At 34.2% G+C, this 72,089-nt stretch overlaps 1 pseudogene; it reads left to right on the top strand.

The window, feature by feature from the left end:
* The first annotated feature begins 18,603 nt into the window (after positions 1–18,603).
* LOC112652706 (GTP-binding protein SAR1a-like) lies at positions 18,604–61,601 on the top strand (annotated as a pseudogene).
* Positions 61,602–72,089: the final 10,488 nt, after the last annotated feature.

Genomic DNA, 72,089 nt, shown 5'->3' with positions numbered 1-72,089 from the left:
GTTATTGCATGAAAATTGTATCTGTAAATATCTAACTTACACATGAATTGCTAAGAGAGAGAAACACTTTCTATTTTTACATTTCATGTTTGAGATGGTGATGCACAATTATAATATTCAGAGCACTGTGTTTATTGAAATTCTTATTCTAAAATGCAAATAAGGAAAGTTTTAGAGATTTTAAGGAAGTTAATCAGAGCTGATAGAGTGCAGAGATCATTGTAGGAATTCATTAAATGTTAGTTATTTTTATATGTTTAAGTGAGGCTTTATTTTTTTAATTTACCATAGTCAAATTTATATTTTTTCAATATTTGAGATGATAGACTTTTAAGAATAAGTTTTGAAAAGGAATTTCTAACAAATTTTAAAGGATTTTTGAGAAATTTATAGACACAGATTGTCTTTAAGACCAAAATAATATCGTATTTTATTTGAGATTGTTACTCAGCTCTTTTGCCATTAACTGTTCAGGTATCATATCTTGTTTCTGAAGCATGGAACCGGAATATAAATGAGTGCTGGTATTATTTTGGACATAGCTTCTTAAACATACCCTCTGAATTCCATTTAAAAGAAAAAAGAAGCAGCACCAACCTCTATATTTTTAGCACATTAGAATTCTAATATCAAAAATATTAAAATGTAATATTGTCTGATGGCATTTTACTTTATATCTTCATTTTTAGACAGATGTTTAAAAAATAGTTGATATGATCTGGCATTTGGACATAAGCTTTTTCTCCCCATTTATAAATTCGACTTAGTCATGTGAGTTAAGATTACTCTATATATTTGATCATTGAAAAACCATCCTTAAAAGTAAAAATCAGGGATCCGTGGGTGGCGCAGCGGTTTGGCGCCTGCCTTTGGCCCAGGGCGCGATCCTGGAGACCCGGGATCGAATCCCACATCGGGCTCCCGGTGCATGGAGCCTGCTTCTCCCTCTGCCTGTGTCTCTGCCTCTCTCTCTCTCTCTCTGTGACTATCATAAATTAAAAAAAAATAAAAAAAAATTAAAAAAAAAAGGAGAGCAGGAAGAAGAAACTGCCTGAGGAAACACGAGCTCGGCCCCCGTGTCCGCCTCAGGCCTCCCCGGCTCTGGGGAGAAGGCAGGCGCCCAGCGTGCTCCACCGTCAGGGATCTGGAATGCCTCCAATCTAAGATATTTTGGCCTGTTTTTCGGTTGAAGAGCAGTTTCCAGCGCGGGAGGCCAGGAGTTGCAGCCCAGTCGGTCGGCGCCCCACGTGAGCCCCCGGCCTGTCCATGTGGCGGGCCCCGAGGCCCTTTTCTCACAGCTGGACAGGCCGGCGAAGGCTCGTCCCCGGAGCAGCCCCGACCAATAGCTGAAGAGAGTCTGGGCGAAAACAGGCCGGAGCCGTGGCCCCGAGCTCGGGTGGGCCGACTGCGCTCCCCTCCTCCCGACCCCGGCTGCCCCGCGCCTCACATTCCACGCCAGTTGCCACAGCAGAGTCCGCGGCCGCCTTCCGCTTCCGCTTCCGCTTCCGCACTCGGACGCCGTCGGTCCGGGGGAAACGCCGCCGCACAGGATCCTCCTCTCAGGGCCCGCCTCGGAGCGAAGCCCAGCCAAGGGACGTATTCCCAAGGGGCCCCCGAGGTGCTTCCAAGATCCTTCGCGCGCTCTGCCCCCCCCCCCCCCGCCCCCAAGCCCTGCAGCGAACCACCAAGTCCTGGGAAGGTGTCCTGCACGGTCCCGCTCTCGCCGGCCCCTGGGCCGCCTCCCATAACCCGGTTAGGGCGCTGGGGCCGCTCCAGGTTGTCGCCGTCGAGGAGGGAGCCCTCCCTTCAACAGCCGGCGAGGATCCCGCGAGACCCCCACGGACTCGCCCTGCGTGGACACCGACACCAGCAAAAACTCGACGGATGATTTTGAAAGTGTCAGGAAGCATTACCTTAACACACGTGTGTGTTGTTGTTGTTTGTAGATTTTACTTATTTATTCGAAAGAGAGGCAGAGACACAGGCCGAGGGAGAAGCAGGCGCCCTGCAGGGAGCCGGACGCGGGACTCGATCCCAGGACCAGGGGTCACGCCCTGAGCCCAAGGCAGAGACGCTCAAGCGCTGAGCCACCCAGGCGCCCCTCATGGCTGTTTATTAGGCTCCTTTCCCCTTAGGCCAGAATGATGTTCCCGAATTATAAGTTAGACCCTCGGTCCCTACCAGCTGGCGGAGAGACAGGGACACAAATACCACAGTGTGAGAAGCGCCCCAGCAGCCGTCCAAGGGGCGCACCTCGGCGCCAGCGCCTCAGCCGCTCAGCCTCCGCCTCCAGAGCTCCGGCTTCCCTCCCGACGTCACCCCTCCGCGTCCCAGCACCGCTCGCGCCGGAGTCGACCACGTGACGCAGGCGGGGCCAATCAGAGCTGCTGATTCCCGTGGCCATAGTGATTGGCTCAAGAATTGGCAGGTGACCAAGCCGGACCAATGAGACTCGATTCTGGGGCTTTTGTGGGGCTGCTGAGAGCGTGAAGTCGTGCGTTGAGCCTGAAGTAAGGAGGGTCAGGTGAGGGGCTCCGAGGGGCTCCTGAAACTGCTGAGAGACAGGCTGCCCGCGGGAAGGCAGAGCCTATGCAGAGCCGGAAGCAGGACCCCAGAGGCACGGTTTAATCCTTTGTCCCAACTATGTCTGAAGCCGGCTCTACCCCCCAGACTTTCCCACCCCAAAAAAAACCATTAAGTCCTGCCCTCCGTTTTTTACTAAGCCACCTGCTACCGAGTCATGCCCTGTTAATCCCTGAAAATTTCAGTTGGTTAAGCTATGCCTTTTGAGAGAAATCAGAATGAGTGTGAGTTTGTAGGATATTTCTGTTATTTTTTTCTATTTTTTTAATTATTCATTTTTCAAGAGAGACAAAGAGAGAGACAGAGACACAGGCAGAGGGAGAAGGAGGCTCCCTGCGAGGACCCTGATTCGGGACTCGATTCCAGAACCCCAAGATCATGACCTGAGCCTAAGGCAGATGCTCAAACCACTGAGCCATTCAGGAGCCCCTCAGATTTTCCAAGTCAAAGATCAAGTAATGAATATTTGGCATGGAAAAAAATAAATTTATTAAAGAATCTATAAGGAAATGACCAAAATTTGGAGCTAATCTTAGACGTTGGAAAATTTGTTCATCAATTTAAGAGTTTGCATCAGAAAATTAGTAGGAACATTTTTTTTAGGAGAGATGATATGTAAAGTTTATATGTCAACCAAGAAAAAGGTATATATATATATATGCACATGTATATATTATATAAAAATAATTTATATATAAAAATTGTCTTTCAAAATGCTAATTTAATATAGGGATTTTAGTTACATAGATGTTAGAGGATTATCTATCAGAATATTATCACTGGGGTAACCTATGTTGAAGAACTCCACAAAGCAGTTGCCATTTTTCTTGTGAGACCAAAAAAAGGGGAGAAAATGAGGTCAGGCAATGGAGGAGTTCAGAAAAGGGAAACTGATGTGGAGAAGGGTGTGGAGGGGTCAGAATGGACGCTGTGGATAGTGTTTTTGCGACTGTAGCTAATGGACTACAATTGAATGTGAAGCTTCTCTGAGAGTGCTTAGGAGAAGTTGGAAGCTGGAATCAACTGCCAATTCCAGAGTCAAGTGCTTTTGGCTGAGGCTGGGTGTCAAGATATGGCAGGCTGCCGCTGAGCAAGTGAAATTATCCTATAGAAAATATGATAAAGATAGCACCTGAAATGATTTTCAGTGACACTCTGTTAGTTTGTCAATAATTCATTTTCTCTCTGAGCTACTCTCTGTCTACTTTAGTGGAGATACATGGTTCCCGCCATAAAAAACACTGTGAGCCAAACTATCACTTAAGATTGAATTCAGTAACTATTTCACCCTCTTTGTTTTTTACCTCTTTTGTGGAAACAAGTCTGTGATCTGATTCCCTAAATCTATGTATTTCTACCCAGTTAGCTTTCTGTAGATATAATATAAGGCATATGGATAGGTATTTATCTACTATAAAATGACTTTCTCTTTCTTTCTTTCTTTCTTTCTTTCTTTCTTTCTTTCTTTCTTTCTTTCTTTCTTTCTTTCTCTTTCTTTTCCTTCCTTCCTTCCTTCCTTCCTTCCTTCCTTCCTTCCTTCCTTCCTTCCTTCCTTCCTTCCTTCCTTCTTTAGATTTATTTATTTATTTGAGAGAGAGAGCATGTAGAAGCAGAAGGAGAGGCAGAGGGAGAGTAGAGAGAGAATCCCAAAGGACTCCATGCTGAGTGTGGAGCCTGTATCCCTATGCAGGGCTCTATCCAGGACCCGGGGATCATGACCTAAGCTGAAACCAGGAGTTGGTTGCTTAACAGACTGAATCACTCGGGCACCCTGATGTCTTTATTTATTTTAAGGACATAATATTTGTTATAGTATACTAAGTTATGGATCTGCCTTACACCAGTAATGATCGGATTCCAGAGAATGTCACCATTATGACATTGCATGTAGATGTCTGAGTTAACGAAATATGTACAAAATACAAGTAAAGAAGGAGCTTTGTTTTTATACTTTGATCAAGAGGCTTCTGTGTGTTGTTTATTCCAGAAATGACATAAAATACTGCATATTCATGAAATGTTTTATGACAATACTCAGTTTTATTCCATAATAATTTATGTAACATATTGAAATTTTGTCTTTTGTATGTTTTTTTTTATAATAAATTTATTTTTTATTGGTGTTCAATTTGCCAACACACAGAACAACACCCAGTGCTCATCCCATCAAGTGCCCCCCTCAGTGCCCGTCACCCATTCACCCCCACCCCCCGCCCTCCTCCCCTTCCACCACCCCTAGTTCGTTTCCCAGAGTTAGGAGTCTTTATGTTCTGTCTCCCTTTCTGATATTTCCCACACACTTCTTCTCCCTTCCCTTCTATTCCCTTTCACTATTATTTATATTCACCAAATGAATGAGAACATATAATGTTTGTCCTTCTCCGATTGACTTACTTCACTCAGCATAATACCCTCTAGGTCCATCCACGTTGAAGCAAATGGTGGGTATTTGTCATTTCTAATGGCTGAGTAATATTCCATTATATACATAAACCACATCTTCTTTTGTATGTTTTTAAAGAGTTTGTGGCAGTTTGAACCTAAGAATATTCATATTTTTCCTAAGTTCTTTAGATGCTACTTGATCTCATGTTATTTTATAGATTACCTTATTAGTCACTATATATTCATTACTTTTTGTTGTGCTTAATTATTTTACTATGGATTTTACTCTTTTGATTTGTAGCAATGTTATGTATGTATAAAGTTGGAAAGCTTTTCTTCAAGCAAAATGTGAGTAGCTCTTTAGGTGTTGAGTTTGATTAGTTATTTATAGATTTTGCCGACTAGCCCTTTGCAGATATCTTCTCCCGTTACATAGGCTGCCTTTTACCTTTGTTGACTGTTTCCTCTGCTGTTCAATAGCTTTTTATCCTGATGAAGTCCCAATAGCTCCTTTTTGCCCTTGTTTTCCTTGCTTTTGGAGATGTATCTAGCAAGGAGTTGATGCTGCCTAGGTCAAAGAGGTTGCTGCCTGTGTTCTCTAAGATTCTGATGGATTCCTGTCTCACATTAAGTCTTTCATCTATTTTTGTGTATAGTGTGAGGAAATGGTCCAGTTTTATTCTTCTGCATGTGGCTGTCCAATTTTCCCCACACCCTTTGCTGAAGAGACTTTTTTCCCTTGGATATTCTTTCCTGCTTTGTTGAAGATTAGTTGACCTTAGAATTGAAGGCCCGTTTCTGGATTCTCTATTCTGTTTTATTGATCTATGTGTCTGTTTATATATGTTTACATTATATATAAATAATACATTACATATTATATATTAATTATATATTAATATATTAATAAATATATTGATTATATGTTAATATTATATATTACATATATATATATCATGTATGTTTTTGCACTCAGACATCTATCAACATCTACTTATATAAAGAAGTTAGAATAGTTTCTAATAGAAGACAAATGTTACTAGCTTAGAATCTATGTTAAAGACATATGAGGGCTGGGATTGTCATTGACTATAATTCCCACCCTCCAAATTAGTTCAGCTATTTCCTTTTAGTGTCCAAAAGATCTAGTGTGTGAAAAATTTCTGTTTCTGATATTTCCTTTTTTAAAAAGAGTTATTTATTTATTCAAGAGAGACACATTTATTTATTCAAGAGAAAGCCTAAGCAGAGGGAGAGGCAGGCTCCCCATGGGAAGGCCAATGTGGAACTTGACCCCAGGATCCCGGGATCACAACCTGAGCCAAAGGCAGATGCTCAACCACTGAGCCACCCAGGCGTCCCGATTTCTGATATTTCTTATTCATTGTAGATTATTTTCTTTTTCTCTCTCAGTGAACTTTTAAGATTATATGTCCTTGAGGTTTAAAGTAATGAAATTTCACCAGAATATGACTATTGTCTAATGACCCTTCAGTTCAAAAATTTTTCAAACTATAAATACAACTTCTTTTTCAAAATACTTTTTTCTTTGAAAACTAATTGCTCTGCATATTATTTATAATTATCATGCCAATATTCACTATTTTACCTTATATCTTTTTTTTTTTTTTTTTTTTTTTTTTTACCTTATATCTAATTACCAATAGGTAGATAAATAGGGTTTTGGATTCATAGACTTGATAAATTACTGGAATTCTCCACATAACTCTTAAGTTAACTTTTATAAACTTGAACACATCACACACACACACACACACACACAAAGTAAACAAACATAAAACGCTAGTATTTCAAAGACACAAAGGATAGAAATTGGGATGTTATTCTCTTTTCTCTACTCTACTGAAAGATGGTTATTTTCATTCTACCTTCCAAATACATTTCATAGCAAAACACCTATAATGATCCTGAAGGACATATAGTATTTTGTTGGTAATAGGTAAATAAGATTCTTTTGGAAATAAGGCAAAATGCTGAGAGAAAAAAAGCTCTGAGTAAACTTAAATAAGTAAATATTTCAAAGTATTCTCTAGCGGCAGAATTTTAGCCATCCATTTATTTAGGAAAGTTGCAACAGAATGTAATTGACCACTAATCAGATTCCCAGATCTGTAATAAACATTAGAAAGGACAACCTTAGATTATATCCAAGCAAAAGTGTGATTTAACCTTACTTTTAAATCATTTTGTGATGATGATGCAAGCTGCCCTCAGAACTAAGTAATGGTTAAGAACTATCAATTATATATTTGAAAGCATTACATATTGATCTATAGCACATACTAATCATTTATATTCAGAAGGGATTATATAAGCATAATACAAACATAGAAAAGAATAATCCATGTATGTTTGATGATTACTACTTGCCAAAGTGACCTAGTTAGTATTTCATGTCTGTTCCATTAGGAAAATCTGACTAAGAACATAATCTTCAAGAATTTGACATTTTACTGTAACTCTCTTAGAGCAGGAGACAATTTCTAATGGCTCATAGTGCCTATTTTTAGCATCTCTTCTTCATTTTCATTTAGTGACGACATATAGACAGGTTGAAGTAAGCTATAGATTGTTTTCATCATAAAAATTGACAAATCCTAAAATCATAGCTTCTTTCCACCTCTACAGAGAGAGCTTGTTTTGAACTTTTGCCAGAACACCACTATTTAAAGTCCAAATAGAATATTCAGAATTCATAATGTAAAATATTTTCTTATTCAGGAGAATAGATTATTTTGACTTTCTCATCACATGAGCAGACAAAAATTATTCAAATCTTTTATGTTTAGTCCAAAAATGACTTTTTTTAAACTCTGCTGACATTAAATGTATCCCATCATTTTTTTAATTTTTTTTCTTCTTTGAGAACAAGTGCAAAGTCAAAGAGTTCAATTTTGTTATGAATTTCCAACCAAATATTTCTTTGTTCACTTTTATATATAGTTGCCTGCTTTTACTTTTCAAAAGGAATGATAAATTGTATTTCCCAGTGAACCAAGTCACTATTCAGCTAATATAATCTTTGGTTAAGATCAAATAGGCACTGATCGTTTTACAGATTTTATTTTATTACTGTCAGTTGGGTCATACATTTTTCTGAAGTGAAAGTGAAAAAACAACCAGTTGAAATATTTTGAAAGATAATGTTCTGGAAGGTAACAATTCATTGTTGAAAACCACAGTGAGATTGCTGACAAAAGATCAAGTTTGGGTCAATGAAAAACAATTTGCTTCCCTCCTCCCTGCAACTATTCTTTTGTATGTGTGTAGATGTAAAAGATCTATTTAAAAAAAGGAAAAGAAAGTTTATTTTTTCTTTCTATTAAGGAAATAGATCTCGCCAGCATCTTCTGTATATTTCATACTTATTTCACAGAAGTAAATTTAAAGGTAAATTGCAGAGGTGCCTAGGTGGCTCAGTCGGCTAAGTGTCTGCCTTCACCTCAGGTCATGATCCTGGGAGTCTTGGGATTGAGTCCTTCATTGGTATCCCTGCTTTGTGGGGAGCCAGCTTCTCCCTCTCCCTCTGCCTTCCATTTCCCCTGCTTTTGCTCTCATTCTCTGTCAAATAAATAAGTAAAATGTTTCAAAAGACAAAATAAAAGTAAATTGCAGAGATGACTTATTTTAGGTAGAGAGATACATTTTGAAATACAAATGTCTCAAAAAAAAAAAAAAGAAAGAAATACAAATGTCTCACCTAGTAGTCTCTGAGTAGCACTGAGTAAAATATTACAATTGTTCCTTATTTATTTTTTTAAGTAGGCTCCATGCCCAGCATGAACTACAACCCTGAGCTCAGGACCTGAGCTAAGTTCAAGAGTCAGATGCTTAATCCACTGAGCTACCCAGATGCCCGACAGAGAATTTTAATATGAAGCACAATAAATAAAATCTTTTAAATCTTTTTACTTTTTTAAACTTATATTATATTACATGAAGCTGGTTCCAATTCTTCAGTCTGCTTTAAAATTTCTTCAATTGGCGTGCCTGGGTGGATCAGTTGTTTAAGTGTCTAACTCTTGATTTAGGCTCATGTTATGATCTTAAGGTCATGAAATTGAGCCCTGCATCAGGCTCTTTACTCAGCAGGGAGACTATTTGAGATTTTTTTCTCAGTCCCCCACCCCAAAGTGCTCTCTCACTCTCTCTGTCTAAAATAAACACATCTTTAAAATTTCTTCTATAATTTTGGTTCTGCTAATTCCCTTGAAGACTGTTCTATGGCAACTTGTAATAGTTGGTATCATTACAGATATTTTTATTTCAAAATATGAACATTTTTCTGTGGCCATTTGAAACTATGTCTTTATTTAAATAATGATCTTTTTTTGTTTGTCTTCCACTTAATTAATAATTTAAAACTCAAAGAAATCTGTCTCATGTATGTGTGTATGTTGGTATCCTTATATTTTATATTTTGGCCATTTGAAACTATGTCTTTATTTAAATAATGATCTTTTTTTGTTTGTCTTCCACTTAATTAATAATTTAAAACTCAAAGAAATCTGTCTCATGTATGTGTGTATGTTGGTATCCTTATATTTTATATTTTGAGAAAAATGTATTTAAAAAGAAAGATATTACAAACATTATATCTAAAAAGACATTTATTACAGAAGCCATTAATATTTAAAAACCTGTTTTCTTTTAAGAAAGTGGATAATTATTGAATTTGATATATGGATAAATGTTAACACATAGAATTCTTTCTAGAAATAAATGTTGGTTTAGAATAAAAAACTAAGCATGTTGGAGGGCTGAACTTAATATTGCAAACTTAATATTACAAACATAGAAAACGATACATCATGGTTGAACTGAAAAATCATCTAATTATGACATTTTGATGTGAGTTAGATGTTGACTAGAGTAATATAGTTTTAATGTATTCTTATTTAACATTGACTATTCTTCTAATCTTAAAAATTTTGCACTGAGTTTTCCAAATCTATTCTCCATGATAGTTTTCTTCATTCTGTCTTCCCGATATGTTTTAAGTTTGAACTAATTTACTAAGATTCTGTCCTGCCAGTGATTGCTACATAAAATCAACAGTACTGGTCTACAATACTCTGAGGCTGAACAAGTTGCACCTATAAAATATTATCCCCATTACTCCCATTGTGAGCTCATCAATCACTTCCTCTCCAGATACAATCACTAGAACACTTCCAAAAATGAAGGAATTAGACAATCAAGCTAGAAAGTTGGTGACAAACCAAATGTTTTGATTCAACAAATACTTAAATAAAATTAACATGGGAGAAATTGATTGGTTGGAGGCATTATTAGGGTTTGGGTAATATACATAATGATTTTTTAATTCTTCTTATTTTGAAAATAATTATGTGCATTCACAGAAATAATACTATGTTTCTCAGTCAATGATAATCACAATATATCTGAATCTGACTAAAGTTCTGCATAGATTTTACTTAGTTATCAAAATCAAAGAATGCAAAATAGGAGTGAATAAATATCCTATTATGAAGGACTCTATCACACTTTACCTCTGTTGTTTCCTTTTCCCAAACCCATAACCCCAAGGAACACATCAGAAAAGAGAGAGCTGAAGGATATTCTAAAATATGTCTGACCAGTACTCCTCAACACTGGCAAAGTTATTAACAACAAGGAAAGATTGAGAAAATGCCATTGGCAAGAAGAGTCTAAGGAGACATGACTACTAAATGTAATGCTATTCTTGATGTGATCGTGAAAAACAAAGGGTGGGGGAGTATTTGGTAAAGCTGAGGAAATCTGAATAAAGTATGAAATAGTTAATAATTTTGTAACACTAGCTTTCCATTAAGTGGCAAATGTACCACACCAAACTGAGATATTAACAGTAGGTGACACTGAATATGGAGGATACAGGAACTCTCTGAACTATCTTTGTCATCCTCTGTTTATCTAAAACTAACATAAATTTTGAAGCTTATTCAAATATTTTGTAAATGTAATTAAACTAAAAAATGCACTGAAAAAGGTAAAACAAGAAAAACCATTTAAGTAGGGATAATAGAAAAATCTTCTACTAAAAGCCTTTAAAAACCGAATGACTCCTTTGCAGGACAAATGAGATTTCAAGGCATGCCTATTGTCCTCTCTGGTCATCCATGAATTCTTGTAAAATAAATACTGTATGGCCACAGTAAGAACAAAAGGTTTGGGCATAAGGTAATATAATAAAGTAATTGTGATTCATATTTTAACTCTGCCATGGTCTAGAGTGTCAAATTTTGGCAAATCACCTAACTGTTCCATGTGTTACTTTTCTCATAAATAAAATGAGAGTAACAGTAACAGCTACCATTTAATTAATGATGCTGATTAAAAGAGAACTTGATGCAAAACACTAAGATAGTGATTAGTATATTGTAAGTGTTTCTATTGATGAAAAGTATAGAGTAATGATTCTGGTGAAATTATCTACTCAGTAGATTAAAATGAATATAACCTTCTAGGTATAGACTATTCTGTGCCTCAAGAATAATATATCTAATACAATACTATAAGTATTTCCTGATGTTCTACAGAGAACTAGCCTCTTCAACAGAAGAGATGAAATATAAGGGGGAAAAGCTGTGTAATCAAATATACAAAATTAAATTGGTTACTATAGATCTTCTTTTTATTATTTTTTAATAATAAATTTATTTTTTATTGGTGTTCAATTTGCCAACATACAGAATAACACCCAGTGCTCATCCCCTCAGTGCCCATCACCCATTCACCCCCACCCCCCGCCCTCCTCCCCTTCCACCACCCCATAGATCTTAAAACCACCAATAAGCTACAGGGAAATATACGTAGCATTTAACCAGGTTCACCATACTTTGCAACCTCAGCAATTGCAATTTATATAAAAATAAATTTGTGACCACAAAAGACCTTGAATAGTCAAAACAATCTTCAGAAAGAAGAACAAGGCTGGAGGTTTGGAAGTTTGGTAGAGATTTTGGTATAGATTTCCAACTATTGTATACATACACATACACACACAACACACACATATGGTTGTGGCAATCTAAACAGCACATTTGCTGGCATAAAAATAGACAGATAGGTCAATAGCACAAAATAGAGAGCACAAAATAAATCAACACTTATATGATCAATTAATCTACAACAGCAGCAAAAATACACAATAGTGAAAAGACAGTCTCTTCAATAAATAGTGCTGGGAAAACTAGATAGTTTTATGCAAAAGAATGAAACTGGACCACTTTCTTACACCATACACAAAAATAAATTCAAAATGAATTAGAGACCTAAAGTGAGACCTGAAACCATAAAATTCCTAGAAGTAAACATAGGCCATAATTTCTTTGACTTGGACTTTAGCAACATTTTTCCAGATGTGCCCTCAAGCAAGAGAAACAGAAGCAAAAATAAACAATCGGACTACACCAAACTAAAAAGCTTTTGCACATCAAAGGAAAACATCAACAAAACAAAAAGTAAACCTTTTGTTTGAAGAAGATATGTGCAAATGATATATCCAATAAGAAGTTAATATCCAAAATGCATAAAGAACTTTTACAGGTTAGCACCAAAAAATCCAATTTAAAAAAAGTGCAGAGGACCTGAATAGTCAGATTACCTAGAGTCAAAAAGATAAATTGTAACAAGTGTTGATGAGAACGTGAAGAAAAAGAAACCCTCATACACTATTGGTGGGAATATAAATTGTTGATGCCACTGTGAAAAACAGTGTGGAGAATCCCTAAAAATTAAAAAAATGAAAATACCATATGATCCAATAATTCCACTACTGGATATTTACCCAAAGAAAATGAAAACACTAATTCAAAAAGATATATCCATCTTATGTTTATTGGAGCATAAATACAATAGTCAAGATTTGGAAGCAACCCCAATGTTCATTAATACATAAATGGATAAAGAAGATATACACACAAAAGAAGATATACACACACACACACACACACACACACACATATATATACACACACAAATATATATACACAAGGGAATATCATTTAATTTTAAGAAGTGATCTTACTATCAGCAACATGGGTGGATTTAGAGGGTATTATCCTAAGTATAGTAAGCCAGGCAGAGAAAGACAAATACCATATATTTTACTTGCATGTAAGTAAGTAAGACTCTAAAAATGAACAATAACAATAGCAACAAAACAGAAATAGATTCAAGTACATAGAAAAAGTTGGTGGTTGCCAGAGGATAGGAAAGTGAGGACATGAGTGTAATAGGTAAAGGAGATTAAGAGATGCAAAACAAAACAAAAAGTCACAGGGATGAAAACTGTCACAGAGAGAATATAGTCAGTAATATTCTAATAACTTTGTATTAAAAAGAAAACCTACAAATGTGAGTACATAGAATGAATGTCTACACATAGCAGCTATATGTTTTCCAAATGTATTTGACTCTTTTTCTATAAGGGAACACAAAATAATGATACTCAAGATAGTCTTTCAGAAATTTTTAATTAAGGTCAAATACTGGTATCAGTATTTATGAATGCACATATACATAAAGTCTTAAACCCTCCAAAATAAGGAGACAGCCCTTTCCATTTGGTCATGCTTAGCATAACTCAAGTTTTCAACATAATTCCTTTTAAAACATAGCTTTTTCATAGATGCTGTTGACTTTAGGATAAACAATATAACATAGACTTAAAAATCTGTCACTTATAAAAGTGAGTTTTTCAGTTAGCAAATGTAACCAAATATTGCTATATATCTATATTTGCCATGGGCAGAAGGTAAGGGAAATTAGTAAGAAACTTGAAACACAAATTTGCCCATGTACAAAAACAACAATACAAAACAAGAGCAGTGATGACTAGATTAAGTTAAAGGGCACTGCGGCATTTATGTCATGGTCCAGAAGCGAGATGTTCCTCATCTCAGAAAAGATACATGCTTGCCATCACCCTTCACTTTGATCTCATGGTTCTATTACAAAAGATGCCAAGAATCCCTTGAAGTAGCATTTTTTTTTCTTTTTTTTTTGTGTGTGTGTTTTTGTTTTTTTGCTTCTCTCTATGGTTCATTAGTTCTTAATTTTGTGAGTTTCTGGAACTCTTTGATAATTTGATAGCAGCTATTGCCAGTATAAATATGGGTATATAGGGACATACTCAAGAATGTGGCTGCAATTTCAAATAACTCCTAGGCTCTCTGAAACCTACTTAATGGTTTCTTGTCCTCAGGCTTCAGTCCAGAGATTTAGCATTAAGGTCATTTTTCTACCCTGCTTACTTAAAAAAGAGAATCCTAAGAAATAAGTAAACAAATAAATAGGGTTATATGCCCACTAACTAATTTGAAAAGAGTATTATTGCAGTGAATGGATGTGATAGCCATTCTTTACTGCATGCGTAGGTGTATTTAAAAACACATGCGGAAAAAAAATAAATTAAAAAAATAAAAACATATGCAGGCGCGCCTGTGAGGCTCAGTCAGTCAAGAGTCTGCCTTTGGCTCAGGTCATGAGCTCTGGGTCCTGGGATAGACCTCCACATTGGGCTCCCTGCTCAGTGAGGAGTCAGCTTCTCCCTCTCCCTCTACTCCTCCTCCTGCTCCTGTCTAAGAGTGCTACTACCCACCCCCAAATCTTGATGCTGAAAATAATAAAGTTATTAAAGAAAAAATATTAAAAAGAGATGCTAATTTTAAATAAGAATCCAGATTTTAAGAATACAGCTTTCATTGAGGAATTCAAAATACTATGACAGAAAAATAAATTGTTCCATATAGAAGAGCAAAACCAAGATGTAGGGTTATTTGGTATAGTTACATTCTAAATAAATATAATCTATTAATTATATTTTATGATTTAGTAAAAGTGAACTGAGGCAGAACAAATAACCATTTTATTTTTTAATAAAATTGTTGATACAGACTGAATTTTGTTCCAATAATCAATAACTCAGTTATCTTCCATAGAATGATAGACTCTAAGATGTGTGAATTTTGAGCAGCATTTTATGTTATTGCCTTATCTTTTAAGAAGGGCACCCCACCAAGAGAGTGGAAGCCATACATTGGATGTTAAGTAGATGAGAAATTAGATTGTAAGCAATATTTACTGACAAAAAACTATTTTCTAACTGTTATTTACATTTAATGGCTGTGTCTATTATGGTTTACCATATTTAAACTTTCCTCTTTATTACCATATTTAACACTCTTTTTCTTCAGTTTGTGCTTGCAAGCTCTAAGACCCTGTACAAAAACAGCGCAGGGAATTCTAATATCATGGTCTTTGTGACTCAAATAAGGAATACATAATCACATCATGAGCTTTCTAGACTGCTGAAAGGGTTTACCTCAAATTTTTCATAAGACATAACATGATTTTACTTTGTCTATTTAAGTTCTAGATAAAGATAAAATTTAATGAAGTAGGCAGTGGATTTTCCTAATAGGAGGACACTGATCTAATTCTTAGGAGTGGCTGATATTCAGATTGAAGAAAAGTGACTTTAAAGAATATTGTCAGTTATTATATTAAAGAATTTTAAATTGAGATAATACATACTTAACATTATATATTTATTGCAAGACCCAGTGTTTTCATTCCCTGTAAAGTTTTCAATGAGTCCACAAATAGGAATGGATTTTCATCTCGTATGAGAATATAACTAGAAAGTAGATTAAGCTTGAGAGATACTCCATGTTTTATTATGAAATAGATATTCCATAGAAATTTTAGAAACAATCTACTTTGACTGTAAGTATCTGTTGAGCACATATAACATAGATGGCATTTGTTGTTACAAAGGGAATATAAATTCCATCCATAAAAAACTTATTGTCTTAGAAAAGATAATATGGAGTCAAAAAATAAAAGTTGTCAATACTGAGATTTTTTAAACGATTTTATAATTTTCCTTCAGATATGTATGCATTTATATATTTAGATATATGTATGCATTTTTAAAGTGTACATATACTACTATATACCATATAAAGTGTATATATGAATATATATGTGTGCATAGACATGTATAGTTTTATATAGTACCTACAAGTAGTTTTCTTTCAGATACTAATAACTAACTTATAGGTTATTTGTAATTTGATAATTTTTTAATGCTGCAAGGAATTAAAATTTATATAAATAAAAACTAGCTGGAATTAAAATTTGTATTTATATAAATAAAACCTGATTTCATCAGCAATATTATTAACTGAAGAATCAACAAAGACTATAAAAATGCTTTTTCTGCTCTCCGATTTTTGAGGCACATTTAAATCAAACGTATCAGATATATGTATATCTATATATGGAATGACAAAATTTAAAACAGGAATTGTTGTATGTAAATGAAGCTCTATGCAATTAGCAGAAAGGGAATTCATCTTAAAAAACAAGTTTATGGGCAGCCCGCGTGGCTCAGCGGTTTAGCGCTGCTTTCAGCCCAAGGCCTGGTCCTGGAGACATGGGATCGAGTCCCACGTTGGGCTCCCTGCATGGAGCCTGCTTCTCCCTCTGCCTGTGTCCCTGCCTCTCTCTCTCTCTCTGTCTCTCTCTCTCTGTGTCTCTCATGAATAAATAAATAAAATCTTTTAAAAAACAAACAAGCAAGTTTAAGTAGTAATAGTAAAGACAATTCTAGTTTTCACACAGTGTGTCTTGTTTTTAATTAATATATGCCTACAAATCCATAGAATATGCATATAGTTAACATAACTCTTAGTCTATGAATACATATTAATATGCTTTGCTCTTTTAATAACTTACCTTGTTTTTCAAATGATGGTAAACCTTCGAGTGAATTTCTTTTCTGTACATTTTCTGTACATCTACCCATCATATGGTCTTGTGCCTGAAACAAGTGTATTACTAATGTAAGTGCCTAAAAGTGGAAATGCTAGGAAAAACGGAAAGTGTATTTTTCATGGAAATATATTGTCAAATGTCCTGCAAGTATCTTTTACCAAGGTTTTCCTATAATTCAGTAATATATCAGAGAACAGTTTTCTTAAACCCTTGTCAGCGCTGTGAATATTAAAAATATTTTCTACTTCACAAAACTGATTTCCAAAATCTGCCATCTCACTGACGTTTAATAAGTATTTCTCTTATGAATGTGTTTGGCCAGATTTCAATAATGTGTAGACTTTTCTCTATCTTTTTTGCAAGCCATTTAACTTCCTTTGGTGCCTTTTTTTTCTTTTACTGAACCATTGATATTTTTTGAATTTTAAGAATATTGTATAACAAGTGTTTTGGTTTATTACCATTTATTATTATTTCTCATTTACTAATCTGTATCTTGTATTATGTTCTTTCTTAATTCACTTGCTAAGCAGACAAGTCTTTAAAAAATAGGCAGTCGTGACAACTGGGTAGCTCAGTGGTTAGCTTCTGTCTTTGGCTCAGGGCTTGATCCCGCATCAGGCTTCCTGCATGGAGCCTGCTTCTCCCTCTGACTGTGTTTCTGCCTCTCTCTATGTCTCCCTCATGAATAAATAAATAAACTCTTTTTAAAATATAATTTAAATTAAAAATAAATACATAAAAATAAATAAAATATAATTAAATTGTCCAAGATAGCAGTGATAATGCTGGATACTTGATCTCCAATTTGCAGCTGACATAACAGTGTAATAGATATGGAGATAGGCTTCCTATGTACCCTTTAACGAAGTCTTGGATGCCCAGATAAATGTGGGTCTTATAATCAGTAGACATCCTCCAGCTGTCACTTCCTCACGTCATGACTCAAAGAGTCAACGTGTCTGAAGTTATTCTCTTCCCAGAGCTGCTGAATGAAGCAGAGATATAAACATCTGTCCACTTCTTTGGTACAACATAACTCAGTCTTCAGAGCTACCTGTTGGGTACACTGAGGACTTGTCAGGCTCACCCTCAGTTTGACTTCTTCCTCTGATCAACTCCACACCCTATTCCTAGAATAGGTGTAATAAGTATCTTGTACCAACTTTGTTCAAACATCTGCTTCCCAAGAATTCAAATTAGCAGAAAGGGAACTCATCTTAAAAATAAGTTTAAGTAGAAAGGTAAAGACCATTCTAGTTTTCACACAGTGTGTCTTATAATAAGTGGCCAATTCTTAACCACAGCATCCAAAAGTGTAACCACCCCCCCCACACACACACAGCAAATTAATAAACATCCTACTTTTTCCTGTTGTTTACGCTACCCAGTTTGTGATACTTTAGTAAGGCGGACCTAGCAAACTAATACAACCACTTACAATCTTGATGCAGATTTCTTTTCCTCTCTCTCTTTGTTCCTTCTTTTCTTCTCTCTGTCCTTCCTTTCCCTCTCTGCCGTGAATATGCTTGAAGACCTACATACAAGTTGTGCCTTTCCACAATGTTGTCTTTAGTCAATCATAAAGCAAGATTAACATAATTATAAAGCAAGTTCAGGATTCCAAACTCAATGACATTTCCCTATATGTTTAACTTGGCTTCTTACATGTCACACACAGCAACGAACAAAACAAGTCACACAACTAATAAGATAAAACAAGGGGGAGGCAGTTAACAGACCAAATGCAAAGTCAGTCTGTGAATGGGCAAAGATTAAGCCTTTATCCAGTTCAGTCCAGTTTTTGCTGCTTATTATGTTCAGGCAATGGAGGATCTCTACTATATTCAAAGATCACATACCTTCAGCGGCAGTTGCTGTTTAGATGTGGTAAGATGTGAAAGGCTCAATGTCTAGAAAGTCTGACAGTTTTCTGGAAAAATCTTCCCCTTTTTAAAGATACTTAAAGATGGTAAAGATACCCATCTTGGACCTTAGCAGACCTCTTCTGGTTGTGCTAGTTATAGTTCTGGGTGTGTCATCAGCTTGTGCTGGTCTTAGCTAGCTGCATTGCCCTTGGCTGCTTGCATCACTGCTTGACATGAGTCACAGCTTGGCATGAGTGACTCCATCTTGCTCTCTACTCTCTCTTTCCCTCACTCCATCCATCCCTCCCTCATCTCTCCCAGCCTCACTCACTTCCTTCTGATAATGTAGGCAGGTAGTTAGACAAGAGCTGGAGGCAAAGGCAGTGACAAGTAGATGACACGTTAGAAACCTAAGGACGCAACATCCTGACTTTGCGGCCTTTAACATGCTGACCTTATGGCTTTCATCACTCCAGGGCTGAGAGACCAAGAGCCACAGGTGTGGAACATGCACTCTCTTCTTCGATCTCTGCCCCACAGTAACTTATAGCTTTATTATAACATAATTACATTATGATTTTGATCCGCTTTCCCCACAGTGGGGGCTGAAGGCCATGACAGTTCCTGCAAGAACCTTGTAGGACCAAAACTCCCTCTCCCAACTGGTAGGAGGTTTCTCTTAGATGATTGGAAACAACCTCAGTCAGATGGAGGCCACCCTAGCTATGATCCATAAACTATGCAAATATAAAAGGAAAAGACCACTAACCTTGATGAGTGACCATTCTTCCATTTTGAGAGTGTCCTGTCCTTAATAAACTGTTTTTGTACTTGCTATTTTCTTTCTGGTTGTCTCTTCAAGCATGGATCACCCATGTAAATCTTTCATGGGGAATCAGGACCTAAGACCTCCATTCACACAATACAGGCTTTCCCACGGATAACAACTTCCTTCCTACCTATTTATCATATAGCTATCATTTTTTCAGATGTAGCATATTTACTTTGTTCAAAAATGCATTGCATTGGTTAATTCTGGACAACATTCAATAATTGTCTTATTAAGCATTTATCATTATTTTCCCTGTCATTTCATTGTTGATCTCCAGTTAGAAGTATGGGTTCTATTTCTTCTTCTAGCAATTCTTTTTTTTTTTTTCATATTCTCTAGTTTTTAATCCTCTGTTGCATTCTATAAAATGGCTTTATATCTGCTTTCCAAATATTTAATTTGCTTCTCCTTGCCTAATTTAATTTTTAAATTTAGAGTAAATGCGTTTCATTTTAGAATATCAAGTTTACCTTTTTGTATCTAATTATTTTAATTCCTTTAGTTTTTCTTGCATATTGAATTCTTTTGCTTATAGTTTTATACATCATTAAGGAGGACATACTCATTTAGTATTTAACTGATATGTCCTATGCACTTTTGGAAGGACAACAAATCTGGAATTGTTTGATCTCCTTTTTCTCCTTAATCTATATTTTTATCTGTAAGCATGTAACACTACTTTTTTTCCCCTTGCTTTGTGAAAAGCAAGGTAAAAAGAAAAAATCAGAATGAAGATGGGGAAGTTATGTAAAGAAGGCACATTTTGGGAAGGGAAAAGACAATGATAAAATAAAGGAAACAAAGTTTTACAGCTGGGATGCTAGAAGAGCTATATTGGCCTTATTAAATTTTAAGAAATTTAATTTCAAGTAGTAAATGAGAGAAAAAGAAATTGAAGTTGATTTACACTTAAAGAAGATATGGAACACAGTGTCTTTATGAACAATAAAAGTTCTCAATATATACATTGCCAGAAAACAAATGAAAACTAAAACCTATTAAAATGAGCTAAACACCAAAAATCTTGATATTGCATATGATGATGGATACATACAGTATTTTCTTGTCCCCCCTCCCTCTGAGCAGGGAGAGGATAGGGAGGAGGGGCGGGGACAGAGGGAGACAGAGAAGCTGAGCAGGGAGCCAGATGGGCTGGATCCCAGGCCCCCAAGATTGTGATCTGAGCCAAAGGCAGATGCTTAACCTACTGAGCCCTCTATGCACCCCTTGATATAACTTTTAATTTACAATTACAACTATATCACAAAGATTCACCAGGCAAAATCAAATCTCTAGAAATATTCAGGGTTTTTTTTGCAAATAAATACAAGGAGGTTAAAAAGAGAGAGAGAGAGAGAGAGAGAAACAAAGAGGATAAAGGAACATGTTGACTAAAAGAAATTTCAGGCAACCATCAACCAATGAAAATTAAGGGATTGTATTTGAATGTTGATTCAATACCTTGTATTCATGTTTATGTGATACAAATTAGAAATTAGCAAGCAAGAAGTTTATTTATGATTTATCAAATAGAACTGATCGGGATTCTAAATAGATAGATGATGATAGATAGATAGATAGATAGATAGATAGATAGATAGATGTTAGATAAGAACTGATACCAGCTCACCTAAAATTCACTATAGGACCAAATGTAAATGATAAATAAAAATAAATGATATTAGAATATGTGATGTTATAATTAAATTTAAATAGTATTAGTTGATTTTACCTAATATTAATTTAATTATATTAATGCAGTATTTTGAGTAAAAATTATTTTTTAACTCTTATTCAAACTAGTAAATATAGTAATTCTGAACAGAGTTTTCTTTTTTTAATTTATTACAAAAATACATCTCATAGTGTTTGCCACAATAATCAACTTCATTTTGGTTAGTACAATGCAAGTCCATTGTTTTACCCAGAATGCAGCATATGTAGCTAAATCATTAACAAACAAGTTACTCAGTAAAACAAACATAATATGCAAAATAATCTCTTCAGAATTTTGAGTGGCATGATTTTCCACTGTTCTTTAGATTAGCCTACATGTATTTGATGCCAAGTTTTAATATTTGGAATACAACATGGCCAATCAATTAACAATATCTAAACTTAGATATTTTAAGCAATCATTCAGACTTTTAAAATTTATGTTATCATTGTAATATTTATCTGAAATAATCAGGTTTTCTGAATGTACAACAGTTTCACAAAGGAGACTTTTAAAAATAAAGAATACATAAGAGTTAGCTTAGAAGCTATAGAATTGTCACAATTTTCAGCCCTAATTATGAAGATGCTATTGTTTTTTATTCTCATAAATATCAGTTCAGTAGAACTTCCAATTCGCATATAAATAATTCAAATATTTTGTAACTCAGATAAGTGTATGTAAAATTCCAAATTATTAAATATTTATCAAAGATTCCTCAACTAAATTATGCGATATTTTTCTCATTCATGCACTCATAGAATTCAGCAGTCTCCACCTACATTATAATTCTTCAGTGTAGGGATTTCATACTATTTCTTTCTACAGTTAATTCAGTGGAACAATATTTCTTTTCCACAGTTAATTCAGTGGAGTAATATCTCTTATTTGAGAAGTTGCCAATATTTTCAAGAGTCTAGATTTTGACTTTTTTTCTTACCAATTAAATAAAAGCTTAAAAAGGCAGATTACGAATATGTATGGTTCTGTGTCATTTGTTTAGCAGAAATTCTTGTTTGTCATTTAAAAAGAGAGGAGAGGTTTATTTAATTGTGGGACAGATAATGTGATCTTCATGGATTTTCACCACTAGAAGGTGCAAGCAACAAGGAAAGAGATGTTCTTAGAGAACACCTAAGAAAGAAAGCAATTTTGCTAGAAAGCAAATTTGGAAGCTAGAAAGCAATTTTGTCTAAATCAAACATCAGTGAGCATCTTGACTTGTCCATGTTCAAGAAGATCTTCTTTACTTTGATCTGGTTTCCAGATCCCACAATTCTACTAGCAGAATAATTCCCATTCTCTAGTTCCTATGACAGATACTAGCTTTGTTATGCACATTTGTCCTAGTGTTCTGCAGCCTGCAATTAAGAAATGGAATACAAGAATATGTCAGAGGAAAAAAAAAATCACAAGTGAAACTCTTCTTCTAACAGATAATTAGGGGCAAACATGACTAGATCCGAGGCTTCCAGACATCCTGTACCGAATTAGAATGTTTTTAAATGTCAAAGGTTCACTCAAATGTTTTCCCAATTACACTGTTTTTCGATACACCTTCACTAATACTCCTTAATGAGATATGACAATTTCTTTGAGGATTAGCATTAAAGCACTAAAATTAAAGGAGGAAAAAAAAAACATTGAAGCTTTGCATATACCTTTCATCTTTTCTCCTATCTCTCATTGCTTTTTTGAGGTATAACCTTATCATTATTAGGCCTAAGCTTCTGAATACAGGAAAATATTTCTGTTCATTACTAGGAAGTTATCCTTCAAGAAGTACTAAATATTCTGCTTTGGAACAAATAGAAAATCCTGAAGATATTAGCTTATTGCCACTTGGAGTCAACAATACCAATAGCAGGGTATTAATATTATTTAATGCATTAGTTGAACCAAAAAAAATGTAAACAAATTTGTGTGCCAGTTGTTTGTTCATCAAAATAATTTTAATTTAAAGCAAGAAGGCAGATTTCAGTTCATGTGTATTAAATAACTTCAAGCTATGTAACTTTTAGATACAACCTTTGCTTGCGATGATTTGCATATGCTTACCCTTTAGATCAAGGATAATTAAATGAATAAATTTATAAGTCATAACTTTATGTGAGAACTTGTGTTTAAAAATATTTTGTGGGTTTTGTTTTTCTATGGGTATTGTGGATAACTGAGAATAATTCGATTTTTAAAGAAATCATTTAGAGAACAAACATTCACCCAAATTATATATAGCAGACTGAGCTTGCAGGATCGTTTTGTTGGCAATACTATTGTATAGGTTTTTAATTTTTTATGCTATTTTGAAATAACTTTATTCTTTCCAAATCATCAAAATATTTGGAAAAAGCTTATGTATATTTTAAAGTTGTTTATATATTTAAGTAAAATAAGTATTGAAAGGGGAAATACAAATTCTCAAGTTTGCACCAAGATTATATTAAAATAATGCACACATTTGAAGTAAAATGAGTAAAATGAGTTGTTTTTATATTTAAGTAAAATAAGTGTTAAAAGGGGAAATACAAATTCTCAAGTTTGCACCAAGATTATATTAAAATAATGCACACATTTGAAGTAAAATGAATAAAATACTATTAATCATAAATGTTAAATAAAAGACAGGATGATGCAATTAAAAGAAAACATTTTGAAAGCAAAAGGGCTTAGAGAAGTCAATAATAAAAATGTGGATTATAAATTCTCCCAGAAACATGTTACAGAATAAAATACATTTTTGATTAAATTTTTTATTCCACTCAGATGAAAAAAAGGACTATTCAGAAATTCAGTAATTGCAGAGAAATGAAATACAAAATGAATAATATATGAAAATATAATTCCACCTGAAACATATTAAATGATAAATATTTAATACATATATTCCAAATAGACACGGAGTTCTAGCCTGCTTACTTTCTTCAAGAGGAAACCAATAGTGTGATGAGGACAAATGATGGAATTTCTATACATAATTGCATTTTAGTCATTGTTACACCTTAAAAATAGGCTGTTAGTTATAATTTTGCATAAAAGCAAATATATACCATTTCAATGTTTCATAAAGTTTGTCCAACTACACAACACCCAAACATGTATGTGTCAAAAAGTATTGATAAAAAAGTATTGATAACAATTTTAAAAATCTGTCAATTAGTGTGTGATAAAAAGCAAACATACAACTCTTCAAATCTGAAAAGGATTAATAGTTATTAAAAGGAGAAAATACCAGTACACATACTATATAGAGGCAAATGTATGATAGGCAAATGTATAACTATGTAGTGTATGTGTGTAGATGGATAATTGTATTTTTTTTGTAAATGCCACACTTATTTGTATCCTTGTAATATTATTCATTACTTAACTTTTGGAAGACAGTCTATGAAGCATTTATGTACAAAATCTGGTTGAATTTCATACTATAGACCTATTTCATACACAAAAATAAAGTAAGTCAGTTTCTTTTTTAAAAAAATTTATTTATTTATTCATGAGAGACACAGAAAGATAGAGGCAAAGACATAGGCCAGAGAGAGAAGCAGACTCCATTCAGGGAACCCACCCCGGAACCCCAGGACCATTCCCTGGGTTGAAGGCAGGCGCTTAACCACTGAGCCACCCAGGCATCCCAGTAAGTCAGTTTCTTAAGGTCATATTATTAAGAACCATCAGTGACAGAATTTTATTCAGGCCTTCCCTTTAATAGTATGTATAGAGAGATATGTACTATGTATACTGTGTCTCTGATTCTACATATCTGCTATATCCTAACGGCCTTTGCTTCATGCATCGTAAATATTAATTCTATTTGCTAATTCTTATTAATAACAAGGTGATGTTTTTAAAAATGTGAAATGGTATCTAAGAAATATAGTTCCAGTTGTGACTTTCTATTTATTCTTCAGCTGTTAGTTTCATTCAATTTTTCACAAAATTTACGCTTGCACACAGACACAGCAACCTATGAGTTCACAAAACTGTAATTTTTCTGTATTGTTTAATCAAGCCAACAAAACACATAAGAAAGACTAAATAATGACAATTCATGATGATTAAGTAAGCAATTCATGAGCATAAAATATATTTAATAATTGAGAAGCACATAAAAATACAATGGTTTGTTTAAAGGGTATTTCATTTGTTGTAACCCATTTTGCCTTCAAGGATAATTATTGGACTGCATTAGGTATTGCTAATAATAATTTTCTTTACTTACTGATTAATAAATTTTAATGAAATTCTGCTTTAGTGCTAGGTATTGCAACAAACAGTAAATAAAAATACCAAATTTTAATAAATTAAATAATAATGTATATGTCCTGAGAATAGAATACTCCATAAGGAAAAAAAATAATGCCTGGCAAAGTATTTAAAGTTAAAATTTTAAACAGATAATAAAGAGATAGGTAGGTATATTTATAATAGATGATAGATATGTAGATAGACGATAGAAAGATAGACATACATAAATATAAATAAGTAGATGGTTGTAAGACAGATACAGAGAGACACAAATGTGCACATTCTTACATCCTATAAATTTCCCATTTTTTCCCATTTTTAAAAACAACTTTATCAAGACAGAAGTCACCGTACAGTTCACACATAGGCAGAGGAACTAGTTAGACACTTACCAAAAAAGACATACAGATAACCACAGGTACATGAAAAGATTCTCAACATCACCAATATATATAAGTATTATTTAGTCATGAGAAAGAAGAAAACCCTGCCAATTGCAGAACAATATGGGTAGACTTTGAGAGCATTATGCTAAGTTAGATAAATCAGACAGAGAAATACAAATACCATATGATTTCATTTCATGTGGAATCTAAAAAAGTCCAATTCATAGAAACAAAGAATAGAATAGTGGTTGCCAGGGGCTGAGACGTGGGGAACTTGGGGAAATAGTGATCAAAGAGTACAAACTTGCACTTTGAAGATTAATAAGTTCTGAAGATCAAATGCACAGCATTGTGATTATAATCAAAAATATGTATTTTATACTTAAAAACTGTTAAGAGACTTGATTTTCAATGTTATCACCACCACAATGAAATGATAATTATGTAAGGTAATGGAGGTGTTAATTAACACTGGTGGTAATCATTTTGCAATATATAAGTGTATCAAATCAACATGTTTCACACCTTAAATTCACACAATGTTACGTGTCAATTTATATCCCAATAAAAGAGTATGATTAATGGCTTTCAGAATAGTCACAGATGCGTGCGGTTACCACCACTGTCAATTTTAGAATACTTTTATTACTTAAAAAAGAAAATCTTTATCACCTTCAACCATCATCTTTCAACCCCTTTCCTGTAATCTTAAGCAACCACCAATCTACTATCTCTACACAGAAATCTCCCAATTCTATATTTCATGTAAATGCAATCCTATAATATGTGGAATTTTGGGACTAGTATCTTTTTTTTTTACTTAGAATGTTTTCAAAGTTCATCCATATTCTATAATATCTCAAAACCTATTTTTTTCTTTTTTTGAAATTATTTTTCTAAAACAGTTTTGGGTTCATGGCACAATTGAGAAGAAGGTATGGAGATTTCCTATGTATTCACTTCTCCAATACATGCAAAGATCCCTCCCTTGCCTACATCCCCCAAGAGAGTGGTACATTGGTTACAATTCTTAAATCTACATTGATATATCATAATCAACCAAAATTCATAATTTACATTATGGTTACTCTTAGTGTTATACATCCTATGAGCTGGAAAATACCTATAATGACACATATCCTTCATTATAGTATCATGTAGTATGTTTACATTGCCCTAAAACTTGTCCGTGCTCTGCCTGTCATCTCTAACCCCAGCCCCCAAACTTTTGGTAGCCACTGAACTTTTTAGTATCTATAGAGTTTTGCCTTTTCTAGAAAGTATACATAATTTCCAGAGAACATATAATTATAATAATGTAATATATAGACTTTTCAGATTGTTTTCTTGTACTTAGTAATATGCATTTAAGGAGTCTGCATGTCTTTTTGTGACTTAAGAGCTTATTTCTTTTTAGTGCTGCATAATATTCCACTGTCCTGCTGTGTCATCATTTATATATCCATTCACATACTGAAAGGCATCTTGGTTACTTCCAAGTTTTAGCAGTTATGAATAACGTTGCTGTAAGGATTCATGTGCAGGTTTCTGCATGGACAGAAGTTTTCAGTTCCTTTGGGTAAACACAAAGGAGCACAGTTGCTGTATCATATGGTAAGGGTATGTTTAGTTTTGTTAGAAACTGACAATCTGCATTCCAAAGTGGCTGTAATACTTTCCATTCCCACCAGAATTGAATGAGAATTCCTGTTCCACATCTTTATCAATATCATATGGTCTGTGTTTAGATTTTGCCCATTCTAGTAGGTATGCAGTGGTTCTCATTGTTGCATTTCCCTGATGACATATAATGTGGAATATCTATTAATATACTATTTGTTGGGATCCCTGGGTGGCGCAGCGGTTTAGGCGCCCGCCTTTGGCCCAGGGCGCGATCCTGGAGACCCGGGATCGAATCCCACATCGGGCTCCCGGTGCATGGAGTCTGCCTCTCCCTCTGCCTGTGTCTCTCCCTCTCTCTCTTTCTCTCTCTGTGTGGCTATCATAAATAAATAAAACTTTAAATATATATATATATACTATTTGTCATTTGTATACTTCTTAAGGAGGTGTCCATTAGGTTCTTACCTTATTTTTTTAAGAATTTTGCTTTCTTACTCTCTAGTTCTAAGAGTTCTTTGTGTAATTTGGATAACATTCCTTTATCACATGAGTCTTGCAAATACCTTCTTTTAGTCTATGCCTTGACTTCTCATTCTCTTAGCATTGTCTTTTATAGATTACAAGTTTTTGACCTTAATGAAGTCCAATCTCTCAATTATTTCTTTATGAATTGCATATTGGTGATTTATCTAAAAATTATCTCCATAACCAATGTGATCTAAGTTGTCTCCTATATTATTGTCTAGGAGTTTATAGTTTTGTATTTTTAATCACTCCTATGGTCTGAGTTTTAGAAAGAGTTTAAAGTCTATGTCTAGATTCATTTTGTTTTTTGTTTGTTTTGTTGTTGTGTAATTTTGGCATGAGGATATCCATTGCCTCAGCATCATATGATGAAAAACCTTTTTCTTCTCCATTGTATTGCCTTTGTTTCTTTGTAAAAGATCAGTTGACTGTACTTATTGTGGGTCTATTTCTGGGCTCTATATTCTGTTTATTCTCTATATTCTCTTTATTTATTTGTTTACTCTTTTCAAAAGCCTCTGTGGATGGAGCTAGAGTTTGTAATGCTAAGCAAAATAAGTCAGTCAGAGAAAGACAAATACCATATCATTTCACTCATATGTGGAGTTGAGAAACAAAGCACATAGACATAGGGGAAGGAAGAAAAAAGAGAGAGAGAGGCAACCATAAGAGATTCAACAATAGAGAACAATGTGAGGGTTGTTGGCAGGAGGTTGGTGGGGTATGAGGTAAATGATGGATATTAAGGAGGGCATTTATTATGATGAGCACTGAGTGTTTTATGTAAGTGATGAATCACTAAATTCTATTCCTGAAACCAACATTACACTATATGTTAACTAACTAGAATTTAAATAAAAACTTGAAATAAGAAAAAAAAAAACATTATGTCATGATTACTGCAGCTTTACAATAAGTCTAATAGCTCATCCAGTGTCAGTCCTTCAAATTTGTTCTTCTACAACATTATGTTGGCTACTTTGGATTTTACCTGTCCATGTAAAGTTTATAATCAATTTATCCATATGCACAAGTAACTTGCTGGAATTTTCAATGATTGCTGGAATCTGCAGAACTATGGAAAGAAGTGACATCATGACAATATTGAGTCTTTGCTTCCATTACCATGGAATATATCTCCATTTATTTACTTCTTCAAACTAATAAGCAATTCTGGCAAGGTTGCAAGATACAAGGTTATTATACGAAATTCAATTGCTATCCTATATGCCGGCGATGAGCAACTACAAAACTTTGGTGAATGAAATCAAAGAAATAAATAAGTGGAGTGATAGTCCATATTGACCTTTGAGGGTTGGGATTTGGGAACCAGGGCTAGCAAGTGTGTAAATAGAGGGAAAATTCCTATACTACAGACAAAAAAAAAAAAAACACCCCGACGTATCAGTCTTGCAGCTTTTATAGGACCTTCTTAGACAGTAGCCATCAGGAGAGAAGGAGAGAAAGAGAGCAAATGGTTCTGTGTATACTGCCATTAGAATGTGATCAAATGGTTCTGTGAAAATATGCTACCTCTAACTTGTAAGGAGTGTTTATCATTCAATATTCCTTTAGCCAGTTTACTTTCTTAGAAAGCCTTGGCCATACAGAAATGTTAAAAAGAAATTTTCATGTAGCTTGGTTTCTTGATAGGCACATATTTGAAATGTCAAATCCCTTAACAAACTGTGAGATGTGTATTTACACATCTAAACTGTAAAATAAATATATAATGAAACATATAATAAGTCCATGTGCTGCAAAATTCAACTATTTCTTTACATATCCTTTTTCTAGATAACTCTGAACCCTAATGACATTTTAAGAAGGGCTTAATTGAAATAAAGGAATGAAATGAATACCAGAAAGCAAAGGTTTTGTACAATATTTTTACAGTGATTTTCCAAAGTAATTTTGAACTATGAAAATATTTATATGTTCTACTGCATTATTTATGAGTTCAGTGGTTGTTATATTTATCTAATAAAAGTGGAAATGATTTTTATGGAAAAATGTTTTACTCTGTAAATTTCAGAAACCCCTTGAGAAATTCATTTTAATAGGAAAAAAGGCAAAGTAAAACTTTTTTAAAAAAAATCTTTTTACTTATTTTTTTGAAAGGAAAAAATACCAAGATTTTTGGAAAGTGTGGGGGTTTACCTTTGCCCAAATTTTTATTTTATGAAATTTAGCCTATAAACATTTTTTTTCATGACTCCCCTGACTATTCCTATTATTCAGATAAATATTCCCTGCATTATATTGCCTCTCCTTGAGGTATCTTAACAATAATAAGCCAGAATTCCTACCAATTTACCTCTATGCAACAAGTTCTCTATATTTCAACAATGAGCCATTCCGTGTTTTTCACAATGAAGATTCCGAAAGCCATTTTTATGAGACTAAACTAAGGCTATACACAAAGGTGGAAGCTATTTGAGTTGATATATTTCTAAAGATTAAAGAAACGCTTAGTAAACCCAGGCAAGGTTTTCTTTTACATAAAATGTTATTTATAACACAGTATCATGAATTATTTACAAGCAGTGGAGTCACTTGCAACAGGAGTAAACAGAATTGATGGTGTCCTTCAGTTCACTGTAATGCACAGAAGGCGATTCTCTCATTAGGTTTACACTGAAGAATAAAAGAAGTCTTTGCCTCCTGAAAAAAGTCACTGCTTACTCCCTCAATCCCTTTATTTCACCATTGAGTTGAAAATACAAATGTATTACATGTATATTTCTTCCAAATATAATGAAAAAACAATTGTAAATGAGTCTAAGCCCAGTCCCCTGTTATCTGACTATAGTCTCTCTATTAGTACATCACTTAGAAAGATCCAAATGGACGTTTGACCTGAAAGTAAATGTCAGATAAATGTGTAGACATTTTTGCCATTATTAATGAGTCTTCTGGGGCTATTCATTGACTGGAGCATTAAGATTGTGATAAAACAAATTTCCTGCAGCCATTGTGAACATTATTATAATGAGACATTTTCCTTCCAGGGATGAATGATTTTCAGGGTAACAAAAAAAGAGTTTCTTCTTGACTGAACTTTATCCTGCCTCCTCTGAGCCCTCTGCTCCACTGGGTCTAATCTTGACCTTCTGTCCCTGTTCTTGTAAAGTCCAGTTTTAGCAAAATTCATGCTAATCAGGCTAGAGAGAATCTCCCCCTAGGTATCTGGTCACCCTCAATATCTGACCAAATCTCTCATCTCTCATCATCCCCCAGGTAATAGCTGATCATCCTGGCCTGGCCTTAGCAAGAATCTTATTAGGTCAGTTTATAGTAAGACTCGTCCTAGTCTCTTGGTAATTTTCAATCCATTAGCCCCCCTATAGTCTCCCTTGGCTATCAACCCCATACTAAAATAAGTCCTGATTAAAATCTACTTTTGTTGGTTTAATGACTATCATGGCTCTGGTTTGTTTCTTTTGTTAGCAGCAAGTCCTGTTTCTCAACCTGGGTTCTTGGGTTTGGCCAAGAAAGAATTCAAAGCCAAACGCTTAAGCAAGTGAGCATTTGAGTAGTCAAAGCCAAAGAGCATTCTGAAGGTGAGAGAGCAGGCCCAGAGGAGGCCGCCGTACCTGGGTTCAAGGTTTTATGTTTTATGCTTGCGTGAGATATGGGTCATGGCCCGGACTGTCTGTGACTGACATTCCTCCAGTCACCTAAGGGTTCCTCCTCAGGTGGGGAAGGAGAGCTTTTGGCCCATATGGACTTTGTCAGAACTGTCATGGCAGCTCCCCTACGATGGGTCTCAAAACCCCGATATCAATGTATTATCGTGAAGCTAGAGGTTACCTTAGGGCGGCCATTATAGGGAAGAGTGAATGCAATTCCCAGGGTTTTCCCTGACTGATTGTGTTCTAGAGGTGGTGGGTAGTTTCTTTTTCAACAGTCATCTAGTCCTGTTTCCTGCTCATACCTAGCCATCTGCTGCTCTATCAGGTTTGGTTTGGTTTCATATGTTTTACCTTTTTTAATTTTTTAATTTTATTTCCAGTATTGTTAACATACAGTGTTTTGTTAGCTTCAGGTATACAATATAGTGATTCAACAATTCTATGCATTACCTAGCACTCCTCATTTTAAGTGTACTCTTTAATTACCTGCTTCACCCATCTACCCACTTACCTCCCCTCTGGTAACCATCAGTTTATTCACTATAGTTAAGAGTATGGTCCTTAGTTGTCTCTCTTTATCTTGCTCTTTTTTTTTTTCCTTTGCTCATTTGTTTTGTTTCTTAAATTCCATATATGAGTGAAATTGTATGGTATTTGTCTTTCTCTAATTGACTTACTTCACTTAGTGTTATAGTTTGTAAATCCAACCATGTTGTTGCAAATGTCAAGATGTCATTGTTTTTTATGGCTGAATATATATATTATATATATATATATTATATATATATATATAAAACACATCTTCTTTATCCATCTATCAATGGACAGACACTTGGGTTGCTTCCATAATTTGCCTATTTTAAATAATACTGCAATAAACATAGGGGTGCATATATTCCTTTTAATTTGTGTTTTTCTGTTTTTGGAGTAAGTACCCAGTAGTGTGAATACTGGATTGTAGAGTACTTCTATTTTTTAACCTTTGGGGAATCTCCATACTGTTTCACAGAGTGCTGCACCAACTTGCATTCCCAATAGTGCATGGGAGTTCCTTTTCCTCCATATTTTTTCCAACACTTTTTGTGTTTTTTATTTTAAACATTCTGACCCATATGAGATGATATCTCATTGTAGTTTTGATTTCCACTTCCCTGATGATGATTGATGTTGACCATCTTTTCATATGTCTGTTGGTCATCTGTAAGTCTTCTTTGGAGAAACATCTATGTTGTTTATTTTGTTTTGTTTTGTTTTTATTTTTTTAAATCTTTTTTTAAAAGATTTTTTTAATTTTATTTATTCATAGAGACACAGAAAGAGAGAGAGGCAGAGACATAGGCAGAGGGAGAAGCAGGCTCCATGCAGGGAGCCTGATGTGGGACTTGATTAGGAGTCTCCAGGATCACACCCCGGGCTGCAGGCGGCGCTAAACCAATGCGCCACCGGGGCTGCCCTATTTTGCTTTGTTTTTAACAAGAGACAGGTCTTTCTGTTTATGATTTGTAAAAATACTTAGTATTTTTAGTAAAATACACAAAACACCTATTAGCAGTTATTTAAAAAATGTTCTAGTGGAAAACTCATGAGTTTAGGGTAAGTTACTGAGTATCTGTGCATTTCAATTTTCCATGAATACTGTATCTCTCTTAAGGTTTAAATGGGATGCTAAAAAAACAACAAATGAAATAGTTATTTGTGCTTAAAAGGTGTACAGTAAATGTTAATTCTAATTGAATTCCTTTCCGAGTTTTGCTCAAGTTAAAGTAGCTAGAAATAGGGAAATTAATATAATCTGAGGATATATAGACAGATTATTTGGGAATGTAACAAGCGTACAGTAAGAACACAGACACAATACTTGTTGAATTGAGTTAAACTGAGTTTATAGTTTGTAAATATGATTTTTTACAGACAAATATGGTTATTTTTATAATTGACATTGAATAATAGCTGCAAAAATGATTTGATAAATGTTGCAGGGAGAAGAGAAATGAGTAAAAGAGACATAAAAAAAAGTAAGGATAATGTTAGGTCTAAAGGCATAAAAGACAGAAAAGCTTAAAACATGAGGATTTTATGCTTACCTTCTTTTTCACTGATTGATTACTATAATCAGGTACTCTACCTGTTTTTTCTAGGTGAGTTTCCTATGTGAGATGGACATCAGTTTAAGGTCAGGGACAAGGAGGATTCCTGGCATCAATGAATTAAGAGAGAATTGCTTAAATATCACCAAAAAAAAAAAAAAAAAAAAGGTTTATCTGATAATCAAATCATGGGATAGTTATTTATAGAAAAAAAAAAAATTCTAGGTTCCCAACCACAACCAGCAAAATTAAAAAGCAAAATATGGTAATTTTTACTATCAAGATTGTCATTTGAGAATGGTCCATGAATATGGAATACGCAAATCACTAATATATCTGAAAATGAGCACAGTAGCAGAACTCAGCTTAAAAAGCACAATGAGTCTGGTTTTGTAAAGAATACTCTTTCAAATGAAAAGAGGTTTATTGTTTATAAATTTGCTATTTTCTTCTCATTTACTTTAAATCTAGTGTTTTTTGTGTATGTTTCATTTTTCTGTTTTTTTAATAGTGTCCATGCACTCATGTAAATAATGGAAATATATAGTTTTTGTGTTGAATGAAGGTGAAAGATGAATTTTACTATGTGATTATGATATCCACAAGGATCTAAAATTGGGTCTGCTTCTTTATTGAAAAGTAGTATAACTTAATTTACCTTGAATTTTAAATAGTAAATATTCATTTGCTTTCATTAACACATTTTCAAAAAAGGTATATAAATAGAAATCAACCTTGTACTATTTAAATGATTACAGAAAAAAAATTGTGTCCCATATGTAATAGTGCTGTGAGTCCTGAATTCATAGACTAGTAATCCTATCTTTCACACAACACATTTTCAAAGTGTGTATATTCTGGTCTCTAATCATATATAATCCAGTAGCTAAAACTACATTTAAAATTATTTCTCAGGAAAATAGTATGATCAACTTCAAACATATGAGTAAATTTCTATTTCATGTTTCTGACTAGGAAAAACATCTCAAATATTGTTAAATGAAATGTGTATTTTTCAAAACAAAATGATAAAAGTGCATGCAACAAAACTCTATTAAATTTTTACCAATTTATTTTCTCATCTGTTGCTTGCAGGAATTTCTCTGTGTGTTGGTTAACCTGAAATTGTGGAGAACATGACATTTTTTCCCTTTAAACACAATAACTATTCTTGTTTGCAGTGATATTAATACATTTTACTGCTTCTCAGAAACTGATAAGAAAAGTTGAGCTTTAGTATATTATAATAAATGCTAATTTTTGATAATTATGTTAATACTGTTTGGTAAGGTTTTGCCTTTGTTTTGTGTGTGTGTGTGTATGTGTCTGTTTCTCATTCTTTTTCTCAGCCAAATCACAAGTGATCCAGACCAAGATAGTCTTGAAAAAATGAAAAAAGTGAGCAAACGGAAATTTCCATTTCAATGGAGGTCACTGACCTTGGGAGAGATTTGTGTTTGAGCAGGAATATAGTAGCTTTGAATACAAACAGGATCAATTTTTTAATTTAATTTGGATTGAACATTCTAATCCTTGAAAATATAAAATGACTATTCTGTTAGCTGGCAGAGATAAGGTATATACCGGTATAAGGTATAGATCACTGACCAAGCAATATTCCAGAAGTAGGAAAAAATAACCCATTTAATGATTCTTCCCTGCTGAGTTTTTCCTATGTAGTAAGTCATCAGCACTTTTTTTTTTTCAAGTTAAAGAAAGCAATTTTGCCTTCATAAGTATTACGTGTCATGGAGTAAATATATTTTTCTTTTCCTCAAAATCCATTTTCCTCAGAACAGATCAGTGTGTTTTTTTTCTCATTTTGTATTCACATCATGACTTTCAGAAAATGTAGATCAAACTAAGATAAATACATATAATTTCATTAAAGGAAAGCAAATTATTTCTGTTCTTCTACTTGAAATTTATTAGACATATATATTTATGGCCACCTCACTTCTAAAATTTTGCTTTTTGTTTTTTGTGAGTTTTTTTTTTTTTTTTTTTTTTACTATTTGACTCAAGCAATGCTTTTTAGGAGTATAAAAAGCTATTTCAAAACAACAATTTGTAACTGAAAATATTTTGTGTAACAAGTCATCACTTTATTTTTTCTCTATGCTACCAAAAAAAAAAAAAAAAGAAAAAAAAATGTATCAACTAACCTTTTTCTCAACTTTATACTATTACAGCATATTCACTTGTCATTTCAAGTTCCTAGTAATTAGTTTTAATGTGATTTTAAGACTGAGGACAATTCTGAATGTTCAGGTTATTTTTGGCTGGTTTCATTTTCTAGAGGCAAAAATCTAAGTGTTGTGTTTTAATATTAATAATAAGTTTATATTTACTATATAAAATGAGATATGACCAGAAAGAATTTCCATAGATTACACATTTCATGGGATAGGTAAAATGTTAGATATTTGCCGTCTTGAATTTATTCCAATTTTGTACTGCACAGATATCAATGAAGCTTGCTCTGTGTCAGCTTCTATGTTAGTCTCTTGGGATTTATTTCAGGTTCAAAGATGGATTTTGCTCTCAAAACACCATTTTTTAATACAGCTATAATTTGCTCTAGATTGACCATGATCTACTGCATACTTTGTGGTTTATCGATGCCCATTGTACCCCTTTAAAAACACAAGAAAAACATAGAGGCTGTAGAAGCAGACAAATTTCATTTATCAGCTTTTCTTCCCCTTCACTATTTTGTATCTAAAGAGATAATTGCTCCTGCAGTACTGAGTTGGTCTTACAAAGCTAACCTTTCATGGGGTAGCCTGGAAAGTTTTCTAAAACCTTAAATTTTGACAATATTTAGTGTTATTTTATTCGTATGTACATCCTCTGCTATGTTAATTTAATATCTCCTTGAAGTATTCATTCACTTTTCTGCCTTTTATTAATACTTCTATGAGTTTTATAGTTACATCAATTAAAATTCATCTGATTTTTTTAAAAAGATTTTATTTATTTATTCATGAGAGACACAGAGACAGAGAGAGAGAAGCAGAGACACAGACAGAGACACAGACAGAGGGAGAAGCAGGCTCCATGCAGGGAGCCTGATGTGGGACTTGATCCTGGGTCCCTAGGATCAAGCTCGGCCCAAGGTGGCGCTAAACCACTGAGCCACAGGGGCTGCCCTGAGGCTGATTTTTATTTGGATACACTGAGTGTTTTAAGAAAATGGTCTGCATTATTTTGTGAGTTACATGATAATAAAGATAGTATTTTTATTTATTTTTTTTAATTAATTAATTTATTTATTAATGATAGTCACAGAGAGAGAGAGAGAGGCAGAGACACAGGCAGAGGGAGAAGCAGGCTCCATGCACCAGGAGCCCGATGTGGGACTCGATCCCGGGTCTCCAGGATCGCGCCCTGGGCCAAAGGCAGGCGCCAAACCACTGCACCACCCAGGGATCCCAAGATAGTATTTTTAAGTGAGAAAATATGTATTTGTTAAAATCATGAAATAGCTCTTTAGGAATGATCCACCTAAGTACAAACAAATGAAATAGCTTAGATCATGCCTCTTACATTAAATAAGCCCTGGTTCCAGACTAAATTAAAGCTGAGTAATATTAGTTATTCTATTTAATGGATTTATAGATTTATTGTATTTAATATGTATTATAGAAACTTATTTAATAGGTTTTAGGCACTTAAAGTATAAAACTGAAATAATAATTACACATGGGTGTAGTTGAGAGTCAAATGATACCCCATACTCAAAATCCCCAGCATAGTTACTGGCATATTGTGAAGTGAATATATACACATATATTTTTTCAACTGAATATATTTTTATTGTTATCATCATTATTGTAATCATCTTTTTGCATAGCCAAATGGTGACTTATGAATAGTTCATAAAATAAAACAGAGAACTAAAACATATATTCTCTTGCCTATTAAAAACTCTGATAAGTATATAGTTATTCAAAATATTATGAAGTGGTATAAACTGCATTAGAAAATAAATGTGTTGGGACACCTTGGTGGTTCAGCTTTTGAGCATCTGCCTTTGGCTTAAGTCATGATCCCGAGGTCTTGGGATTGAGACATCAGGTTCCCTGCAGGGAGCCTGCTTCTGCCTCTGCCTAGGTCTCTGCCTCTCTGTGTCTCTTATGAATAAATAAATACAAAATCTTTAAAAAAAAGAAAGTAAATGTATTTCAATTGTATTTTCTTACAAAAAGGAAGAGATAGAATTGTACAAATTTAGATGTAAAAATGCAATAGTAGTTTCCTTTGGTGATGTCATATTTTGCCTGATTCTTCATAATACTTGCAGCCATGTGTGGATGTCTATGCACTTAAAGAAGCAGATATTTCTTCTAGTTTTAAGTACTTTTTTTTTTTTTTTTTGTAAATAAGACCTCCTTCTGCCAGATTCTCAGACTGATGGGATAGCCTTGGGACCAGAGTGCAGCAGGGCTGGGGCTAGTTTATGGGGCTAGCATACTGTTCCAAAGTGTACAGGTGGGTTTATTTCCAGGATATGCTGGCAGCTGTGGTTCCTCCCAGACCCCTTGCTCAATTGGGCTGATCAGAAGACCATGAACAAGTGGGACTATAGCAGAGTTAATAGAACAAGGTTGCTTTCAAGTCCACAGCTGGGACATTACAATCATCAGCCTACCACTGTAGTGTGGGCCTGCCTTCTCACATTGACCCTCCTTAATCTTTGGCTCCACCAGGGTTTTGCAACCTCCTACCTGGGTGTCAACTCCCACAAAGGCACTTTTTTTTTTTTCTGTGGATGACTGACAAATTATGTTTCTATAGGCGGGGACTTCCTATTAAACCGTCTTGCTGACATCACCTTAACATTAAATTTAATGTGTAAACCCTTAAGACTCATATTTTAAAATTAATATCAATGTCACCTTAATGTATTTATTTCTCTTTTATTCACCTGAATAACTGAGAAGAAAAACATTCACATGATATAAACTATTTATAAATTTGTAAGTAGGAAATTAAGCAAATAAAATATATTGTTATAACTGATATCATTTTCTCCATCCTCATTTAAGATCCATCAAACTGAGAGGTATAATTATTTGATGAGACACATCTCCATTACCTAGTTCTATCCTCTAATTATGATATGTTTGCATTGCCATTGGTAATGGAGGAATTAGTTTACCCAAGCAAGAAATCAATAATTCAAACTTATAATTAAATTTTATTATAATGAGAAAATTCATACATTAATGTGGACTCAATCTACTATTCTCAATAGTTATTTTCTAACCCATGCATAATTAAATATGCAAATTAAAATATCTAGTATCAATGTTGTTATATTTTTATTAAAATCAATAAGGAAAGACACATAGAACAGCTCTATAATTTTATGGATATACAATAAATATGAAATTAATAGACACCAAAGAAAATTTTTCAAACGCATCATTTATTGCAAATCAATGCCAATTAAGAAATGAGTTATCCATTTTCTTTCTGGAAGTCTTACATATTTTAATATAAAAGTCAGGTATTTCTTCACCAGTAATCATACTTATCCACCATATATAGGATTGGTTACAAAATTTGTGGGGCCCCTATGCAAAATGAACATTACAGGACCCTCCTCCCAATGTATTGCTAATTTGAAGAAAGAGACAGCCAGAGCATTAAACTTAGTGTGGGGCTCTTCTGAATGTTGGTCCTATGGTAACTAGAAACATTTAAATAGGACTTAACATCAAGTCTGTATAATCACTTCCAGAAAACAGAAAGGGAGGAAAAGACTTTCCTATTTATTATTTGAAGCTACTATTACCCTGACACAAAACCATTCAGAATAAAAGAAGAAAAATGGAGGACAGTATCCTCATGGATGTAGATACAACAATTCTTAACAAAATATTGGCCATCGAACTCAGTAATATGTAAAAACATTATACACTATTACCACTTGGGATTTATTACAGAGATACAGGTTGGTTAATATTTAAAAAGCAATCATTTATCATATTAACTGAAAAAAATCACAATCACATGATAATATCAAATGATATAAAAATTGAAAAAACTCAACACTTTCTCAAGAAAACTCAGAAAATAGGAATAAGAAACAAATTCCTCAACTTTGTAAAGGAAATTTACAAAATATATATATATATTACAAAGTTTATATCATATTTAATAAGGGACTAGATAATTTACTCCATTAGAATGGGAACAAACCTATAGAAAATGGGAACAAGCCAATGATGTCCACCTTCAACACTTTTATTTAATGTAATGCTGGAAGTTTTAGCTAAAGCAAAAAGGCAAAAGCAAAAACAAATATGGGGTACATAAAATTTTTTGTATCAGAAAGTAAAAATTAAGCTTCTTATCTGTAGATTCATGATTATTATGTAGCATTAGTATCTAGAAAATGTAAAGAACTATTATTATTCAATAATACAAATTTCTGATTATTTAATTAGCAAAATACATGAAAAGACATTTCATAAAAGGGTATATGTACATGGTAAATAAACACATAAAAAGATCTTCAACATCATTAGGCATTAGGAAAATAAAAATTTTAACACACCTATCAGAATGTCTAAAATAAGAAATAGAGACAACACCAAATGGTGAGAAGGATGCAGAAAACTTGCCTCACTTATACATCATACATGTAAATGATAAGATGGTCAGCCAAAAATTCAACATGCAACTAACAGATGAACCAGAAATTGCATTCCATAACATTTATCCTAATACAATGAGAATTTAGGTTCACATGAAAACTTGTATGTAGATGTATAGCACCTTTATTCTTAATACCCTAAAAGTGGAAACAACCTATATATCCTTCAACAGGTGATTAAAGTGTGATATGGTCTTACAGAGGAATACTAATTAGCAATAAAAACGAATATACATTTGATATGAGGTTAATCAACCCTGTTGAATATCAGAGAATTATGTTGAATTGGGGAAAAAAAAAACAAATATCAAAAGATTACATACTATAGGGTTCCATTTTATAAGATTTTTGAAATGACAAAATTTTTTAAATCAAAAACAGACTATTGGTTTCTAGGGATTAGAGATTGGAGAAAAGTAGATGTGACTATCCTAGAGCAATGTAGGGAATCCATCTGGTGATAAAAATGTTTTGTGTCTTGACTTTATCAATAGCAATATCCTTTTATTTTTTTAAGATTTTATTTATTTATTCATGAGAGAAACAGAGAGAGAGAGAGAGAGAGGCAGAAACACAGGGAGGATGAGAAGCAGGCCCCATGCAGGAAGCCTGATGTGGGACTTGATCCTGGGACTCCAGGATCATGCCCTGAGCCAAAGGCAAACACTCAACCACTGACCCACCCAGGCATCCCAGTAACAACATCCTGACTGTTATATTATACTATAGATTTGCAAGATGTTACCATTAGGGGAAATAATAAAGGGTACCAAAAAATCTCATTTCTTACAATATGATTCTACAATTATCTAAGCATATTAATCTTTAAAAAAGGAAATTAAAAGACCATTTTGTCTATAAAAATAGATGTGCAAAATGAAATTAGTCAATAGTATTTCTAAAGTGTATAAATTTATATGAATATCTAAGATTAAAGAAAAATGTGCCCGAAGAAAGAAAAACTCAGTATTAAATAATCAATATTAAATAAATGTAATTTATCAATGAATAAATTTAAAAATTGGGTGATTATTTCAATATGTAAGGAAAGAAAAAGTTTCCTTCTATTTCTATTTCAAAAATAAATTCAAAACATATATATATGCAGATTCATATATTTATATATATAATTACTTCAAAAAACTCATCAATTTAGAAATAAAAAGATTTTCTCAATTTGTTGAAGATAATATAAAAAGTCTACGGCAAGTGTTATATGAACAAGAGAAGAACAAAAGATAAGCAGACCAACTATTATGAACTATTATTGTTGTTTTATTATTTGCTCTAGAGTAGCTAGTATAAATAAGAAACAGAAATATTTCAACAGAAGAAATAAGCCTGCAAGTATTAGTAATGTAATTATCTATATAGAAAAAACAACTGAGAGTTTATAGAAACCGATTAGAAAGTTTAGCAGCATTGCTACATAGAAGAACATCATATAATCTACACCAGCAATAATCAACTAAAAATTAAAAATAAATTAAAAATTCCACTACTTTGTGAACTCAGTACATTTCTTCTGAAATGTGTATATATGGTGTCTGAGTCTCTCGACAAACTCCTACCACATGAAGAGGTCAGAGCGAGAAAAGCGTGCAGTGCAACTTATAAGAGAGAACAGTCAGGTTGTAATAAATAAGATTATTTACTAAGGAAGCAAAGTTATGTCTGAGCCAAGAGCATCCCTATTAAGTTAACCCAGGAACAGAGGAAATGGAGTTCATGAGAACTGTGAAAAGTGTGTGTGAAAATTGTCTGATAGACTCTTATTGATGACTAAATGCTTTTCTGCATGAATGTTGACCCCTCTAAGTCTTTTTTGTTGTTGTTATCAAATTTAGCTCTTTTAATAGTGAGAATGTGTGATCTAAGGAAACAATGTCAGAGCCACAATTAGGTCCCTCTAATGCAGATTCCTTATATTGTATGCGAAGAGACAGACATGCACGAAATTTAAGAGATTTTTCTCAAGGTCACTAAGCTAAAATGTGACAGATTTACAGATTTGGGATTAGAACTTCTTTCTCCTGATACCTGTTTCTTTTTTCTTTCCACAAAATCAAATGGTGATATTTTACCTACATCCACATTCTTATTTTTGCATGCAGTCCAAATAATTTATTCTCAGCTCAGGAGGAGGAATATGGTGAGTCTTTTTCTAATTGTAGGTCTACTTGCCACTACTCCTAGTTTCTGGCCATTGCCACCAATGGCCAGATTCAATCATGTATCAGAATCTTTGGATGATATTGATAGACCATTTTATTGTCGTCAAAATCACAAGAGATAATAATTAAGGAGATGTTTACTGAGGAGTAATTTTTCAACTCTAATAAATAACTTCTGTTAACTTTTAAAGTATAAAAATCAAACACATCTTATTAAGTCCTTCACTGATTATTTCACTCAACTTTTGGTGACTTCCTCTAGCTATGCCCAGTGTGGCATACAAATATGATTAGTAAAAATCAGGGGAAGAGAAAAACACTGAAAAGGCTCCAAACCAATCATGAGACTGTTTTCAAAGCTTCATTCACTAAGAACCAAGTGATTACTTCTTAAATTTTTTTTCTGGATACCAAGTTTCCTTCTGCCATTTTAAAAAAAATTACCAGAAATTTAGTGGCTTAAAACAACATACATTTACTACCCTACAGCTTTTTATCTCAGAAGTCTGACATGGATCTCATTGGGCTAAAATCAGCTTGTCAGCAGGGCTGCATTCCTTTCAAGAGGCTGTAGGAGAGAAAGCAATCCATTTCCTCCCTTTCCTAACTTCTAGAGGTTGCTCATATTCCTTGGTTCATCCTCTCTTTCATCTATCTTCTTCTAGGAGCCTTTTATTTCTGTGACCGTTCTTCTGTCATCATATTTCTCTCTTACCACAGCCAGCCAAGGTTCTTACCTTTTAAGGATTCATGTGATTAGATTGAGTTTACGTGGATAATACAAGATAATTGTTCAATTTTAACATCATTTTTTAAAATTTATTATTAATGAGAGAGAGAGAGAGAGAGAGGCGCAGAGACACAGGCAGAGGAAGAAGCAGGCTCCATGCAGGGAGCCAGACGTGGGACTCGATTCCGCATCTCCAGGATCAGGCCCTGGGCTGAAGGGACTAAACCGCTGGGCCACCCGGGCTGCCCCAATTTTAACATACTTCAAATAATCATATCTACATATTCCCTTTTGCCATCCAAGGTAATATAGCCAAAATTTCCTGAAATAATTATGTGGATATTTTAGACAGGCCATTGTTCTGTCTACCACTCTGTGTGATTGGGGAGGTTTTAATGATTTGATGATTAAAACATTCTCAGTTGAATGTTATGGAGATTTCCTACAGGTTTTTCCACTATCTGAAAGTTCAATTCATCACACTTTAATTTTATGAAAGACCTACATGGGTACCTGTTTTTGCTAACTGAAAGAAATCTAAAGAGGATTTTCACTTTTACAAAATAACAATTACGTCTATCTGTGCCTTATGCCAAGTCAGCTTATGAAAAGGTTTCCTAGGAATGCTCTACTTTCAAGTAGCAGGGAAAAGCTGTACCAGTCCTTATGACTATTGCTATAAAACCAGAGAAGCATGAAAAGACAGTGATGAAGGGTTAAAACAAAGAGTTAAAAGTAAGGTACAGGGGATTAGAATGAGATGAGACTAATAGGCTGTTTAGGAAGTTTTAACTACAACTTTGCAAAAAATAGATTAAAAGGATTAGAAATAAATTAGTTGTTATACCATTTCATTCCACTAATTATTTCCGTTTAGTTCACTTCATCTTAGCAGGAGAGTCCTCTTCTATTACTGTTAACTAAGGTGGAAGCAGAAAGCCAGCATAGGAGTCTAAGACTGAGGAGGAGGTTTACACAGTGTTCAATTGTTCAGTGTACAATTCTTAGTGCCGTATGTTTTGATTTGAATTTTTGTAGCTCTATCCAATTAACTTGAGAAATCACATTAATAAATATATTAGCCCTATCACCTACTATCCTTCTATCTTGTAATAATCTTGTATACGGCTTAATTTAGAATATTTCTGCTTCTGAAAATACAGCTGCCTTTTTTTGATATTAATTCAGCAGATCTTCTGCTCTGTACCTCAGTAGTTTGATTACTCTTCTGAGTTGAAAGAATTTAAAATGATACAATATCACAAGTTTTCCAGACAACCATAACAAAATCTTGTTTTTGCATTTAAGTGTCTGCAATTCATGCATCAAGAGGGAAATCTGTTTTCTTTAACGTGGTATGAAAAATTTGACCGTAATTTCTGTCTTGAGAACTGATATGTTTAATCAAAACTAACTACTCTTCCAATATATCACAAATATATGCACAATGAAATAAAGATACACTTGAGTGAGTCAGCTGGAATAGTAGGTTTATATTATATGCCTCCATTCAGGCAGACATTTTAAAAATATATTTGGCTTACAATTTATGATTTAAAAACTAAAAAGATTAAGTCATTGATGCTTTCTGGAAGCAAAATTTAAGGCAAAAAATACATCAAAGTAGTATGTATTTATAAGCTACAAGAAACTTTTACATGAAGAAATCATGTCTACACTTGGAGAAATGTCAATTATACTAGTTACACAAACACACTTTATTAAATGAAACAGTACAGAGAATGAAACACTTTATTTTTCTCACATTGATGCTAATTTTGGTCTGAAATTAGGTTGTAAGAGTAATTGCAAATTTTATCTTGATTTTTCTTTTTTTGCCATGAAATGAAACATGTTAAAATCGTGGCTTCCATTATTATTCCTGTCCCACCACATCTCTCTCTGTCTCTCTGTCTCTGTCTCTGTCTCTCTCTCTCTCTCTCCTTACCCCTGCAAGCATGCACACACAAATACATATACATACATATACACAACCACATACCCCTATGTTCTATTTCTATAAAGAAATGTAATAGGCATCAAATGTAATGGCAGCACATTTCATTCTTTTTTCTTTTCTCCTGAGGGGAAAAAAAAAAAAAAACCTGAAGAAAAATACTACCATAGGCTACCATGTTTAAAAACCTTTTCATGCAGCTTTAAAATTTCCACTCAAAGCTATGATTCAAAGATTCTCAGACAATTGAAGAAAATTTCCAAAACTGAAAGTGATTAATAATGCATGTACATTAAAAATAGAACTCTAGGACATGTAGGAAAAATAAAAGATTCATAAGAACACTTGAAAAAATTTTGGATTGACTAAATATAAGCATTTGGAAAGAAATTTTATTAATAAACTATAGAAGAATGTAATACAAAATTAAGAGAATAAAATTAAGCTTTCACATCACAGATAATTTTGGAAGAAACTATTTAATAGCAAGGTTGTAATATAAGGTTAAATAAATATAACAAAAGCTAGGACAAAAAGATAACTGTAAGAGAAAAACAATATACTTTAAAATTGGTCCGGAAGTTCTAAAAATTGTTTGTATTCCAGAATGTGATAGCAACAACAAAATTGTAGAAAATTATTTTTCCTAAGAAATAATATAAAAGTTTTTGCAGCTGAAGGACCTATGCCGCTAGATTGAAGGTACCAATAAATGTCAAGACAGGTGAAAGGAAATGAAATCCACCAAATGATATCACTGAGAAATATCAGAAGCCAGTTGTAAACAGAAATACTAAACCTTTCAGAGAAAATAAAATCATGTCACTTATGAGTGAGAATTAAAATGACACTTCACTGTTCACTGGTACAGTGGATGATCAAAAATAATGAAGCAATTCTCACAAAATAAGGGAACCCATTTGCACTAATGAATTCTATAACCAATATTTGAGTAAAATAAATGCATATGACAAGAATAAGTGACTGAGGGGAGTGTCTTTTCATTGCTGTGGTGAATATGAATAAAGATAAATAAATAAAAGACAGTAGCATAATTAGAAAGCTATAATAATTAGAAACTCAGTATGATCCAATATTTTTTTAAGATTTTTTTTTTAATTTATTCACAAGAGACCCGAGAGAAAGAGAGGCAGAAATGCAGGCTGAGGGAGAAGCAGGCTCCACTCAGGGAGCCCAATGTGGGACTTGATCTGGGAACTTTGGGTTCATGCCCTGACCCGAAGGCAGACACTCAACCACTGAGCCACCCAGGCATCCCAGTATGACCCAAATTAAGAGTAAAATTATCCTTAAAAAACTGACAGAGAGGGGGGAAATATATAAGATCATAAATAAACACCGGGAATCTAAACTGAAAGGGTAATCATATTTCATACATTTTAATACAGAAATATAAAAATGGAGTAATATCCTATTGAAGTTACTAAGATTGGAAGTAAGTGAATAGTTATGAAATAATCAACCACATGCACAGAATGTGTTTGTGTGGATTTGTGTGTGGTCAGTGATGTGGTCATGCTGGTGCTTTTGGTGAGTAAGAGGGAAGAATCAGTAATCAGGCTGGTCTCACAATGTCAAGAGAATTGGAACAAATTTAATTCACAAGGCAAAAAAAGTGTAAGTGAAGAAATTTGTATCCAAGCAATTTTTATTGATATTTTCAAAATATTCAAGAACCTAGGTAATAGAGCAACAATGAATGTTTCTTTACAAACAAAGAGATCTGGGCAGCCCCAGTGACCCAGTAGTTTAGCACCTTCAGCCCAGGGCCTGATCCCGGAGACCCGGGGTTCGAGTCCCACGTCTGTCTCCCTGTGTGGAGCCTGCTTCTCCTTCTGCCTGTGTCTCTGCATCTCTCTCTCTCTTTGTGTCTCTCATTAATAAATAATAAAATATTTAAAAATAAAAAAAAACAAAAAAAGATCTGCATGATAATAAAATCTAGCTAATATCTCCAAAGGTACTCAGAATAAACCACTTGGTGCTGAGCACATTAACAGAGAGAACCAAGGTTAAATAACTGAGAGAAACATTTATCATAGGAAAATGTCAAAAATTTAATGTTATAACAAACAGAAGTGAAAGCAAAAGTAAGAAAGAAGGGTGGGGAGATGCTGGAGAACTCAAATGGGGCTATGAAATGTAGTGGTACTAATCTTACCTTCTTTGAAAGAATTTACATTAAAAAACAATATTAAGTTAAGAAAACATGTTTGTAAAAATTTATTTTGATTTCCTATAGATGTTTGTTAATTATCACTCTAAAACAGGAAAATTAAAGTAAAAACAAAATAAAGTCAGGACATAAAAGGAAAAACAGAAGTTTATCAATTTTTATATCATTTTAAACAAAAGCCAATAGATCTAGTCTCAATTTGGGAATAAAAAGTGAACATGGCTGCATGTTGCACAAATATGGATATGTTGTACAAACTTTGAAGTCTATTATTAAATATTAAGTACAAACATTACTCATAGAGAAAAAGTAATTTATAGACCATGAAGTAGAAAACCCCAGGGCATTAAAATAGAAATTCACATAAAAATATGCTCAAAACTAAATATATTTGCTGTTCTAACCAATATAAATGGGATAAATTTAAATTTGCAGAGAAAAAGATGACTTAGAGATTAGCTAAATACATAGCTCATCCATATATATTCATGGCAGAGATGTATCTAAGAGAAAGTGTTTCAGAAATATTTAAACTAAGAGGATGATCCAAAGAGTAAAAGAGCTCTTATGTCACATAATTTATACACTTAAGAAATGAAAATGTAAATATACAGAAACCATATGGAGATATTAAAAGAAATAAATTCTTAGTCATTCTGACCCATTTTTTTTTGAACTCATGGCAAGTCAAATGGCTGAAATTGATCAAGTATATATAAACCAAACTTATCTTTAAAAAAAAAACTATCTTTAATAATAAGAAATGTAATTCTATTTTTCAAGCTCATGAAATATGTTGTTTGTTTCTGCTAGGCCCCAAGGTCAAAATCAAATAAATTTTAAAGCAAAAATAGTAATGACAAGAGATTCCAATTGCATTCTGACAAAAGGAGAGATAATTAGCTTCAATTAAAGTTTTTATATAGGATATAATTAGCAAATCAGAAATGGTAAATATTCTTAGAGATATTAAATAAAAATATAGCATTCAGGAATAAACTTTGTGAAATTATACAAATGCTATATGAAAATGTTTAAACTTTTACTATAAGAGAGTGAAAAACTTTAGTCACTCATATGCTTGGCTAGGAAAACACAGTATTACAGAGAACAGTATCTGTGGTCAGCATCAGAGGATGTATGGAATTGCTGAATTACTAAACTGTACACCTGAAACTAACATAACAGTGCATGTCAACTAATTGGGATTAAAATAAACATTTAGAAAGAGAGAACATCCTTTACCAGTGTCTTTACCAGTTCTAGGTTGAGAGTTATTTCCTCTTAGTTGTCTGAAGATATTCTTTTCCTGTCTTCTGGATTCCATTGTTTTTGAAAAGTCTACTCTCCATCTAATTTTTGTCTCTTTATAAAAGTAAGTTTCTTTCTTTCTGGCCCTTTTAAAAGGCCATCTTGTTTCTAATGTACTATAATTAACATTAAAGTGAGTTGAAGTATGAAAAAAAAGAGAGAATACTCTCTGAATATGACTCACATACCTCCACAAATTGTAAGAGTACTCTATATGCCACTTGCTGAGAAGTAGACACAATTAACGTTTTGGTCCCCCCCCCCCCCTTTTAAGCCATTATTCACTCCCAGCCAATATGTAAAAAAAATTGCCAGTGAAGGATGAAAGTAAGCTGGTGTCTTTGAAGGGAATGATGGGTATCTTCATTCGGGCTCAGCCATAAACAGAGTGGCTTGAAAGCAACAGAAATTTATTTCTCAAAGTTCTGGAAGCTGGACATGCAAGAACCAGTGCAAGCACACTTGGGTTCTGTTGAGAGCTGTCTTTTGAGCTGCAGACTGTTTTCTCTCATATCCATCCATCTTTGTAGGGCAGAGGGCAGAAAGAGTATGCAAGCTCTCTCCTGATTCACAGGAATACTAATCAAACTTATGAGAGTTCCATTCTCAACCTCAACTTATTACATCCCAGAAGTCTCATCTAATACTATCAAGTTGTGGGGGTGGTGGGTGGTGGGTGGGTAGGGTTCGTCTAATGGAGTGAAATATGAAGGTGGTCTGGGTCAATGTAAACTATGAGTGGCCGCCATTAGTGTGCATCCATGCTGGCAATGAAAGACCACAGACGTGTGGGTATCATCCACATAGAAGACATCATTGCCAGATTCCAACAGCATCTGTCAAAAGAAACTATGTTTCTTTTTATCATATCCTTGAAAATTCAACCCTAGAAGAGTTAGAAGTAGCATCTAGCACAACAGGGGTTGCTGTGGAATGAGAAAGGTGAAGGATAAGGTCTATTTCCCTTTACTTTTCTTCAACAAACAATGGATAAAGATCTTGTCTGAATTGCGGGTAGAGCTGTGTGTAGAAAAAGAAATTGAATGCAATTGAAAAATTTAATTTTGGTTAGACTATACCTAGTAATCACTTAAGTGAGGTTTTTAAATACCTGTATATGTTTGGAAACCATCTGGGGTCTACTTGAGAATTCAAGAAGTACTGAAGGCTACACGCTGGGCTGGAACATAGTGCTTGAGAATTATACAGATGTTCCCTCATGCGTCTACCAACTTCAGACATTCAATAAAAGAGTTATGAGATTTCTTATTATGCTTCAAGAATAATTAAATGTCGAGATAAGTGTTAGTATGTCAGAATAATAGCACAAATTTAGACAAAAAAAAGATAAGCTGGAAAATGTTGATTATGTTAACCAAAAGCAAAGTTCTTTTTATTTTTTTTTAAGATTTTTTTGTTTGACAGAGAGATTGAGAGAGAGAGAGAGAGAGAGGAGGCAGGCAGAGGGAGAGGGAGAAGAAGACTCCTCACTGTGCAGGGAGCCTGACGTGAGGGTCATTCCAGGACCTTGGGATCATCTCCTGAGCCAAAGGCAGACACTTAACTGACTGAGTCATCCAGGTGCCCCTAAAAGCAAAGTTCTTAATGTGCAAATAAAAATTTATATTAAGAAAATTGTCTTGACATGTAAAACATAAGAACAAACAGAACAAAAGGAAAATAGATACCAAAGCCAGTAACTACATGCAGTAATACTTACCTCCTCTATGAATCATAAAGTACTATTTTTCATTTACATTATTGAAAATCAGTTTTAAAGTTATCTTTTTAAAAAGAACACATCATATGAAGAAAGGATACTTTCATATATTCACTCTTTATGTGGACAAATCATTGACACTTTATGGATAGTGATTTGGCAACATCTAAAATGTTTCTATTTCCAAAAGCAGTTGAGGTAAATATTTATATTAATCATCATAGTAACTTTACCTCTTATCAAATTATCCTGCCTCTAAAACTTATGCATTTAGAAATCTCCTAGTTTAAGTGATAATAAGGTGCCTTTAAATATTATATTGATATATAGTGGGTATTTTATATTTCGCTTTTACAAAGATCAGAAAAAGAGCATGACTTGATGAACACTTTTTCTCTTTTTAAAATGTATTTATTAATTTTGAAAGAGAGAGTGTGCACATGCATGCATGCTCTCTAGTGGGGGCGGGGGGATAGAGAGAAAGAGTTCTTCCAGACTCCCTGCTGGCACAGAGTCGGAGGTGGAGGCAGGGCTAGATCTCACAACCCATAAAATCCTGACCTAAGCAGAAAACAAAGAGTCCAAAGCTGAATCTACTGAGCCACCCAGGCACCCCACTGAGCAGTACTGTTGATCTGCAGCTTGTAATGATCAAAATATATCCTTGATAGTCAACCCTGTTCATATCATTTACAATCTCTGATTATTACCTCCTCTGATTTTTCATATAGATTGCTTCCATATTCTTTCTGTTCCTGAATTTACAGGCAAGAGTAAAAAACATTTTCTAGGAAAAATTACTTTTCTTTCATTCTAGCCTGGAAGATGGAGCTCTAATCTATCTATCTATCTATCTATATCTATCTATCTATCTAACTATCTATCTATCTATCTATCTATCTATCTATCTATCTATCTATCCATCCATCTATCTATCCATCTATCTATGTGTGTGAAAGAAATATGGGGATGTTTGTGTGTAAAAGAAATAACCTACAGGATAACCTTTAGGAATTTTAATCAAATATGCAGTGGCTAAAGGCTTGAGTTCTAATTGATTCCAATGTCTTTATATTTAAGATAGAGTTTGCAAAAGTTTGAATATTCATAGTGTTTTCTTAACCTGCTCTATGTAAGAATAACAATAATGCAGACTGAATAAAATTAATTAGTATTGCACATTTTATTTTGTTAAATGTGGATATTGGAAGAGTAGATTGAGAGGAATGACATGACTGTTTTATGAGAGGGGACTTCTGTCTCCTTTTTCTGTACCATGTATTTGGTTAACCTTCTATACAGTAATTCCTGCTCCAGTTGAGCCAGATGTAATGCTCTTTCTAGGAACCTCACGTGCATATAATTCACATCCTCGCAGGTAGAGATTTAAGGCTCCAGAGTAGTTTCAGGAAGGAAGAATTTTCTCTTCCCTTTGAGGTCCTCCCAGCTGGAGTAAGAATCAAATTGGTATGAGATTGATTAACAGGAGAAAATAGGGGAATCAATATAGACATGAACTTCCAAAGATAGCGAGGTAACATGATGCTCATATGAGCTATGGAGAAAGGTAGCAGTTGAATGACACAAGGTGGGGATAGATGCACATGGATAGCTTAGTCAGTTAAGCCTCTGGCTCTTGAATTTGGCTCAGGTCATTATCTCAAGGTTGTGAGATGGGGCCTGGCCTTGGCCTCAATCTCTGCTTGAGATTCTCTCTCTCCTCTTCTCCCTCTGCCCCTCCCTGCATGTGTTCTAAATAAATAAATAAATAAATACCATAGGTAAAGAGAAATCTCTGTGGATAGCTCTCTTCCTGGCACAGAAGGCAATTAAGGGGGAGATAAGGAATTTTTCTTGAATCTGCTGAGTTTTTATTGCTTTTAATTCACAGCAATGTTCATGCCAAAGTGGCCCATCTTGGCTGCCTTCACATGGCCCATGTAGTAGCAAAGTTTGGTCACAGTAGTAGGAGACTATCCAAAGTGACCAGAATGCAATTAGGTACAACGGGGTGAAAGAAATCAGGTAATGAATTCCTGGGTGGCTTAGTGGTGCAGCATCCGCCTTTGGCTCAGAGCGGGATCCTGGAGACCCGGGATCAAGTCCCACAATCGGGCTTCCTGCATGGAGCCTTCTTCTCCTGCCTGTGTCTCTGCCTCTCTCTCTCCCTCTCTCTCTCATGAATAAATAAATAAAATATTTTTAAAAGTTAGGTAAAATTGGCAGTGGAATGTCTATGTACAACCAAAAATTTATAAGTTTTCTAGTTATATCATAGGCAGATGGGCCATCTTTTATTAAAGTATTGCCGGAATTTGTATTCCCCAAGCACAAATTCTTGAGACATAGCGAATCCTAATCTGCAAACCCATTAAACAGAATTAGGGGAAATGATCAGAGTGGAATACCTCTAGAACTTTTACAATTATATATCAAATAAAAAGATTTCCTCTACCAGTCTGAATAATCTTTTAGAATCCTCATACTATGAAGTTAATGAAGTGGATGCACTCCCATTTTACCAGGTATAATTATCTGAAAACATTACAGAAATTTTACTTTGTGGCCTGAAATTCCTAATAAACAATCCTAAGTTATTCAGAGATTTTTCACTCCACGCATGTTCTACTCCATATTCAATCTGAAGCTAATAAATAGTGCCTGTGTTGTTGTGTAAATTAATACATAGTGTTCAGCCTCCAAATTCCTAGTGATAATAAAGTATTCCTAAAATGTAAAGATTTCTTCATATATGTATGTATAAATATCAATGTTCCCTTTCTCAAGACTGGTTCATTAGTTTTTAAGAGAATTTTACATAAGGAATGAAAATCAAGTGTGATTATTAAAAGTCAAATACAGGTGCTAAAGCATTAAATGTTTTCTAAAACAAGACTGGAGTATATATTATATAAGCTTTTGAAAGTGGTGAGTTGTAAAAATTGTTTGATTTCCTTCATAAAAAAAAAAAAAACTTAACACTGATAGGATAAAATTAATTCCATGATAATTCAAAAGGGCCTAGGTTTTAATAGGATCCAACTCTATGTGCCATAAAATAAAATAGGTAAGACAAGAGAAAGAATGATAACATATATCTAACCTAATAAATTTGAGAAAAAGTGAAAAGAATAGAGCCCTCCTCAAGGGAATAAAAGATAACTTGTTACACTTAACCTGCCAAGAAGAAGGAGAATGAGAAAGGCAGAGAAAAGTATACAGCAGAAGATGTACTGTGTTTCTGAATAAAACTAATTTGTTTCCAGAATCCAGAATTCCACTAGCAAGTACATTCTCTTAGGTAATTAGAATCAAAGAAAGTGTTTTGGGCCACATCTAGCTGATGTTAAAATACCATTTCCATTGTAATGCATAGCCTAAGTAGTGTTCTAACCTTAAGAAAATATTATTCTAGCTGAAAAAATAATAAAAGATTATTTCTCTTTAGTATCTTAAAAATAGTAAACATTTATATAATATTTATATCATATTTCACTTAGAAAAAAGACTAGAAAAATTTCATCAAAAATATTGACACAGGGATGCCTTGGTGGCTCAGCAGTTGAGTTCACCTTTCTTCAGCCCAGGGTGTGATCCTGGGATCCTGGGATCGAGTTCCACATCAGACGCCCTGCATGGAGCCTGCTTCTCCCTCTGCCTGTGTCTTTGCCTCTCTCTCTCTCTCTCTCTCTCTCTCTGTGTCTCTCATGAATAAATAAATAAAATCTTTCAAAAAAAAAATACCGACACCATGATTTTATGATTATTGGGACTAAGTACATATTTGTTTTCCCTAAAGAATGTACCCTCCTCCTTTTTTTGTTTCTAGTTAACCAGTTAAGTAAATCCCCTCACCTGGTGCTTAATAATAATAATAATAATAATAATAATAATAAATGATTCCATCCTAGATTTTAAGGTATTTTAATTGTTACTGTTTCTCTTTCCTTCCTCTAGCCATCAAATGAAAGGTTAATAAATTCAGATACTCCTTAAATAATTTCCTTTACTTAGGATAAGCATACTCTTACATAGCATTCTTTCTCCATTACAAAAGCTGAGATTTAAACAATAAAGACAACTCTAAATATGACAAATTGATATCCAAATAGACTCCTTCTTTCACTCTATGTCACAAATTTATGATGTTAATGTGGTAAAAACATTGGGAGTATAGGTATTATCAGTAATCCATGAAATAAACTGATACTACAAATAGCATTCTTAGAATTATCAACAAAGCTTCAGAATATTTCCATTCCTTAAAATGTCCACAAATAATAATTTACAGAGTGAACCCTAGAGTTGCAAAAACTGAACATAAAAATGAATTGAAAGCTTCATATTATTATGGAATTTCAAAATAAAAAAAAAAAAGCCATTAAATCAGTGTGCCCATCTTCAAGAAATGTAGAGCATTATTTCCTCAGTTATATTCCCCCATGATTTGTCCAACCTAGTTTTAAATGACTAAAGCAATGAGGCTTCCTCTAAGTATCCTTTGGGATATTATCCCATAGCCTAATTCTTAGTACTATTAGGAATTTTGGTAGGTGTGTGAATTCTCAGGACATTTTTATGCCTTGTTTCAGCAAATTGCTGTTCACAGATGACTTCATCAAAAAAGGTGTCTTTGTATAGAATCAGATGATTGAAAACTCATGCTGCATTTTGCATAATATTTGATAGTTATTACCATCCTGAATAACGTGTACTTATTTCCATGACTCATTTTCTTCTATTATGATTTTATATAGTTTGTAAATAGAGTTACTGTGAACTGTCTCATGATGCCTAAAATGGAAGGTGTAGAAGTAAAATGCAATGAAGCAAGAAAGATTAATTAAAAAAACTTGCACCCTCAGATAATTTTCAAGATTGTGAGCTTTTTATTGTTTCTGTGATATGACTACTAATTGTTATAAATAACCGATTTGACATTCTTGAACAAATCGTTTCAGGAAATAGTAAGCATAGGCCAGAGAGAAAATATATATTTGTATGTACTTCACGGACATACTCAGGTATATAAATACACACACATCTAAATATAAAACAAATATACATATACACATTTACCTATATATATATGTGCATGTATTTCTGTATATTTATCTTCCTATATCAGCAATACTATAATAATCACTGCTAGGTAGACACATTAAGGAGAAGATCTAGGTTAAAATATAATTTAGAACTATCTCCACATTAAAATGATACCAGGAGTCATTTAAAATAGATGAGAATCTCCCAGGACTAACTATAGGATTGTGGGTAAAAAGGTGGGGCATGGGGAAAGATTTATGGGCACGCCACCTTTGAAAGATTGAAAGAAATCAAATAAAATGAGGAGAGTTTACAAGGAAACCAAATGGACAGACCAGAGAGGTAATGAGGAATTTAGGAAAATGAGGTATGAATATCAAATGACAGGTTTTTTTGTTTGTTTGTTTGTTTTTCAAATGACAGTTTGGTGCTGATAGTACATATATTTCAAGTTAGTGAATCTGAGCTTGCACCTGTGTCAGCTGTATGGCATTACACAGGCTTCCAAATGTCTGGATGCCTCATTTTTATATCATGAAAAGAAAAAAAAAAAAAAAAGGAAAGGAAAGGCATAGTTAAGTACATTACGGATTTGAAGTATGCACTAAATATTTTTAAATTCTGTGAGATATAAAGCCATATCTGATATTATTTTATTTGTGCATTTCATTAATCCTATGATTACATTCATGTTAGAAATGACTCTAGAAGAAAGAAGCTTCTATTTACAGAGATTTTTGTCACATATATTATGTGTGGTGCATTATACTTACTATAGAATATTTCCTTTTTTTTTTCTCCTTTAGTATTTAGGTCCACATTTGAACCCAGTAAAAAAAAGTCACATATGAAAGGAAAGAGCAACACAATTAAATGCTACTACAAGCTAAATTTGATCAAAACATTTCACCATCTTTCTTTTAGTGGAATTCTGAAAATTCTTCTTAAATAGTAATGGTTTGTCCACTGAACATTATTTTATTACTTTCCATTTATACAAGTTTGAGAATGGCATAAATTTTGGTAAATGAATTATCCTATTCACTACATCACTTTTATAGTTAGGATTCCTGCAACTTTGTGTCCCTATCAATATTATTTTGTCATTCTGTATGTCCCTAAAAGATTGAACCATTAAGCTGAGTTAGCTTTGACCTGTAAAGTGAGATTAGGGGGGATCCCTGGGTGGCGCAGCAGTTTAGCGCCTGCCTTTGGCCCAGGGCGCCATCCTGGAGACTGGGGATCGAATCCCACGTCGGGCTCTTGGTGCATGGAGCCTGCTTCTCCCTCTGCCTGTGTCTCTGCCTCTCTCTCTCTCTCTGTTGTGTGACTATCATAAAAAAATAAAATAAAATAAATAAAGTGAGATTAGGAAACAAAACAAAACAAAAAAAGAATAGTCCAGTTAAACTGTTATTCATTCATTTGGTTAAAAAATTTGGGATTTATTAATTTTATCATTATTTTGTGCACTGAGATTTTCTTATATAAGATTATTTTAGAATAAAATCTCATGGTGTTTGTTTATACATTAAGCCTAGAAAGGTCAAGCTTTTTGGAGACCTTCCAAGTTATATTTCAGAATCCTATTATTTACATTTCTTCATAACTTTAAATGTCATTTTATTTGCAGGCAGAGAACCAGCTTCATTCCTCCATTATATTAATAGGATGAATGAAATTAAAAATGCATCATCAGATTAGTGAGCCAGAGAAAGGGAATGTCTATTACTACTTTTAGTCAGACAGCACAATACTATAGTCTCAGAAGGTCAAATGGTTGCTACTGCTGGGTTGTGTTATCACATAAAATGTAGAATAATGAGTTAAGACAAATTAAACATAGTCAATGAGATAATGGTTTACATTCTACATTTAGTTTATGGATTAAAGGAAACACATGCATTGTATGAAGTGTTAGCCACAGTTATCTGAACTAAAAATCTCGTAAAATTTATCTATCTCTACTACTTTAATTCACCATGTAAATATCCGTTCCCTGATGTTTTGTATTTTACCATAATAGAATAGCATATATTCTCAATTTAATTTCATAATTTACTGATATACAGGCATTGCCAACTGAATTACTTATATTAATCATACTGGAAATAAGATCTGTCAGGAGCATATTGAAAATAAAATCAGAAAGAGTGAATTTCAAATACATATTTTATTGCTGTGCATATTGAAAATATAGAGAATTATGAATACTTAATTTATGTGAAGACACTTAAGTATATTACCATTGGGCCTTATTTAGACTTCAGATATCTTTGATCATATCATGATAATGTTCATTTTGACCAGCTATGCCAAACAAAAGTGTTTCTAAATATCTTTACATATGTTGATCAATTTCCAGTTTTTCCAGTTTTCTACAATCTTCAATGATTAGTCCACAAAATTAGATGAATACATAACTAGCCTCTTTATAGGCAATTGAGTTTAGCAACCTCATTTTTCCCCCAGCAAACTTGGAAGTATAGGTATTGTATACATGCAATCAGATCAAAAACTCTTATACATTGTAACATAAAACATTGATGAGTTTATGGCAAAATAAATATGGTTAGATTATTTGAACAAAAACTTTAAAAATCATTTAAAAATTAAGTTGTCCTCTAGAAAATTGATAAGAACTATTCAAAACTCTTCCAGGGAACATCGATAATCATTGATTTCCCATAGATGATTAATATAGTTTATTTATTTTATATCTGCACATAACAAGATATTAACAAAGTTAATAATGTTCAGACACAATATATGAAAAAAACAATATATGAAAGCACAAGATCTATAATATTGCTTTAAAATGAGCATATCCTCAATGGACTACTTGGGAAATAAAAATAAATTCCTGCCAAAAATTTTTTTCTTCTCAACTTGGTAAAGTGCCAGAATTTTAACTTAATTAAATACCTTATCTCCAAATACACTCACCTTATGAAGCACTACGGGCTAAGATTTCAACATATACATTTGAGGAGGTGGTAATGCAATTCAGCTCATAATAAGCCCTCCTCCCTATCATTAAATAAATACATAAAGGGGAATGGAATAATGATTTTGTAACATTGGGCCATAATCACATATCAAAATCAGGTTATAACACTTCAATTTATATAATTTATTTATATTACCTTGTATTTTGTAGGTGCATTGGGGGAGTGTGTGTGCGTGTGTATGTGTGTGTGCGTAGTATCAGAGAGACCACACTAGAATCTCAACTTACTGTTATCTTTCAAGGTTTATTCTGTAAACCTTATAATAAGGTTATTATAAAGTTAAAATCTAATAATATATATGATAGTTTGGTTTAAGAGACCAGTAAAGTTTGTATTTCCTAATAAATAAGAATTTGCTTCCTTTTTTTCAATTCCAAGGTTATTTTCCATTAGATTATTTAAACCAATGAAAACCAAATAAACAACTCCCTAAAACATAATTGAATTTTATTCTATTTTTATTTTTTATTATTTTTTATTCTCTCTTAAATATAAAGAGAAAACATCCTGAAATTTACATGTCATTGTACACTAATACATTTTCAATTTGATGATTCAAGTTTTCATTTGATAAATTAGGAATGAAAGTCAAGACATTGAGAACTGAGTATAGTGAGCATATATGGGAGTGTGTGTGTGTGTGTGTGTGTATGTGTGTGTGTGTGTATTTTGAGTAAGAAAACAGAGAAGAAGTCAGCTCCCATATTAAGTATCAAATATCGGTCTTTTACCTGCCCAATACATAATTTTCTAGGATTTTTGAATAAGATTTATTAAGGTTATATGACATACTTAATGTAACCATCTCAAGCTTTTGGACATATTTCCAAAAAAGAACAAAAAAAAAACATTGAACTTCGTACTGAGCCCTGCACATAATAAAGTATTTGGTAAATATTTGTTAAATATAAAATTCTTCAAGAGTTACTGTGATGCTTGTAGCAAGTTTCCCAGGAATCTACCCTCTCTAATTAGCTTACAACAAAGCCTGTTCTTTTCTGTCTTCTGAGGTCACCCCTTGGAGAGGAAGGAAAAAGCGTGCACAATAGGAAAGAGCATAAGTGGGATACTGACAAGAGGAAAAAAAGAAGTCAATAAACCAAACCAAGAATCTAATTTATCTTATACTACCCAAGTCCTCTCCAGATCTAAAAGGGCAATTGCTCCCTGGCACTCAGAAATACGAGGAAAGGATTATTGTTTGGATGGAGTGAGATGACTGCAATGAGTCCTGAAACATGTTTCATAACTTTCTGGGCTATTGTAGTCCTGATTCAAGTGGCATAATAAATAATAATGTTAATTTCCTATTCTTTGCCTTATTTGATGGCATTAACAAAGCAGCCAGTCTTTTATAACATGAATCAGGGTTTTTTTGCTATAGGCTTGACTGAAAACTTATCTGTAATCATCAGACATTGTTTTAGTAAAAGTGTAAAGGTCATTTGTTGTTGTTATTCGGATGTAAAAATAATGACTTTATCTTTAAAACTGTAGATGGTACTTTGAGCAGATTGTCTCAGAGAATTGCCAAGATATAGATCACTTTGGGAGTTGATGGCAGGAAATTAGAATGAGATACACAACAAAGTGTCAACAGCAGCAAATGTGCATATCTTTGCTTTTTTATCAGTTTTTTTTTTTTTTTTTTTTTTTTTTTTTAAGCAGCACAGAGAGACCTGGATAAACAACTCTTTAGCAAAGAAAGGAAAATCCTACATAGGATGAACAAAGGGAGACATCTGATGGAGTAAAGTTAAGTCTTTCCAAATCTGAATGTATGCAGAACCTTAGTCCTATGTCAGATTTGTTTAAATGTATGTTATATTCAAATTAATGACATATGATTATTTTAATAATTCTCATTTATTTTTATTTTTTAAGATTTTATTTATTTATTCATGAGAGACACTGGGAGAGAGGCAGAGACACAGGCAGAGGGAGATGCAGGCTCCATGAAGGAAGCCCAATGTGGGACTGATCCCTGTCTCTGGGATCACACCCTGAGCCAAAGGCAGACACTCAACTGCTTAGCCACCCAGGCATCCCTCATTTATTATTTTATATATAAAAATGATGAATGTGTTCAGCAAACATTCAAGCAGTTTATTCACTTTTATTCATTAAGCAGATGAAGGGAATTGAAAGTTAATCAACACTTAGAAAAATTATGTCTCTGTGTATAAAAATCAGATCCGTATAAAACAACATCGTAGAGGGAGCCACGTTTCAATTACTGTGCAATAACCAAGATCTCTGAGAAGGTGCAAGCAATGAATCAAAATTAAGGGTATAACCATAAAATGGAGCGACTAACACCAGAGGAAAAGATCATTCAAACTGAGTGAATATGATCTTGGATGGATTATCTGTTCAATGGTTGTCAAGGGAAAACATGATAGAAAAATAAGAAAAGAGAAATAGTTGGGAGTCCTGGGGGGTTGCTTGACTCTGCTTGAGGAAGTGTCTAAGCCTTCCTCAGCTGCCAGAGGAACCCCTTGGCCTTAGTATTAATAATGTCTTTGAGTGGATCAATCGTGTGCTCCAGGTCTAGTACTCTACAAGAAATCTGGAAAACTTTTATTCTTGGGTTTGGACAATGCAGGAAAAACCACTCTTCTACACATATTCAATGATGACCAACTGGGTCAACATATTTCAACATTAGATCTGACATCAGAAGAGCTGATGATCGCCAGAAATGACTTTTACAACTTTTGACCTTGGTGGGCAGAGGAGCAAGCAAGTTGGGTTTGGAAAAATTACCTCCCAGCAATTAATGATATTGTCTTTCTGGCAGATTCTGTAGATCATCCTCCACTCATGGAAACCAGATTTGAGCTAAATGCTTTAATGACCAATGAAACAACATCTAATGTGCCAATCCTTATCTTGGGCAACAAAAACAACAAAACTGATGCAGTCAGGGAAGACAACTCCAAGAGATATTTGGGTTTTAGGGATAGACCACGGGAAAGGGGAATGTGACCCTGCAGGAGCTGAATGCCCTCCCCATGGAAATGTCACATGCAGTGTGCTCAAGAGACAAGGCTATCACAAGGACTTCTGCTGGCTTTCCCAGGATATTGTTTGATGTTTGGACATTGAAAACAAAAGAGTTTTACTTCTCTGGACTGATCCTTAAAAAAAAAAAAAAAAAAGGAGAATAAAAAGAAAAAATGAAAGAAGAAAAATAAGAAAAGAAATGAAGACTGAAAAATAAGTTACAACTATAAGATAATGGGGTAAATAACCTGGGATTAATAGGTGACAGAGGAATGCCAATTTTAACCTCTATTCTATAACCACAATTTCCAAAGATCTTATTTTTATTATTAGGTATTGTTATTATTATTGAAAGAAAACTTATGCACACTAGAATTGTTTTACAACAGCTTTTTCATTCTCAGGTTCTCTGACTCATTCCTAGTTAATTAGTTTTACCTTCTGTTAGATTTTTAGATTTTGTCTATTTTTAAAGTATCCATAAAAAATAGAATTCTAGATAGGTGGTTATTTTTTTTTTTTTTTCATATCATTGGAAATAACTTTTTTGGTCTAAGTCCTGGTTACCATGGTTGCTATAGAAGGTCACTAGTCAATTTAATTCTTCCTCCTACAAAATTAGTCTTCTCTCCCCAACCCCACCTATTTCCATCACACTAGTTATTGTAGTCTGGAGTTTTATTATGATGTGTTTAAGAATCAATTTATTTATATTTATTCTGTTTTGGATTTGCTGGCTTCTTGGAATTATGAGTTCGTGTCTTTCATCAATTCTGGAAAATCCTCAGACATTGTCTCTATGTTCTGCCTCCAACCTGCCTCTTGACTTAATAGAGTTTCAATTAAATATTTGTTAGACTTTTGCTCTACCCTCTATAACTTTTTTTATTTTTTTATCTTTTTATTTTTAATTTTTATTTATTTTTATGATAGTCACACAGAGAGAGAGAGAGAGAGGCAGAGACATAGGCAGAGGGAGAAGCAGGCTCCATGCACCGGGAGCCCGACGTGGGATTCGATCCCGGGTCTCCAGGATCACGCCCTGAGCCAAAGGCAGGCGCCAAACTGCTGCGCCACCCAGGGAATCCTATAACTCTTTTTTTAAATATTTTTTTTTAATTTATTCATTTGAGAGAGAGAGAGAGAGAGAGAGAGAGAGAGCATGATCAGGGGAAAGGGAAGAGGAAATGGGAGAAGCAGACTCTAGGCAGAGCATGGAACCTGATGCAGAGCTCAATCCTATGACCCTGGGATGATGACCTGAGCTGAAGACAGATGCTTAACTGAGCCACCCAACCTACTATGACTCTTAATGAGTTTTCTGTATTTTATGTTTTTATGTTCTTCCAAACTGCAAACTGACATTTACTTTTTAAATTTTCTCTTTCTAGCTGAATTTAATTTACTGTTAAAAACATTTTTTAAGTTTGCTTATTTAATTTTTAATCTGTAGATCTTTATCATAATCTAGGTTTTTCTTTCTGTTTTTTTGTCTTTGTTCTTTAGTGAATCCTTTTCCCTGGCTACAGTTTCAAGCTGGCATTTAAAAAATAATCCCAGAGCACCAGGGTGATTCAGTCAGTTAACTGTCCTAGTCCCTGTTTCAGATTAGGTCACAATCTCAGTCATGAGGTGGAGCCCTATGGGAGCTCCATGCTCAGCTCAGAGTCTGTTTCTCCCCCTCCCGCTTCTCTCCCCTCCTCTAAAACAAACAAACAAACAAACAAACAAATTTAATCCTGATAAACACCATGTTTTATTCCTATTCCCATTAATGATACTTTCTTTCCTAAGAGTTAGGTTAATATTAATTATATACTGATTATGCAGTTACTAAGAATAAACAATCTTTGAATTAATCTTAGAGGTGAACTAAATGTGATTTCTTCCAGTGAGTCTCTGATAGGTTCTGTGAGGCACTTATGGTTGCTGCAAGTTATACTAAAAGTGAATTCATAATAGATCATAGACCTAAATATAAAATATAAAACTATAAGACTTATGGAAAAAGAAATAGGAGACATTGCTTCGACCTTAGATTTGAAGATGAATTTTTACATATAACACAAGAGTACAGTATATTAAAAAACTAATAAATATACGTTGTTAACAGTTTCATGATACAAGATACAAGCCATGGATAGGAAGAAAATATTTACAAATCACATATTTGATTAAGGACATTTTTCCTGGATATAGAAAGAACACTTAAAAGTCAAGAGCAAGAAAATTTACTACCTAGTACAAAAATGAATAAATGATATCAATAGACACTTCACCAAAGATTATAGACCACAGATATGCATATATAAAGATCCTCAACATCATTTGTCACTAGGGAGTTGTAAATTTAAAAAATGAGATATCTTTGTGCATTATAGAATGGTTCCAAAATAAAAAAAAATACCCAATAATATAAAATGTTGGCAAGTATTATTCATGACTGGTTGGAATTAAAAATTGTAGTGACTTTGGAAGCATCATTTAGCAATTAGTTATAAAGTTAAACATAGATTTACCACATAACATGACACTCATGCTCCTAGATAGTTAAATGAAAGTTTATCTGTGTACAGAACCCTGTATGTTCATGCTTATAGGAACTTTGTCCGTTTATAATCACAATGAACTGAAAGCAATCAAGATGTTTTTCCACAGATGAATGTATGTGCAAACTGTATTGCAATCATACAATAGACTAAGTATTTAAGGCTAAAACAAGAACATTGATTTATGCAATGCCAACGATCTTGGAAGAGACAAGCAGTTTAAAGGGTTTCTATTTTGCCTTTTGTCCTCCTCTTACATTCATGACAAATATCAGGAAAGCTATGTGAAGATTGTTCTGCATGCTAAGAATATTAATCAAATTATGAACTCAAAAACCAAGGTAGTGACCTCGTGGTGGGTCTGTACATTCATTAGATCCACTATAAGATGAGCTTGAAACAGCCTGTTAATTATGATTTTCATGTACCCCCCTTTACAAGAGCAGGGCATGGTGGTGGTCTGGATCATTTAATATCACTCTTAGCTCAGATTATGTTCCTTTAGCTCTTGTAAGATGTAGAAATACTCCTTTGTGTAAGAAAATCTCAGTCTTCCCTCTGTGTTTCTAATTTACTCCCTCAGTGCAACCATACTCACAACACTTCTAAGCCAGATGTATTGTTTTGTTTTGTTTTTTCCACACCAGGAAACTCTCTCTGACACCTATCATTTAACTCATTTCTGATATCATCAATCTGGAGATAGCATAAAACGCTACAAATCCCATCATTAAGGGGCCATTCCCACAAGACTGCCCGCCTCCCCACGTTAGATGCCAATCACAAGTCCAGACTCCCATCTGTGCTTCTGACCAACCAAAGGTTTCCACAACCCACCCACCCCTCTTGGGGTTGATTAGTTTGCTGGAGCATCTCATAAAAATCATGAAGAGTTTGCTTACTGTTTATAGGATTTTTTTTATAAAAAGATATGATAAAGGATACACAGGAACATCCAAATGGAAGAGATACATAAGGAAAGATCCATGGGATGAGGCACAGAGCTTCCATGCCCTCTCCAGGTGCTGCACCTCTCTTTCTGCACCTCCCTGTGTTCACCAACCTAGAAGTTCCTCAAACCCCATAGTGGGACTGCAGATGGAATTAACAGTTGATCATGCCTACATGATGAACCCTACATAAAGATCTCAGTAGTATAGTAACTCAATAGTAACAATCCATCCAGGTGGATGAGTCTTAGTAACTATAACATTGCAGCATGACGGAGGTTATCATAACCACTTACTACCACTGATGGAATCCTTACTACTATCTAATGAAATTCTCAAATCTTAAACCAAGATTGTACTTTCTAGGATCACTTCTAATAGTAACGTCCTAGTTCAAATTTACTAAAAGTAGACTTTCAGTCAAAGATTATGTTACCAGTAGTGTCTTTGGAAGGTTGTTTCCAGGTACTACCATAAGGAATTGGGATACGTGAAAGAGAAATAACAGAAAATTATTAATATTGGTTGTGTAATTATAATTTTCCCTGGCTAATAACACAGCTCTTACCTCCTAGGGACTTTTTGATATACTGTATTGAATATACATCAAATTTGTTTCAAAAAGGGGAGGAAGGGCATTTACTCACCATCTCCCATCCCACATTGATTGAGGCTCTCTCCTTGAGTCTTAACTGTCTGGCATTTTGTCAGTAACAATAACATTTACATAGGAAGCAAGTGTGAATATTAAATAAGGCACATTTGCAAGTTACTTATCAAAGTACTTATATAATAAATTTCAATAGTGATAATTTTGCTATTATCAAAAATCAATCTCAAATATCAGATATTTGGGAGTGATCAGTATCAGAATGTGAGCACATATGCATATCACCTTGCTCTTCAAACTACCTTATACAGAACCAGAGAAATAGCTACTTGGTGCTGTGTATTTGTTTCCAAAGTTTATCATCAATGAATATTTAAAAATTGGGGTTAATTTTTCAAGTTCAAACTTCTAAAACATACCTGCTATAACTACATCTTTTAAAATGTAGGGTAGATTTCAAACAACAAGAAGAGTACAATATCTTTGAATCTTAAAACAACAGATGACCTTTGGTTAACATCTTGTCTAAGATTTTTTGCCTCTAGGCTTTATGATCCATTGAGAATAAGGTTGCCTTTTTTAAAATTTATTTATACAGATTTTTGCGGAAGGCAGTTTTAAAGTTTGTGTGAGTTAACATTCTTCATCTGAAAGCTACATCATACAAGCAGTTCAAAACCTGGCCTTGTTGACCTCAAATCTTCTTTTCTGAGAACAGTTTGAATAGAATAATATCCACGAATTTGAAACCCAACATTTCCAATCAGTCCACTATCCATTTTGAGGTGTCTGTTAGTCTGTGTTTGTTAACATTTTTTCAGGGGGGAGGGGTCCATGTGGAGGTTTATTAAGTGAAGATCATATAGAAAAACAAGTACTATAAAATAAATAAATATTTGAAGAGACTAGAAATCTCCAAGTCTCTTTGTTTTATGAATGAACAGATGAGGAGAATGGAAACTAGTACATATATAATATAAATTTTCATCATAGTGTAGATTATATTGTAGCCTTTAATAGACATTCAAACTGCTTTAAAATATTTGAATCTGATATTTCAGAAAATCAAAGAATTTTAAAGACAGAAAGTTTAGAATGATTTAACTAGTAACAATCGAAAGACATGTCTATATTGATTCAGGTAATTCTAAGATCACTGCTTATCATATTATTTCAATTTGCAATTTTGTGGGAAAATTACGGCTTCCATTTTCCAAATTTAACTTATACATATTTATGTGGATGAGGATGAAATAATAAAGATTTACAGAAACAAATATTGTGGGGAAAATATGAATGACTTGAATTTGTAATGTCATATTTCTGTTGTATTATATCCTGTTGTTGGAAATACATTTGCGAACATGCCCAGGCTGATGTTCATCCTCGATAATGCCTGCAAAGTAAAATATTTTTTTTAAAAAAACAAAACAACCTCTATCTTTTATTTGTGTGTGCTTTAGACGCTTCTATTATAAAGTGGGGGGAAAAGGCGAGATGAAAAGGCATTATGATGCTGAGTGGCAGTGTGTGGCACGATAGCTCTCGAGTGTATAATACAGCCCACGGGGAGACTAAATGCATTAGGATGTATTTATATTGACAAAGGAGTCATTCTTTGTAGTGTTTAGAAGAAGGATGCTGCCATGACCCACATAACAAATTACTGTTGTCTGACCTCATTGAAACAAGACTTCAGTGAAGTAGATCCAGTGGAGCTGATGTAGTAGAGGTTCTCTTACCACAGCACTGCTGGAGGGCCATGATTATACCACCCCTCACTTCCTAGACTGCTAAAACACTCAATAAAGAGTCTTATCACCTTGATCCCAGAGCTCTTTACCGTGAGACTGAAAAGGAGAGGCTGTGTTACCACAGAGTGGCATGTTATTTTTTGAAGAGTTAAGACTGCTGAACGAAAGGAAGAACTCCGACAAATTGAAACAAAACCTTGTTTTCGTTATAGCACATTCAGTCAGCAGTTTGCATTTAGAGTTTTGGGATTTTTGGGGTTGGTTTGTTTTCCTCCCCACTTTGTATTCTGTTATCCTTCCTGTCTTGTGTATCTAAGCAACTGGTTGCTGAAAGGCCTCTCCCTTCAATCATTCACCTCCACTTCGGGTGTACAATTTATTAAAAACAGAAGACACATATAGTCTGTTTTATAGCTCATTGTTATTTCTTATGGGTTGTGTTTGTCTTAAAACCGCTGTGTTTTTCTTGCAGTATACTTATCTATGGATCTTTTTTCCTATTAATATTCATTAGGGACTTATTAAGTGGACATTTTAATGTGATTGACTGCCCTGGAACTGACACATTAGAAATGACTTTTCAAACATTCCCAGGATGAGGAGCAATTTAGTTGTAAAGATTTATTTTGTATATACTTTCAATATTTTATTTTTTTCAAACTAAGAAAACTCAACTCTGAAAAATTACAAAAAAAAAAAAAAAATTCCAGAATGAAAATGTAAGAATTTTTAGTCCTCATTAAGTACTTCCTGTCACTACTGCTGAGCAGGCGGTTCTGTATTCACTTAGAATAACTAAAGTAATCTTTGGTAATTTTTCTAATAGCCAATAAAGAACCAAATCTTACACACCACCAGACAGCTTAAAAGCTAAGCTCTTTAATTGTTGTTCTTAATGTTCCATTTAATATTTTACTGCTGAATGCAGTCAGGAGGAAAGCACTGGTTTATAATTTTCGTTTTGAAGTGTATTTTGAGGATTTCATTCTTACTGAATTGATTTTGCAAGAAAGTTGTTTCAAGCACTTTGTCCAGAATGCCTTAAATTAAATAACAATGTCGGGAAAAAAAAATCCAGACTGATTAGTAGTCATGGGGGTTATGAAGACAAAAACTCTGATATCTGAAAAGCTCTTTCTCACCATTATAACACCTGTAATGAAAAGATGGAAAGTATTGCAGTTTGTGTTTACTAGTGACTATTGATAGGTGAGAAAAGTTTTTTAAACTGTATTTGTGCTTTTGAAATATTTTTGATAAAAATATCCTTTTTTAACTTAGATTAAGGAAATGTAAGTATATAATCTCCCACCCACCTTTGTCTTTACAATGTGTTGTAGATGAATAAAACACAGTTTGGAAATTGGAAATAAGGCACAAAAATAGATTAGGGATGAGTAGCAACTTCAGTCAACCTAGAGAAATACATATAACTGTTATGGACTGAATCGTTTTCCTAAAATTCATATGTTGAAGCTCTAACCTCCAGTGTGACTTTACTTGGAAATAGGACCCTTAAAGAGGAGGCTAAAATTAAATAAGGTATTAAAGGGGAAGCCCAAGTCCAATCTGACTAGTGTCATAGGAAGAGGAAGAGGCACCAGGGAGATGTATGTACAGAGAAAAAGACATCTGAAGACACAGCAAGAAAGTGGCCATCTTCACCAGGGAGATAAGACTTAGGAGAAACCAGGTCTTCCGGCACTTTGATCTTAGACTTCCAGCCTCCAGAACTTTAAGAAAATAATTTATGTTGTTTAAGTTACACAGTCTGTGGTATATTATCGTGGCAGCCTGAGTGTATTAACGAAATACCATGCCATGGCAGAAAAATAGGTATTTTCCATAAAGATTATTTTTAATTTACTAAAGTATATGCACAGCAAAACACATTTATCCTAATTGTCGCTTATTGTGCTATTCAGATTTTTTTCATTAAATTTTAATAAAAATGTATTACTATAACAATACATATTTACCTTACATAATTTTCATTGCATTTTAATCATGAGTAAGTTAGGTTGAAAAACATAAAAAGCACTAGCATTCTGAAAAATGTTAGGAAACAATACACTTCTGCCATTTTTTATGTTCCTAAATGAAAGATTTTATTATTTGCTATATACTTAGCTTTTAATTAAAAAAAAAAAAAAAGTGACTAACAACTTGCCTGCCTATCTGCCATCTTCAAACTTGATTTTAGACACCCTCCACTAAACCAGGGCTGAGTCTAATACCTTTCAAGAAAATTGCAGGGTTGTTGTTTTTTGTTTTTGTTTTTGTTTTGTTTGTTTGTTTTTGTCCATTTGGTTTAGGAATAGCCATGCAAAGAAGTTCTGACCAATACTGCATGGATTAAAATCTGCTGAGTTTCAAGAAAGGGATATTTTTCTCATTGCAAAAAACAAACATACAAGGAAAAATTACTCTTTCTCCTGCCATTCAGTGTGATCGGGTAAGAACATGATTGATGAAACTGTGACTCCCATTTGTGAACATGAATAGACAAACTTAAATGTGAAATCCCACATGCAACTAGGGGACAGTGAAAATATAGAGAGTCTGGCCCTAGATGGCATTATTGAGTTGCTGAAACAATTAACCATGGAGCTTCCTGACCTCCGGATTTGACATGATAGGAGAAAAACACATCCTGAATTTTAAATGATTTTTACTTATTTTTTTCTGTCACTCATACCCAAAATATCCTGCTAATAATAGCATGAATATATTCAAAATTTACTCTGTAACAAGGCTAAGTTATTTGTATGCATTACCTTAATTTGTCAATCCAAAGTGACTATAAAATATAAAGTATTTTAGTCTTTCTTTAGAAATAAGGAATCTGGAAACTAAAGTTTAGAAAGTTAAGACATATGATGCAGGTAAAAATTAGTACAAACTCAAATGGTAAAAAATAAAATAAAATAAAATAAAATAAAAATAATAAAAAAAATAAACTCAAATGGTTCAGACCATGGAGCTCCACTTTTGTTTATTATCAAATTTATTCTTTATATTCTTTTATTATTTGGATATTGTCACATATCCATGGGTTTGATTTCTTTACTTTCTAACTACTGATTATGAATGATTATGCTTAATTCAATATGATAATATTTTCGGATACTTTACTACATGTAAATTGTGTGGACAATAAAAATAAATAAATAAATGAAAAATAAATAAATAAATACCTGTCCTCATATCAGAATATACTTAAAACTGAGATGGCAGAGAAGACAAATTAAATATAAAATGGTGTAAGTTAATGAGTATTATTATAAAATTGTCCAATTCTATGGAAAATATGACACGTGTCTATAGGTGGGAAGGATTAATTCTGACCTCGATAACAGATATAGTTGTTAGATAGAGATGGAAACATTGAATGCTAGTATTAAGGGCATGTTTGAATTTTCAAAAGGCAAATTAGAATTTAACTTGCTGGTCAAGATAGAGTGACAAGGGGGGGAGGAGCAAGATGGCGGAAGAGCAGGGTCCCCAAATCACCTGTCTCCACCAAACTACCTAGAAAACCTTCAAATTATCCTGAAAATCTATGAATTCGGCCTGAGATTTAAAGAGAGACCAGCTGGAATGCAACAGTGAGAAGAGTTCGCGCTTCTATCAAGGTAGGAAGACGGGGAAAAAGAAATAAAGACACAAAAGGCCTCCAAGGGGGAGGGGCCCCGCGAGGAGCCGGGCTGAGGCCGGGGGAGTGTCCCCAGGACAGGAGAGCCCCATCCCGGAGACGCAGGAGCTGCACCAACCTTCCCGGGCAGAAAGGGGCTCCAGGGAGGTGGAGCAGGACCCAGGAGGGCGGGGATGCCCTCGGGCTCCCGGGGACACTAACAGACACCTGCGCCCCGGGAGAGTGCGCCGAGCTCCCTAAGGGCTGCAGCGCGCACGGCGGGACCCGGCGGGACCCGGAGCAGCTGGAGGGGCTCGGGCGGCGGCTCCGCGGAGGGGGCTGCGCGGCCCCGGGAGCAGCTCGGAGGGGCTCGGGCAGAGGAAGAGGCTCCGTGCGGAGGGGGCTGCGCGGTTCCAGGAGCAGCTCGGAGGGGCTCGGGCGGCGGCTCCGCGGAGGGGGCTGCGCGGCCCGGGAGCGCGAATCCACCAGCGCAGGCTCCGGAGCACAGGGCGCCGGGACACAGCCCAGGATCCCGCCTCCCCCGGGACAGGCAGAGGCCGGGAGGGCCCAGGACAGCGAGGACGCTCCTGCCCCAGCTGAGCAGATCAGCGGCCCCGCCCCGGAGCCTCCAGGCCCTGCAGACGGAGTTCCTGCCGGAGCTGAATCCAGGTTTCCAGAGCTGCCCCGCCACTGGGGCTGTTCCTCCTGCGGCCTCACGGGGTAAACAACCCCCACTGAGCCCTGCACCAGGCAGGGGCACAGCAGCTCCCCCAACTGCTAACACCTGAAAATCAGCACAACAGGCCCCTCCCCCAGAAGACCAGCTAGACGGACAACTTCCAGGAGAAGCCAAGGGACTTAAAGTACACAGAATCAGAAGATACTCCCCCGTGGTTCTTTTTTGTTTTTGTTTTTGTTTTTGTTTTGTTTTGCTTTTTGATTTGTTTCCTTCCCCCACCCCCTTTTTTTCTCCTTTCTTTTTTCTCTTTTTCTTCTTTTTTTTTTTTTTTCGTTTTTTTTTTCTTTTTCTTCCCTTTTTTTTCTCTTTCTCTTTTCTTTCCTTCTTTCTCTCCTCTCTT

This window comes from Canis lupus, chromosome 4 (genome assembly GCF_003254725.2).
Source record: "Canis lupus dingo isolate Sandy chromosome 4, ASM325472v2, whole genome shotgun sequence".
Classification (NCBI taxonomy): Eukaryota; Metazoa; Chordata; class Mammalia; order Carnivora; family Canidae; genus Canis; species Canis lupus.
This window is presented reverse-complemented; position numbering and strand designations above follow the sequence as displayed.